Source organism: Bos javanicus, chromosome 14, assembly GCF_032452875.1.
Source record: "Bos javanicus breed banteng chromosome 14, ARS-OSU_banteng_1.0, whole genome shotgun sequence".
Taxonomy (NCBI): Eukaryota; Metazoa; Chordata; class Mammalia; order Artiodactyla; family Bovidae; genus Bos; species Bos javanicus.
This window is the reverse complement of record NC_083881.1, coordinates 80,013,027-80,085,115: the sequence shown is the minus strand read 5'-3', so window position 1 is coordinate 80,085,115 and position 72,089 is coordinate 80,013,027. Positions and strand designations below refer to the sequence as shown.

At 38.0% G+C, this 72,089-nt stretch overlaps 1 long non-coding RNA gene across 1 annotated transcript; it reads right to left on the bottom strand.

The window, feature by feature from the left end:
• Positions 1 to 19,814: 19,814 nt before the first annotated feature.
• On the bottom strand, positions 19,815 to 52,772 carry LOC133260778 (uncharacterized). Its single transcript, XR_009740961.1, has 4 exons — positions 52,582 to 52,772; positions 23,506 to 23,758; positions 22,489 to 22,783; positions 19,815 to 20,057 (listed from the first exon to the last, which is right to left on the bottom strand). It is a non-coding gene; the product is annotated as an uncharacterized LOC133260778 (long non-coding RNA).
• Positions 52,773 to 72,089: the final 19,317 nt, after the last annotated feature.

Below are 72,089 nucleotides of genomic sequence, written 5' to 3'. Positions count from 1 at the left end.
TGTAGCTTCTAAAGTAAATGTGCATATATATATATATATATATATATACACACACACACACACACACACATACATATCTATGCATACTGGGAAGATGGGCTCTTCTATAGAGAGAGAGCCCATCTTCCCAGTGTCTTGAGTTTTATTAATCTTTAATATATTTACTACTTGATAATTCAGTTTGGAGTAATGTTACTCCAATCACTATCTATTGGAAAGAGACAGTTTCTTCTTGTGAAACAATCAGATATTTTCCATGATTTTATCTAGTTATTGACAAATAATCACAACATACAGAGTCAAATTTCCTGCTGAAAACTGTGCAAGCTTTCTCTGTGGCATAGCTATAAGCAAGAAGATACAAAGGAGCTCAGTTCCCTGTCACTGGATTTGCTGCCTTCTTACATCTGCTCATGACCCTGTGTTTCTTCTCCATGTGCTCCCATGTAACCAACAGACAATCGAGGTCTCTAGCAATGTTCTCTCCAAAGGACTGAGGACTTAAAATTGGTTTAATATTTCAACATTTACTGTTTTGGCCCTAAGTTACCTTCTACACAAGGATAGATTTTTATAATTGCTGCCGAAATGGTTTGCTGGGAGACAGAACAGTGTAGCATGCAGGAGTCTGAGCTCTGAAGTCAGTCAGAACTGGCTTAAAGGAACTATTCCTGCACCTTAGTTCTTTCCTTTATAAAATTTAAATACTAACTCAATACCAACTGGCATACTTTGAGCATTAAATAAGAATTCATGTAAAGGGTTCAAAATGGTGTTCACTTAGTATCAGCTGTTATTAAGCGTACAATGAAGTACTTATTGTAATCTGATTACTTTGTTAAGGAGAAGATTTGGCAGAAAGACTGAAAAGTACCTAGTGTGTTTTCCACCTCTTCCTCTAATTACACGTGTTTTCTCCTTTCCACCTTTGTCAATATCATCTACTCTCTCTTGCATTCTGTGGTCCCCATTGCCACAAACACTTTATAATGTAAACTCTCCATTCTCTGGGTGTTCTACCTTCCCATACTATATTAAAATAACTTAACTGACTGCTCAGAGCCCAGTTCAGTAATCAGGAGTGCACACGTGATCAGTTGCTTCAGTCATGTCCAACTCTGTACAGTCCTATGGGTTGTCAGTCAGGCTCCTCTGTCCATGCGGTGCTCCAGCCAGAATACTGAAGCGCATTTGCCGTGCCCTCCTCCAGGGGATCTTCCCAACCCAGGGGTTGAACCCACACTTCCTGCCCTGCAGGTGGATTTTTTACTGCTGAGCCACAGGTGAAGCCCTCTCTAATCATTACATCAAAGCAACATCTCCTGGGTCAGTTAAAGACCCTTTTTATGCACTCTTAGAGGTATTATTATTTATCAATGCGCTCAATGGCTCAGTCCTGTCTAACTTAGTTTCACTCAAAGATTTTCCTACTTCTGCAGTTTCACATTTGCTTTCGTGACGTTTCACTACACCATACATTACATCATATTAAGAAATTGGGTTGTTTTTGCACAAATTTAGGTCTAGGATGGAGTATATTTTTTCTGGCACAAAACGATGCTTAATAAATACTTTAAATAAATTATAGATAAATGAATTCCTAAAAATAATTTATAAGTATTTTATAGTATCTTCATATTTGTTAGCTTTCTAGAGCTGCTGCAACAAGTCACTATTAACCGAGTGGCTTGAAACAACAGAAATGGATTCTTTCACAGTTCTGAGGGCCAGAATTTTATCATCGAGGTGTCACAGGGATAGTTTTCTAGAGTCCTAAGGAAGAACATATTTTACGCCACTCTCCTCGCTTCTGGTGGCTCCAGCCATCATTGGCATTCTTGGTTTGTAGACTTTATCATGCCAATATCTGCTTCCATTTCCATATGACTGTCTCCCATGCCTCTGTGCCTAAAATCACCCTCTCCTTTATCCTATATGGACACAGGTAATTAGATTTATAGTGCGCCTTAAGTCTAAGATGATTTATCCCAAGATTCCTAAATTATGTGTGCAAAGATTCTATCTCCAAATAAAGTCTCATTTATAGATACTAGGGGTTAGGAATTGGACTTATTTTTTGGGGTGAGACTAATCACACAGTCTACCTTTTGTCCCACAATAATCTACGCCCAACCTGTCTATAAAATAAATGCACCCAAGCGAACATCCCTAAGAGTCTTACCACATTCTGGCATTAGTCCTAAGTCCAAAATTTCATTTAAATACCATCAGCACAAGAATTTCCAAATGCTATCATCTAAAGCAGATATATGAGGTTCTGGGTGTGATTCATCCTGGCCAAAATTCCTTTCTATTTGTGGACAGGTGACTTTCATTCTCAGATTTTACCCCAGTCACTCTTAAAATTCTCATTTCCACCAATAATCTCTTCAAAGGAATCCAGGCTTTTCTACCACATTCCTCAGAATTTCTCTAATTTGTCTAATTTCAAAGTCAAATCTCTTCAAAGGAATCCAGGCTTTTCTACCACATCCCTCAGAATTTCTCTAGCCTCTCTGTATTGTCTAATTTCAAAGTCACTACACAGTTTCAGGTACTTGTTGTAACAGATCTCCCTTCTGAGTAGCAAAGTCTTATCAGTTTCCTAGATCACCATAGAAATGTATGAAAATTTGGAGCAGAACCTTATTCTCTCAGTTAAGGGGCCACGAGTGCAGAATGATGGTGTTGGCAGGTCTGGTGCCTTGTGAAGGCGCTAAGTGAAAACCCGCGTTATGCTCCTCCTGTCCTGGATATCCCTTGGCTTGTACAGATATCACCCAAATCTCTGCCTCCATCTTCTGTGGACCTCTTTGCCTCAAATCTCTCTTATTAGAACACTTGTTTTTGGACTTAGGATCCATCTTAAATCCAGATTGGTCTCATCTTAAAATCCTTAATAATATCTCTTTACTGTCTGAGCTACCAGGGAAACCACTGAATTATACCTATAAAGATCCTATTTCCAAATAAGGTCATATTCACTTTATCAGATAATACTTGCAAATGCATATGATTGTTTTAAAATACACATACTTAGTGAATAAGTATAAATAAAATAAAATTTTATTTAACATTTTAGCATTTTTAAATTTAAATTATATCCTCTGATAGATGTGCACAGTTAATTCAATCAGACTTCTTTTTCCCCATTCTCTATTATTAAAGTACACTGATCATTTCTTTGAATTAGGAAATATGGTATCTTAGATAGTCTTGACTTATTGGTTTTAGAACAAAAGTTAACAAGAAGTGAATTTCCAGATGTGCTGTCAGCCGTGTGTGTGTATGCGGCATGGGTGCTTGCGGACGGGAGCGTTTGTATGGATGTGACTTTTAAGGAGCGTTTGTAGGGATGTGACTTTTAAGGAGCGTTTGTATGGATGTGACTTTTAAGGAGCGTTTGTATGGATGTGACTTTTAAGGAGCGTTTGTAGGGATGTGACTTTTAAGGAGCGTTTGTATGGATGTGACTTTTAAGGAGCGTTTGTATGGATGTGACTTTTAAGGAGCGTTTGTATGGATGTGACTTTTAAGGAGCGTTTGTATGGATGTGACTTTTAAGGAGCGTTTGTATGGATGTGACTTTTAAGGAGCGTTTGTATGGATGTGACTTTTAAGGAGCGTTTGTATGGATGTGACTTTTAAGAGTCAACTGCAGGTCAAGAAGCAAGAGTTAGAACCAGACACGGAACAACAGACTGGTTCCAAATTGGGAAAGGAGTACATCAAGGCTGTGTATTGTCACCCTGCTTACTTAACTTAAGTGTAGAGTACATCATGCAAAATGCCAGGCTGGGTGAAGCACAAGCTGGAATCAAGATGCTGAGAGACATATCAGTAACCTCAGATACACCGATGACAGCACCTTTATGGCAGAAAGTGAAGAGGAACTAAAGAGCCTCTTGATGAAAGTAAAAGAGGAGAGCGAACACACTGGCTAAAAACTCAACATTAAAAAACTAAGATCCTGGCACCTTGTCCCATCACTTCATGGCAAATAGAAGGGAAAAAAATAGAAACAGTGACAGAATTTATTTTTTGGGCTCCAAGATCACTGCAGATGGTGACTGTGGCTGTGAAATTAAAAGACATTTGCTCCTTGGAAGAAAAGCTATGACCAAACTAGACAACATTCCAGTCCCCTATAATGAAAAGCACATCTTTTTTGGCTGTTACTTCTAGAAGGTCCTGTAGGTCTTCATAGAACCGTTCAACTTTAGCTTCTTCAGCGTTACTGGTTAGGGCATAGACTTGGATTACTGTGATATTGAATGGTTTGCCTTGGAAATGAACGGAGATCATTCTGTTGCTTTTGAGATTTCACCCAAGTACTGCATTTCAGAATCTTTTGTTGACTATGAAGGGTACACCATTTCTTCTAAGGGATTCTTGCCCACAGTAGTAGATATAATGGTCATCTGAGTTAAATTCACCCATTCCAGTTAATTTTAGTTCGCTGATTCCTAAAATGTCGATATTCACTCTCACCATCTCCTGTTTGACCACTTCCAATTTGCCTTGATTCATGGACCTAACATTCCAGGTTCCTATGCAATATTGCTCTTTACAGCATCGGACCTTGTTTCTATCACCAGTCACATCCACAACTGGGTGTTGTTTTTGCTTTGGCTCCATCCCTTCATTCTTTCTGGAGTTATTTCTCCACTGATCTCCAGTAGCATATTGGGCACCTACCGACCTGGGGAGTTCAGTGTCATATCTTTTGCCTTTTCATTCTCTTCATGGGGTTCACAAGGCAAGAATACTGAAGTGGTTTGCCATTCCCTTCTCCTGGACCACATTCTGTCAGAACTCTCCACCGTGATCCGTCTGTCTTGGGTGGCCCCACACGACATGGTCATACTTTCATTGAGTTAGACAAGGCTGTGGTTCATTATAGAGGACAGGAATGCAAAAATGGAAAGTCAAGAGATACCTGGAGTAACAAAATGAAGCAGGGCAAAGGCTAATAGAGTTTTGCCAAGAGAATGCACTGGTCATAGTAAACACCCTCTTCCAACAACTCAAGAGAAGAGTCTACACATGGACATCACCAGATGGTCAATACTGAAATCAGATTGATTATATTCTTTGCAGCCAAAGATGGAGAAGCTCTATACTGTCAGAAAAAACAAGACCAGGAGCTGACTGTGGCTCAGATCATGAACACTTTATTGCCAATTTCAGACTTAAATTGAAGAAAGTGGGGAAAACCTTTAGACCATTCAGGTATGACCTAAATCAAATCCCTTTGTTTATACAGTGGAAGTGAGAAATAGATTCAAGGGATTAGATCTGATAGAAAGAGTGCCTGAAGAACTATGGACGGAGGTTTGTGCCATTGTACAGGAGGAGGTGATCAAAACCATCCCCAAGTTAAAAAAGAACTGCAAAAAGGCGAAGTGGTTGTCTGAGGAGGCCTTACAGATAGCGGAGAAAAGGAGAAAAGTAAGGGCAAAGGAGAAGAGGAAAGAGATGCTTATCTGAATGCAGTTCCAAGATTAGCAAGGAGAGATAAGAAAGCCTCTTCAATGCAAAGAAATAGAGGAAAACAAAGGAATGGGAAATACTAGAGATCTCTTCAAGGAAATTAGAGATATCAAGGAAATATTTAATGCAAAGATGGGCACAAAAAGAACACAAATGGTATGGACCTAACAGAAGCAGAATATATTAAAAAGAGGTGGCAAGAATACACAGAAGAACTATACAAAAAAGATCTTCATGACCCAGATAACCACAATGGTGTGCTCATTCACCTAGAGCCAGACATCCTGGAATGTAAAGGCACGTGGGCCTTAGAAAGCATCACAATGAACAAAGCTAGTGGAGGTGATGGAATTCCAGTTTAGCTCTTTCAAATCCTAAAAGATAATGCTGTGAAATTGCTGCACTCAATATGTCAGCAAATCTGGAAAACTCTGCAGTGGCCACAGGACTGGAAAAGGTCATTTTTCATTCCGATCCCAAATAAAGGGAATGCCAAAGACTGTTCAAGTTCAGTTCAGTTCAGTCACTCAGTCATGTCTGATTCTTTGTGACCCCATGGACTGCAGCACGCCAGGCCTCCCTGTCCATCACCAACTCCTGGAGTTTACTCAAACTCATGTCCATTGAGTTGGTGATGCCATCCAACCATTTCATCCTCTGTCGTCCCCTTCTGATCTCACCTTCAATCTTTCCCAGCATCAGGGTCTTTTCAAATGAGTCCGTTCTTCTCATCAAGTGGCCAAAGTATTAGAGTTTCAGCTTCAGCATCAGTCCTTCCAACGCATATTCAAACTACTGCACAACTGCACTCATCTCACACACCAGCAGAGTAATGCTCATGATTCTCCAAGCCATGCTTCAGCAGTATGTGAACTATGAACTTCTAGATGTTCAAGCTAGATTTAGGGAAGACTGAGGGACTAGAGATCAAACTGCCAACATCTGTTGGATCATCAAAAAAGCAGGAGAGTTCCAGAGAAACATCTACTTCTACTTTACTGCATATGTCAAAGCCTTTGACTGTGTGGATCACAATAAACTGTAGAAAATTCTGGAAGAGATCGGATTACCAGACCACCTTACCTGCCTCCTGAGAAATCTGTATGCAGTTCAAGAAGCAACAGTTAGAAATGGACATGGAACAAGAGACTGGTTCCAAATCAGGAAAAGAGTACGTCATGCTGTATATTGTCAATCTTCTTATTTAATTTACATGCAGAGTACATCATGCAAAATGCTGGGCTGGATGAGCACAAGCTGGAATCAAAATCGTTGTGAGAAATATCAATAACCTCAGATATGCAGATGACAACCACCCTTATGGCAGAAAGCAAAGAAGAACTAAAGTGCATATTGATGAAAGTGAAAGAGGAGAGTGAAAAAGTTGACTTAAAACTCAACATTCAGAAAATGAAGATTATGACATCCAGTCTCATCACTTCATGGCAAATAGATGGGGAAACAATGGAAACAGTGACAGATTTTATTTTCTTGGGCTCCAAAATCACTGCAGATGGTGACTATAGCAATGAAATTAAAAGTAGCTTGCTCCTTGGAAGAAAAGTTATGACCAACCTGGATAGCATATTAAAAAGCAGAGACATTACTTTGTCAACAAGGTCCATCTAGTCAAGGCTATGGTTTTTCCAGTAGTCATGTATGGATGTGAGAGTTGGACTATAAATAAAGCTGAGTGCCAAAGAATTGATGCTTTTGAACTGTGGTGTTGGAGAAGACTCTTGAGAGTCCCTTGGACTGCAAGGAGATCCAACCAGTCCAATGAAATCAGTCCTGAATATTCATTGGAAGGACTGACGGTGAAGCTGAAACTCCAATACTTTGGCCTCCTGATGCGAAGAACTGACTCATTGCAAAGACCCGGATGCTGGAAAAGTTTGAAGGCAGGAGAGAAGGGGACAACAGAGGATAACATGGTTGGATGGCATCACCAACTCAATGGACATGAGTTGAGCAAGCTCCAGTAGTTGATGATGGAAGGGAAGCCTGTTGTGCTGCAGTCTATGGGGTCACAAAGAGTTGGACACAACTGAGCGACTGAACTGAACTGATCATTTTTAAAATGGTATGCAATTGGTTTAGAGCAGTTTATTTGAAAAACATCCAGTGTATCCATTGATCACAACTAGTGGCCAAAAAATATTTTTAAAAGTTGCCAAAAATGTCTTGCATTTTTACAACTTTACCTCCTGAGTAATAGATAATTTCATGCTCTTCTCAGTCAGTTTACTTCTAAATCACTGCGTTTAACACAGAACACCATGTCTCATGATTGACATTGATGAAACAGGGCATGTGCAGAGAGATTGATTAATGCCTTTGAGGAGGGCAAGAATGTTTCAGTGAATTAAGGGTTATAGCTCGGGAAGGAGAAGGCTACTAGATGACATTAGACTGTGTTTCAAAGCTTGAAACAATTCCATAGAATTGGAGTGAGAATTTTATAGGTTTTCTATACAGGGCCAGAGAATAGAAATAATGAAGATAGCATAATTATTTATTGCCACTATTATTATGTTTATTAGTATAATATGAATATACCACTGTTCTGTATTTCAGATATCAAAGTAAGCCTGTTTGCTTGCTTTAAGTCTCACAGGGCACAGGCAGACCCTCACTGGGGTCTCTGGAGGAGAATCCACTTCCAGGCTCCTTCAGTTTGTTGTCAGAGTTCACTCCCAGACATCCCAAGCCTGAAGTCCTCGTTCCTTGCCAGTGCTCAGCTGCACGTTCTTCTCAGCTTCTCGAGGTGCCCTGCGCTCGTGACCCCTGTATCTCCAAAGGCAACAGTGCCAGACTGAGTCCTTCTCTAACCTCTCTTCCGCCTTATGTCTCTCGACTCCAACGGAAAAAATCCTCTGCTTTTATGGCCTCATGTTTATATTAATTTCAATTGATTAATATTAATAGATAGGGTCCACTCTAATCATTCCCAATACCCTACTCCTATCAATTTACTTTTACATTTAAAGTTGCTCAGTCGTGTCTGAGTCTTTATGACCCCAAGGACTATACAGTCCATGGAGTTCTCCAGGCTAGAATATAAAAACCTTAGTCTTTATTTACATCCGCACAATCCTTTTCACCATGTAACATAACGTATTCAGAGCTCCAGGATTTAGAGTGTGGATATTTTGGCAGGGTCATGTTGCTGCCACAAACACAAACAGGAGTTTCAGAAAAACAGCTTTTGGTTCAACAAGAAGAGCTTTCAATGAAAAATTCTGGCCAGCACTAGGATTTTCCTGCTTTAAGGCTCTCTCCTTATTCCGTGTTCAAGAACAAGTTGCATGTCCATTGTTTGGACTTCGAGAAAAAAAAAGTTACTATAAGCAGGTCCATTGAAAGGCATTTAGTTCAAGTCTCCAATAGATATTGTTAAGCATAATTAAAGGTGATTTTAATAATTATTGCTTTGCCTTATTGTTTTAATTGTTTAGAAGTCTCACATTTAGCGAACTAGATGTTTTCTTCAGTCCATGTGGTCGTAAAGACACGATTTAGTGACTGAACGACAATATTTTCTGCATTGTCTCTTGCATTTATTTCCATGTTTCTGTTATTCTTACTTAAGAGATTTAAAAAAATAATGTTTTCAAGTCGCTAAATCATGTTTAAGTCTTGGAGACCCCATGAATTGCAGCATGTCGGGCTTCCCTCTCCTTCACTACCTCACAGAGTTTGCTCAGATTCCTCTTCATTGAGTTGGGGATGCTATATAACCATCTTATCTTCTTCAGCCCACTCCTCCTCCTGCCTTCAAGCTTTCCCAGCCTCAAAGTCTTTTTCCAATGAGTCAGTTCTTCACATCTGGTGGCCAAAATACTGCAGCTTCAGCTTCAGCATCAGTCCTTCCAGTGAGCATTCAGGGTGGATTTCCTTTAGGATGGACTAGTTTGATCTCTTTGCAGTCCAAAGAACTCTCAAGAGTCTTCTGCAACACCACAATTCAAATGTGTTAACTCTTTGGTGCCCAGTCCTCTTTATGGTCCAACTCTCACATTCATGCATGACTACTGGAAAAACCATAGCTTTGACTAGATGGACCTTTATTGGCAAAGAGATGTCTTTGCTTTTTAATACGCTGTCTAGGTTTGATGTATCTTTCCTTTCAAAGAGTAAGGTTCTTTTAATTTCATGGCTGCAGTCACTATCTGCAGTGATTTTGGAGCCCCCCAAAAGAAAATTATCACTGCTTCCACTTTTACCCCATTATTTGCCATGAAGTGATGGACTGGATGCCATAATCTTTGTTTTCTGAATGTTGAGTTTTAAGCCAACTTTTTCACTCTCCTCTTTCATTCCCATCTAGAGGCTCTTCAGTTCTTCTTCACTTTCTGCCATAAGGGTGGTGTCATCTGCATATCTGAGGTTATTGATATTTCTCTGGGCAATCTTGATTCCAGCTTGTGCTTCTTCCAGCCCAGCGTTTCTCATGATGTACTCTGCATATAAGTTAAAGAAGCAGGATGACAATATACAGCCTTGACGTACTCCTTTCCCAATTTTGTACCAGTCTGTTCCATGTCCGGTTCTAACTGTTGCTTCTTGACCTGCATACAGATTTCTCAGGAGGCAGGTCAGGTGGTCTGCTATTCCCATCTCTTTAAGAATTTTCCACAGTTTGTTGTTTTCCACACTGTTAAAGACTTTCATGTAGTCAAGAAGCAGAAGTTTTTCTGGAATTCCCTTGTTTTCTGTATGATCCAACAAATGTTGGCAATTTGATCTTTGGTTCCTCTGCCTTTTCTAAACCTTGCTTGTACATTTTGAAGTTCTTAGTTCACATAATGCTGAAGCCTAGCTTGAAGGATTTTGAGCAATACCTTGCTATCATGTGAAATGAGTGTAATCATATGGTAGTTTACTTACTTAAGAGATCAAAAAAAAGTTATTAGTCTTCTAATAATAGGCGTGGATAGGTTGGAATCCAAGTTCTCTGAACCTGATTTATCTTAGTTCTGAATAACACTTTAAAACTTAAATTAGACTGTTGAAGGCTTTAGGACTCGGTGGGAGAAGGTGAGAGTGGGATGATTTGAGAGAATAGCATTGAAACATGTATATTACCATCTGTGAAATAGATTACCAGTCCAAGTTCGATGCATGAAACTGGGCACTCAAAGCCAGTGCACTGGGATGACCCTGGGGGTTCAGGATGGGGGGCACATGTACACCCATGGCTGATTCACGCCAGTGTATGGCAAAAACCACCACAATATTGTAAAGCAATTAGCCTCCAATTAAAATAAATAAATTAATAAAAAAACTTAAATTAGACTGTTGAAACCTTAAAAAAAGACTTGAAATGTTTCCATGAACTTAGCTTTTATGTCAACTTTCAGGCATTTAAACTATTTTATCTAAACTTTCCATTATATGGTTTCAGAAGAATAAACAGAGAAGAAAAATTATCCAAAATAAGACCAGACTCATAATTATAATCACCTACCATTATTTCTTAAAATGACACCAAAATAAATCTGTAGATGAATTTCTAACATTTCTATTGTCAATACACAGATTAAAAAGTACATTATTGACACTGGCAATAGTTATTCTGGGAAAGAAAGTGATAAACTTTAAAATGTCAAGCTGTTTAAACTTTTCAAATTTAGAAAACACATCATTTGTTAGATACTGTCAAGAATGTTTAATAAGAGCGCTACTAGAATGCGCTGGGAACAGGCTGACACACTAAGACAGAAAGGATCAAGGCGGCTTAGAACTTCATAGAAACTGCCTATGTAAGTCGTATAATGGTCTTCTAAACGTCATGTTTGCAGAAAGAATGAGAAGAGATGCCTTAATGAGATACAAGGTGCCTGTGCTGGAGGACTCCAGATTGTCACTGCCATTAATAAGCAGTGGTGGATTAAGAGGATATATCACCAAGCCAAAATTATGAAAATTTTAGAGATTCTTCAGTGGGCTTTATCTTCACATACCAAGAGTCTTTGTCCGGCATGTAAATTGCTTGGTGCTGGATCATATCTAAGTATCTTTTCTCTTTTTTTTTTTTCATTTTGGAGAGGATTTTGGTGTCACTCAAGTCAATGAACAGCTGAACTGACATGAACACAAACTGTCACTTCAAGAATCCATCTCCATGGCAAATAATGAAGCTGGAATAAAAAAAGAAACAAAACATATTTCCTGTCAGTCAACTGTCAGGGTGTTTATTTGTTTCTTTAAGCAAAGTACTCAGATAAGAGCTGGGGAAACAGATTGTCACTTATAATATTGTTTAATAAAGAATTTGGGTGAACTGAAGATATTCTCTGTTCATCTGTCAGGTAATTCCAAAATAAAGTTCTTTCATGATTCTACAGAAACCAGAAAACCTTTCCTTCAAATTTTCCTATTCTGAGCAGAATGTGAACAAGCTAAAAGATATGCAAAAAAATAAGCTAAATGAATAAAATCAACTTGAAAGAAATAAAATTTCCTAACTTGAGTTTTTCTACCCTTGCGATTTTAGGCCACTTATGTCTGATGTAAATTGAAAGGAAATGTGTTTAATGACCTAAAATATATATATTTTTTATCATTTAACTGGCTTCAAAACTGGCGATGACATCAATGGGAGCACATGATTTGTGTAAGCATTCCTGTCATGCTGAATGAAAAGTCATGAATCACGGCTGAAGTTCACCTAACCTTGTATTTTCATAACAAAGGCCACTGCAGCAAATTATTCAAATCATTGCATTTGGAACCCTTTGTTCATTTATAAAATACTTTTGTATTCTATGGATCTAAGGGTAAAAATTATGAACCGAAAATTGCCTGAGATAGCACAATTTAGATAGTGGAGGTGTTGTAATTCACAGCCAGGTTCACTGCAGCAGCCAGAATATCCTTAGGATACATCCCTAGACGGCTAAGGCCTTTATGCCAGTTTGCAGATAGAGATACTGAGTGAGTGCTAGTGCAGTCTCTCCAGCTGCAGACACGTGGCTCTTGCACTTTGGCTCAGTACTCTATTTCTGTATTTCCTCAGTGTGTATTGAGCTAAAAAATGTGTTACTTTTAATTCCAGTTCTTGTTCTTATTGAATGCAAAATGCAAACTTTTTTGTTACAGTCACTCAGTTTCTTTGTCCATTTCCTTACACAATTTGAAAGAAATAAAACATCCTAAACGGTGCCTAAAAGGAATTTCCTTTTCTTTCCCATTTCTTCTTCAGTTTCTGCCAAGGTGTAACCCTGCCCTCTGATTGCCCCTCCTGATCTTCTACAGTTTGCCCTGATTTTAGTATTGAATCACAAGGGAAATGAAGTTCCCTTTCATACATTTCAAATATCTCCTGCATTTCAAATTGACTAATGTACATTAGCACTTAGTGTAAACTTATTCCTAGAGTCTTTCCATAGGATTGTCCCAGAAGAGGTTTGCAAATAACATGGATATATTTGGAGACTTCAGGAGAAATATAGAATATATCAATATAATTTATAACTTTAGTTCTGAGTTAAATTAGCGTTGTGTTTGCACCATTAAATACAGTTTTCAAATGAGCCAGTTTCTCTCACTGAAATGGTAGTTTAGAAATAACCTACAGGGGTCTGTGAAACAATTATAATTATTATTTTTATCAAGTTAGAATCTTTAGATAGTTTACTTTTATTTTTTAATTAATTAATTTATTTTAATTGGAGGCTAATTACAATATTGTAGTGGTTTTTGCCATACATTGACATGAATCAGACATAGGTTTACTTTTAATTAAAATTCTTTGCTTTCTGGAAAAAACACATTTTTTCCCATTTGTTGCATAAAGATAACATTTCAAATACGTGGGTAGTTAGAGATCTTGATGTCTTCAATCAGAACAGTGCCTCTGTGAGCACCGCAACATTGTAAAGCAATTATCCTCCAATACAAAAATAAATAAACAACAAAGTAAGCAGACTGGTGAGAAAAAAACAGTTCTGCCAACTCAGCTCTCTAGTCTGAAGGCTCTTAGGAACTAGGGGTTACAATTAATTGGAGGTAAAGAAGATAAATTTAACCAGATACTCAGCGGTTGTTTATAAGAAACTTTTAATGGTGGTATGCACACATTTTGAGGGTCATATTGCACAGTAAGACATTACAAGCTCAGAGAAGCCCGAGAGTAAAAACAATCACAATAGAAGCTACGTTAGATCTTCCTCAAAGTTGTTTGACCATGAGCCTTCTGCACATTAGTTTCAGAAAATTATTGACACTTCACAAAACACTCATAAAATAAAATTAAATTCCAAGTTCTTGAGTCAGAGCACACTGATTATAAAGCAAAAACTGTCTCAAAAGCTATTAGCTTGATTTGTAACCAGTAACTTAAATATTTTCAAACTTCAATGTGTTTATCTTCAAAATTATTAGTATCATGCAAAAAGTATTAATAACTACCTAACATGATAATTCTAAAGATTAAACAAGTATTCAAGAGTCAATTATAAACCACAAGCACTAAGCAATTGGTTAGAATAAGAAAATGTAACTTTTGAAAGTTCAGTTTGGGGTTCTGACAAGCTTATCTTCAAATCTTCACTGCCTTTGTGGCATTGTGCAAATGTCTTTCATTCAGGTACCTAACTTTTCTCATCCGTCAACTGGGGTTAATAGCACATAGCTTGCACTGGAAGAATTGGACATAAAGATTAGAAATCCTACAATACAGTTATTTTCCAATATATGATAATAACAATTTGGAATTTTATTTTTTTAATTTGTATTTGTATTCAATATGTTATAAAGTGTGTAGAAAAGTGAGAAATGCATGCGTTATCAGGAACCTGGTAAAAGAGAACTTTCTTTTTCACAGTAGGAAAAAAATAAATCTAGTGGTTTTTGTGTTTTTCAAGAAAAATGAAGAGGACAGTGCTAAAAATGACAAGCCATTTTTTAAACCAGATCATTAAAAATAAAAATGATTATGCTATGATCAAATAGTGTTATTTAGTAGTTTAAACTGTGTATCATATGTGATCAGAATTTGACATTCAATATGTGATGACACCTTGAAGCAATTTATGGCCTGGGCATTATTACCTTTTCTTTTAGGTACTAGGCTCTGTAGAAACAGTTGTCAGTAGAACTTTTCATCGGAATTTGCGACAGTTCTCCACGGGAGCACAGGGTAGGCGACCATCTGGCTCCATCCGTGTTAGTGGAACCATGTGACTAACGGTGGTCAATGAGTTCTGATGGAAAGTCGAGAATCTAACTGACAGTTGAAAATCTTCCAAAGTTCTCTTTGGCTTCTGGGAAAAGTTACAGAGAGTGTTCAATTCTGGCTGATACTGGTTTTTCCATGAGTGAGGGACTGGGGTGAGAAGAGTTTCACTCAACATCCACTTTCCCTAGATAGATCTCAATGGACACAGAGCGTGCGTAAACGAAAATAAACTTTTCTTATTCTAAGCTGGGGAAGTGTTTCCTGGCTCAACGTAAATTAGACCTTCCTGGTTAATATATCAGAGAGATGTTTTTAGCTGTACGGCTATTAAAGAAAGAGCTGGTTTTGAAGCTGTTCTCTAACACCAGAGCTTTTCCTCATGTTCCTACGTCTTACTGTAACTCCCAAATGTGATATGTACATATGCAATAATTCTAAGAATTATGAGAGAATACTGTCTAATGACACATGGATTGAGTTAATATCAATTATACTCTTGTCTCGGAGAAGGCAATGGCACCCCACTCCAGTACTCTTGCCTGGAAAATCCCATGGACGGAGGAGCCTGGTGGGCTGCAGTCCATGAGGTCGCTAAGAGTTGGACACGACTGAGCAACTTCACTTTCACTTTTCACTTTCATGCATTGGAGAAGGAAATGGCAACCCACTCCAGTGTTCTTGCCTGGAGAGCCCCAGGGACGGGGGAGCCTGGTGGGCTGCTTTCTATGGGGTCGCACAGAGTCGGACACAACTGAAGTGACTTAGCAGCAGCATACTCTTGTCTAGCTTCCCTGGTGGCTCAGATGGTAAGGTGTCTGCCCGCAATGCGGGAGAATCAGGTTCGATTCCTGGGTCACAAAGATCCCTTGGAGAAGGAAATGGCAATCCACTCCAGCACTCTTGCCTGGAAAATCCCATGGACGGAGGAGCCTGATAGGCTACGGTCCATGGGGTTGACCCGCAGAATCGGACACAACTGACAGACTTCACTATACTCTTGTCTTGTACCTTATATGTGTTCATTTGGGCTAATCAAACATTTTTGGCATTCTATTTTATTTTCTCTGCTGCTGCTTAGTAGCTTCAGTCGTGGCCAACGCTGCGACCCCGTGGACTGCAGCCCGCCAGGCTCCTCTGTCCGTGGAGTTCTCCAGGCAAGAATGCTGCAGTGGGTTGCCATGCCCTCCTCCAGGGGATTTTCCTGACCCAGAGATCGAACCCAGGTCTCCCGCATTGCAGGTGGATTCTTTACTGTCTGAGCCACCTCTACCAGATTTATTATTGTAACATTTTTGTATTTTTTTAGTAATCATATATATATATATATATATATCCTGAAATGGACACAGTTGTCCCACTCGATGGAAAGTATAAGAAGCTTATAAAATACTTACATTTGTCATACACAATAAATTACATGTCTCACATATTTTCCTTCTGCATGGTAGAGCCTCTGTAGTACAATGTTTTGGCCTTAAAAAATAATTGCCTTTTAAAGAAATCAAGAGAAAAAAAACAATATATATACCCATATTTACAATTCCTGGGGATTGTTATTCTTTCCTATACTCTCCTGACTATAGTTGTTTTAGTATTTATTGGGTGATGTCTTTGCTTCTGGATCATTACTAAAGGCTATTTTTTTCTGGGCGCCAGTGTCTACCTGATGCTTCTTGTTCTTAGCTTTTAGCAGTGTTTGTCCTTTGTATCACTGCTGCCCTCTATGTAATGCGTCCCTTTTTAATTTTTTTTTTTTAGAATTTTTCTTTATCATTGCTGTTTATCATTTGGCAATGACATGCCTTTGTTTGATTTTCCTTTGATTTATCCTGTTAGAGTTTGCCAAAATTTTGGTTCTATGGACTAATGTTTTTAAAAATCATTGGGAAATTTTCACTGGTACTATTTTGGATCATTCTCTGTCTTCCGTCTTTCTGGGACTTGTAGGCTATTACATGTTGGTAGCATGTAGATGATTACAGGTAGGTTATGCTTGTTGTCCTATAAGTTGAAAGTGAAAGTGAGGTTGCTCAGTTGTGTCCTACTCCTTGCAACCCCATGGACTGTAGCCTACAGGCTCCTCCATTCACAAAATTTTCCAGGCAAGAGTATTGAAGTGGGTTGCCATTTCCTTCTAAGAGTTGATATTTTCCCCCCAATTTTGCATTATATTCATCAGATTGGGCACTTTTACTGATGTATGTTGAAGCTTATTATTCTTTCCATAGTGTCCTATATAAGAATGTTCAGAATTTTTAAAATTTCATGTTATATTTTTCAGGTGTAGAATTTTAATTTGCTTTGTTTATGGTTTATATTACTGTGCTGAAACCCCCTATTTCATATCAATTTTTGCAAGTTTAATAAGATGTTTATAATAGAAGCTTTTTAATTCTTAACTGATTATAACAATATTTTTGTCATCTTGGAATCTATTTATATTTACTAAATTTGTATTGATATCCTGTAGCTTCTTCTGGCTTCTCATATCTAGTGATTTTGATTGAATGATAGACAATGAAGATGGTATATTTTATAGAGTTGGACCATGTTACCTTTTCATTTTATTTTGTCTTGGTGAGCAATTACATACTTACAGAAACCTTTGATTGTCTCACCCTTGGGTTTTATGTCTTTGGCAGGAAATACCTTGTTCAGTTTTGATTTTTAGTCTTAGTGTATGTTTCTTTTAAGACTTTTCTTGAGGTTTCATTTCATTTCTGGGATATCAACTAAATGCTACAGAACACAGCAAGTTCTCCCCCTTCGGACTACCCCAGAACTTTAAAATCTCCTAATACTACACAACATTTTTTTTTTAAACCTCTCATCCCATAAAAGCTGCTTTCTGCTGAGGTCCATGAAGCCTTTCTTGTACTATGTAGCTTACTCTTTTCCAGGAATTTGCAAAGGTCCCTCATGTGGACTTCTGAAGCCGCCTTTCTGCTGAGCTTTTCCCCCAGCTGCATGCTACTTCACAAGTTCCAGCCACGTCATTTGCCTTAATATCCTATCTTGCTATTTAGCTCAGCAAGGCCATATAATCTGTTTGGATTTCATATCTCTGCCCCACATTCTGTAAAATACCTCAGGAAAGAAATTTGAGGCAATGTTGGGTTCCCTGTATGCGTTTCCTTCTCACATGTATTAAAATCCTGTGCTTCCTACTTTCCAATACCCACTAACATATACGCCTGGGCTTCCCTGATGGCTCAAGCAGGTAAAGAATCCACCTGTAATTCAGGAGACACAAGAGACATGGGTTCGATCCCTGGGCTGGGAAGATCCTCTGGAGGAGGAAATGGCAAACAAATCCAGGAGTCTTGCCTGAAAAGTCCAATGGATAGAGGAGCCTGCTGGTCTTCAGTCTACAAGGTTGCAAAAGATCAGACTGGACTAATCAAGCAAATTGACATTTTCTTTGGAAATATACACATATATGTTGCTTAGTCTCTAAGTTGTGTTGAATGTTTTTCTGATCCCATGGACTATAGTAAGACAGTGAAAAGCTGACTTAATGCTAAACACCCAAAAAACAAAGATGATGGAATTCGGTCCCATCACTTCAGGGCAAATAGATGGGGAAAAAATAGAAACAGTGACAGATTTTATTTTCTTGGGTTTCAAAACCATTGCAAATGGTGACTGCAGCCATGAAATTAAAAGACATTTGCTCCTTGGAAGAAAAGCTACGACAACCCTCAGTTCAGTTCAGTTCAGTTCAGTCACTCAGTCGTGTCCGACTCTGCGACCCCATGAATTGCAGCACGCCAGGCCCTCCTGTCCATCACCAACTCCCAGAGTTCACCCAAACTCATGTCCATCGAGTCAGTGATGCCATCCAGCCATCTCATCCTCTGTCGTCCCCTTCTCCTCCTGCCTTCAATCTTTCCCAGCATCAGGGTCTTTCCCAATGAGTCAGTTCTTCACATCAGGTGGCCAAAGTATTGGAGTTTCAGTTTTAGCAACAGTCGTTCCAAAGAACACCCAGGACTGATCTCCTTTAGAATGGACAACCCTATACAGCATACTAAAAAGCAGATACATCATTTTGTCAACAAATTTCTATATAGTCAAAATTATGTTTTTTCTAGTAGTCATGTATGGATGTGAGAGACCATATAGAAAACTGAGCGCTGAAGAATTTATGCGTTTGAACTGTGGTGTTGGAGAAGACTCCTGAGAGTCCCTTGGAGTGCAAGGAGATCAAACCAGTCAATCTTAAAGGAAATCAATCCTGAATATTCATTGGAAGGACTGATACTGAAGTTGAAGCTCCAATATTTTGGCCGTCTGATGCGAAGAGCTAATTCATTGGAAAAGACCCTGATGCTGGGAAAGATTGAAGGCAAGAGGAGAAGGGTGCGACAGAGGATGAGATATTAAATTATTGGAGCTAATATATTTACTTGTCAAATTCATTTAATTTTCCAAAAATTGTTGTATAATTAGAAGGAAGAGGAAGGGCGGTGGGGGAGGAAGAGAATGAGAGGCAGGAAAGGGAGGAGGGGGAGAGGAAAAGGAGGAGGAGCTCTTCTTTTTAATAAATATAAACTCCGTATTTGAAATGCTTGGGAGTGAAAATCTAATGGACAGAAAAGTCTTTGGTTTTAATAATAATACAGAAACCAAAAAGTATAGACATGTTTTGAAGGATCGAATGATACTAATTACTTTATCAAAAGTAAAATTGAAATGAAAAATTTCGAAAGGGCAATTTTCCAAGGAGAGTCACTTTATTAACTTCAGTTATTATTCAAAGTTTGTTCCAGGATATTTTTAATATTAGCTGAACTCTGATTTCATTTCAGATATCAAAGTAACAAATAGCCCAAAAGGTCAGCAATTAAATCACAACTCGGTGACTACTTCCTCAGTGTAACACTCTGCTAGAATAGATATGTACTAAAGGTGAAGAAAAACTAAATATAGATGACTAAAAACTTAATTTTACTGATATTTGTTTGATTTTTTTCATACTTTTAAGCCAGCATAAACATCCCTCCAGACTCCAAGACTACTGTCAGAAAATCAGCTAGCTGTCAAGAAGAGTTCATGTTCCTGAAGCATTGTGAATTATTATTATTTTTTTATGTGACGAAAAGTAACACAAATGGAAAACAGCTGTCAGGCATAATTCAATTCATTATTATTTAATGCAACAGACAAAGGTAGAATCTTATGAAATATTAATTCCTGTAAAAACAGAAGCACCGTTGCGGCCATTTCTTTCAGCTCCTGACGGCACCAGGGGAGCCAGCACAGAGCTGTGCGATGTCCGTAGGGTTCTGGACGTCGGCTGACCTCCACCTTGTCACCGGAAGGGTCTAGGAACGGTCATGTAATCGTGGGCAGTGAAGTCAGAAGAGGCTTCTTCTTCCTACAATCCACAGAGAATAACTACCATGCAGTGTTAGGTAAACCATGCATTTAAGATGTAATTATTGAACATTTCCAAGATAAATTTGGTAATCAGTCTTTAAAAACACCTGCTTTATTTTCTGTTGTTGCTGTTGTTGACCTTTGTCTTACGTGGCCACAAAGGTTTACTTCTCTAAGTTAACTTTTCCTAAACGAGACGTGAGGTCTCCACTCCTCCCAGGAAGAGACGACTAGTTAATTTAACTTTTCCTAAACGAGACCCGAGGTCTCCACTCCTCCCAGGAAGAGACGACTAGTTAATTTAACTTTTCCTAAATGAGACGCGAGGTCTCCACTCCTCCCAGGAAGAGACGACTAGTTAATTTAACTTTTCCTAAACAAGACGCGAGGTCTCCACTCCTCCCAGGAAGAGACGACTGGTGCTGATAAAGCTGTGAAATTAACACACCCTTCCACTCTTTTAGATCCTTAATTCTAAAGAACACATCTTTTTAAAGCACAGTTTTTACTTTTGACTCCCTAATCTAAAATCTATCCACGGTTTTCTGTGTTTTTAATAGTTTTTATTTTAAAACAATGGTATGATGGCATGTGACGGAAGACATTATATGACCTGGCCCCGTGTATTTCTCCAGGTTTAATTTTAATAGTTTTTATTAAAAAACCGGTATGATGGCATGTGACGGAAGACATTATATGACCTGGCCCCGTGTATTTCTCCCGGTTTATCCAAAGCATTTCCAGTTTCACTCTATAAATTTTAGCTTCCAGTTTTCTTGTATTAGGCTACCTCAGAATGTATGCATTTACCTCATTCTTCCCCACCTTTTCTAGTTCTATAACTTGTTTATTTTCATTCTCTAAATTTCAAATCTCAAGGACACATTCTCTAAACTTCTTTTGCTCTGACTATTACTTGTCTTCTTACCTCTGCACTTTTTATAGCAATTACTATTTTTAAATAAAGTACATATGGTTCTTTGAGGTGCATCCCTCTCATTATAACCTGAGTCCCATAAGGCCCAAGACTGTGTTTTGACAATTCCCTTATTGAATGTATGGCAAGTAACAGGTATTAATACTTGTTGAATGAATAAAAATGAAGGGTTTTACTATTTCAAGAACTAAAGAATAGCAGTAACAGAAAAGGAATTTGTTTTTAGGACAGTGCATCATCAGCAGAGTTAACACAAATATTTCCATCTAACCATTAGGAAACACATGTCACACTTATGAAGAATAAGCGTAGTTCAGTTCAGTCACTTAGTCATGTCCGACTCTGCGACCCCACGAATCGCAGCACACCAGGCCTCCCTGTCCATCAGCAACTCCTGGAGTTCACTCGGACTCACGTCCATTGAGTCAGTGATGCCATCCAGCCATCTCATCCTCTGTCATCCCCGTCTCCTCCTGCCCCCAATCCCTCCCAGCATCAGAGTCTTTTCCAATGAGTCAACTCTTCGCATGAGGTGGCCAAAGTACTGGTTTCAGCTTTAGCATCATTCCTTCCAAAGAAATCCCAGAGCTGATCTCCTTCAGAATGGACTGGTTGGATCTCCTTACAGTCCAAGGGACTCTCAAGAGTCTTCTCCAACACCACAGTTCAAAAATTATGTAAAGTTTAAAAATAAAATAAAATTAAAAAAAAAATAAAAAAAAAAAGCATCAATTCTTCGGTGCTCAGCCTTCTTCACAGTCCAACTCTCACATCCATACATGACCACAAGAAAAATGGACTTTTGTTGGCAAAGTAATGTCTCTGCTTTTGAATATGCTTTCTAGGTTGGTCATAACTTTCCTTCCAAGGAGTAAGCGTCTTTTAATTTCATGGCTGCAGTCACCATCTGCAGTGATTTTGGAGCCCAAAAAAACAAAGTCTGACACTGTTTCCACTGTTTCCTCATCTATTTCCCATGAAGTGATGGGACCAGAAGCCATGATCTTCGTTTTCTGAATGTTGAGTTTTAAGCCAAATTTTTCACTCTCCTCTTTCACTTTCATCAAGAGGCTTTTTAGTTCCTCTTCACTTTCTGCCATAAGGGTGGTGTCATCTGCATATCTGAGGTTATTGATAGTAATTTGCGGTAAATTTGACCCTATGTTTCACTCAATTCTTGACTTATTTATAAAGCCATTTCGTTGTTTATCACATGCAGGACTGTGTCCCCACTAAGAATTCACTCTTTTGTTTGCCATGATCTGTGGTCAGCGGTGTTCTCTGTCAGGTCCTTCACAGATCCTGGTCCTGTCTTGAATAACTTACAGACATGTAATACATACTTGACATTGAAATAGATTTAACATCTCTGCATCTTGCTATCAAAAACAACTCGCAAATGCAGCTGAGAAAGGGCATCACAGATGCACACATGGATATCCTGTTTTCTTACAGAGAGAAAAAGAACTTGTTTAGCATATTAAAATCGTACCTTACATCCGTTGTTTTGGCACTGCGGGGATCCAGGCATAAACGATGCATCTAACCTCACCTTCGTAATGAGTCTCCTGACGCTCACAGCAGAAGGACACGGGGAGGGGGCATCATTTCGGGCTGCTATTTGTTAATCTCTGATTTGATTTGTGGTTATTTGTTGCGAAGAAGCAATTTATGACCATCAGAAACCAGACTTCATGGGAACTTATGAGCTCTCTTTTGAAGGAGTGTGTGATGAGAAAATGGTATTCATAGGATGATCAGGAAAAAAGAAAAATGATTCTCTTTACCTAAAAGAATGATTTCAATGTGAACTGCTCTTTGTGTGCAGTCACACACACAATTTAGTTTTTATGAAGAGCACAAAAACTAATGCTATATTATACGGATAGAAAATAAGGGTATTAAATTAATTAAAATTAAATAGTTTTCAGTTTTTCTTTATTCTGTAAACTATCAAACCAGTTTTCACATGAGTTTAGAAATTATAACAACTACAATAGCTAAATAATCTATGTTTTACATAATAAAAACAGTATTTAAAATTTCATATTCAAAGTGGCATTTTTATCATAGCAATTTTCTTTCGAAGAGAAGAAACATTATTGTCAGTAGCATTTTATTTTGTAGAAATGAGAAAATTAAAGTGCAATTATCTTTTCTTACATCTAAATTAAGCAACCAAAAGCATAAAATGTCAGTTGAACTAATAATTATATTTGAGGAATTACATTTTAGAACCCATGTAATACCTATGGAAATTGGATTCAATTTGCTGTCCCAAAGGAAAAAAATAATAATTTTCTCTCAACAGATAAGACTGTTTTACCTAAAATTATTTAGAACAAAATAGATTTTCTAACTCTGTAAACTTATCTCTTATATGGTAATTGAATTATGTTTGTGACTAACATAAATGTATTAGGGTTCCCCAGAGAAACAGATCCATGTGTGTGTGTGTGTGCGTGTGTGTGTGGGTATACACACATATCTGTTATACGAATTGGCTTACGTGAGTGTGGAGACTAAAAAATCCTGTAATCTGTTATCTTCAAGCTGGGAGCCTGGAAAACTGATTTTGTAATTCAGTTTGAGTCCAAAAGTCTGGAAACCAGGAGCAGAGGTGACCCAGGGCAGAAGATAAACGTCTCAGCCTGAGCACATAGAGCAAATTTGCATTTCCTTTACGCTTTACTTGTAGTCAAGCCCTCAAGAGACGAGATGATGCTCACACGTGTTAGTGATGGTGGTGTTCTTTACTCAGTCTACAGATTCAAATAATAGTCCCTTGAGAAACACCTTCACAGATACACTGAGAAGTAATGTTCTATTAATACCAGCTATCTAGATATCTTTTAGCTCAGTCAAATTGACCATAAAATTAACCAGTCCAAGGTGGTACCAGGATAATAAAATATGTGAGATAGGAAATGTTTGTTGATATCCTCCCTAGATTTTCCATTCTATCATCAGATCCTTTCATGGGTATCCAGGCCTGAATTTCAATTTAACTGAAATTCATTGACTATTCACTCAGTTCTTACATGGTTTCTTCTTTTCCTCACATCGACTATACTTGAAGATCTTCCGTAAACCAATCTATTCTTTAATATGTATTCCGTTCTATTTTCTCCTTCTCCATCGTGGTGTTCTGGAGGGTGATTTACATGCTAAAATAACTAAAATAACCCAGTTGAATTCTGTTAGTTGACTATAAACCTGGTTAGTATAGTTCCTAGTTATAGTTCAATAGTTCCACTCTAAAATAAAGCTTCTCTATGAGCAACTTAAACTAGGATAGAGATTTTCTAAATGATTTCTGAGCCTGCTGTACCCTGAAACCTCTGAATTTACCCAGATTTAGAAATATACTTTTATGGGATCTTAGCACCAAGTTTTACTGTGTTTTCTTTGTGTGCAAATCTCCAGATAGATCTTAAAATAGCATATTTCTTATTTCACACTCAAAGAGGCATTTCTTAGCTCATGCTCATATTTTTTTTACTAAACTTTATATATATTTTTTGACTTAAGACAATAACCATTTGTCCTCATGGACCTGTGGTTGGATGTGTGTGTGCTCAGTTGCTCAGTCATGTCCCACTCCTTGTGACCCCAGGAACTATAGCCCAACCAGAGTCCTTTGTCCATGGAATTTTCCAGGCGAGGATATTGGACTGGGTTTTGCTATTTCCCAGGGGATCTTCCTGACCCAGAGACTGAACCTGGATTGAGCCTGCATCTCTCTCATCTCCTGCCTTGGCAGCAGCTTCTGTACCACTGCTCCACCTGCAAAGACCCCTGGTTGTATGCGAGCTTGCTGATCTAGGCTAGCCCTGACTCAGATGATTTGTTTCTGCTCCAAGTGACTCTATTCTAGTCCTTCTCCTACAATTAGTGGATCCGTTCGGGCAGTTTTTTTTTTTTTTTTTTAAGGCGATGTCAGAAGCACAAGAAGGAAAGGAGAAATATATTAGGCCTTTTGAGGTCTAGGCTCAGAACTGGCACGACGTTACTTCTGCCTTATTCTATTGGCCAAAGCATAGACTTCTACTTTTTACAGAAGTTTCAGATGCACATCAATACCGAGCAGAAGGTGCAGAGTTCCCGTAGACCACCTTCCCCAACACATGCAAATAACTTCTCCATTAGCAGCATCCCCGTCACCTCAAGTGGTACATTTGTTACAAATTGATGGACAAACATTGACACCTCATTATCACCAAAAGTTCATAATTTTCATAAGGATTTACTCCTGATTTTGTACATTCTCTGAGTTTAGACAAATGTGTAATGAAGTATCCCCCTCATTACAGTGCTGTGCAGAGTAGTCCCAGTGCGCTCCAGTTCCTCTCTGCTTTGTGCCTTGCTCCTTCTCTATCCTACCCTCTGGCAAGACCTGGTCTCTTTGCTGACTCCATCGTGTTGTCTTTCCCAGCGTGTCGTGTTGTTGGAATCACACAATTTCAACTCAAATCCTTTTTGACATATATAAGACTGCACATTTTCCTTATACACTGCTCTCTTTAATAAGAAGGAATAAGCACTTAAATTACATGTGAGAAAATATTCAATAAATTGTTGTTACATTTTTCTCTTTCCAGGAAGTAGTAGACTCTTCAGTCTTTAGAAGGGAGAAATGCTTCTTTCTGTTTCAACCGTTCTAGGCATTAATTAAGCAAACTTTATCAAACAAATATGTCCATCTGGACAACAAGAAATCAGTCTTGAGAATAAGATATTGTTTGGTATGAGATTATTGATATTTATAAATAATAAATTAAATTTGAAGTTCTGTGATAGGTAGTACAAGTTAGTCTGCTCTTTTTTTGTCTTTGCATTGCTTATAGAATGTTTCATGTTCTTCTCTATTTAAAAAAAATAAATAAACTTGCTTCTAACTCTTAAACTATAGAAAATATGTCTGTACTCAAGGTTGGCATACCCATTAGAAATAACTGTAATCTTCACAATGGGAAAAAATAGATTAATTCTTCAAATGTTTTGCTAAACATGGCATTTCCTATAGCAGTTAGTAGAAACTGGAAATTTGTTTCCAATGAGTGTTTAACTATGAAATTATTGAAAGATGAAGCTTTGGTAAGTATGATGTAAAATCTGTCCATCTATTAAAAAGCATATGTGAGTCATGTAATAATAATCCAAAAATCATAAACATTCGTATATGAAATGTGATTTTTTTCCCCTTAAATTAGGTATTATTTCAAAAGCATTCAACAAGTGGTATTAAACATCTAAGAATAAAGAATGTGACGTAATAGATTCACAGTCTAATAAGGCTTGGGACATATAAATAAATTACCATTAAAATTATGTGCCACATGTGATATGGCTGTTGGGGAGTGAGAAGAGTTATTTTATTCCTCCATGGAATACCTTAATGAGGCTCTGACACTTAAGAGGTTATACGTATTTTCTCTTGATCTTCCAGATTTATTTCCAATATCCTTATTTTTCCTAATTTTCAAAAGAAAATTATTTCAAAAGAAATAAATAATTTTTATAAGTAAAACAATTTATAATTAAATAATATTAATAAAATATATAATAAATATATATAATAATAAATAATAAGTAAAATAATTTCAAAGAAAATAATTTTCCTTATTTTATTCAATTTCATATATGAAGAACTTGGCAAAACATAGCCATAATTCACCATCCATAAACATTTGAGTATAATTCCAAAATATGTCAACATATATTAAATGTATATTATTAATGAGACATCTTAAATTCCATTTTTTTGTAGTTTTGAAATTCAGTATGTATTTTATACTTAGAGCATACCTCATTTTATACCATTTTATACCAGTTCCATTTCAAGGGCTCAATAACCACAAGTAGATGATAAATAATATTAGAGTATAGCTCAATACAGAGTAAACAGCTTAATATACAAATATTAAACATTTGCATTTTCCAGGAGCCTTAATTAGTGTTAAAATATGCTGCATTTTTTATTTCTGCCAATTTTTATTGTATGACTATGTTTATGCATTTTCCTGCTAGGCTAATTATCTCAAAAATATGTGACTTTTATGATATATTAGAAATTACCTATATTAGGAGATCCAACCAGTCCATCCTAAAGGAGATCAGTCCTGGGTGTTCACTGGAAGGACTGATGCTGAAGCTGAAACTCCAATACTTGCGCCACCTGATGTGAAGAGCTGACTCATTGGAAAAGACCCAGATGCTGGGAAAGATTGAAGGTAGGAGGAAAAGGGGATGGCAGAGGATGAGATGGCTGGATGGCATCACCGACGCAATGGACATGAGTTTATGTAAACTCTGGGAGTTGGTGATGGACAGGGAGGCCTAGGGTGTTGCAGTCTGTGGGGTCGCAGAGTCGGACACGACTGAGCGACTGAACTGAACTGAAATTGTTATTATATAAATATCATCCATTTCTGTTTATTCAATAATGTTCTAAATTTTACTTCAATCTTAAAATTTTTCTGATTTCCCTTATGGGCTTCCCTGGTGGCTCAGCTGGTAAAGAATCCGCCTGCAACCTGGGAGACCTGGGTTCAATCCCTGGGTTGGAAAGATCCCCCTGGAGCAGGGAAAGACTACCCACTCCAGGATTCTGGAATTTCCCTTATGCTTTCGTCTTTGATCCATGAGGTACGTATGCATGAGTGTGTGCTAAGTCACTTCAGTCGTGTCTGAGTCTTTATGACCCAATGGACTATAGCACGTCAGGCGCCTCTGTCCTTGGGAGTCTCCAGGCAAGTTTACTGGAGAGAGTTGCCACGCCTTCCTCCAGGGCATCTTCCCGACCCAGGGATGGAAACCACGTCTTTAATGTCTCCTGCATTGCAGGCCGGATTCTTTACCATCTGAGCCACCTGGCAAGTCCGAAGTATGTATAAGCATGCTTTTTAATTTCCAAAATTGGAGGAAAGAAATTTTTTGATTCATTTATTATTATTGATTTACAATTTAATTCTATTTTTATCTTGAAACATACTTTCCATTATTTCAATCCATTTAAACTTATTGATATTTATTGTGGTTTGGTGCACTTTCTGTCCTGAAGAATGATCCCATATACAATTGGAAAGTGGAAGTGAAAGTCGCTCAGTCATGTCCGACTCTCTGCGACCCCATGGCCTATACAGTCCATAGAATTCTCCAGGCCAGAACACTGGAGTGGGTAGCCTTTCCCTTCTCCAGGGGATCTTCCCAACCAGGGCTCAAACCGGGGTCTCCTGCATTGCTGGCAGATTCTTTACCAGCTGAGCCATCAGGGGAGCCCTATATCCAATTGGGGTGTTCTATAAATGTCAATTGTTCAATCTGATTGATAGTGCTGTACAGTCCTCTATATCCTTCTGATTTTCTGCCTATTTTTCAATTATTGAGAGAGCATTTGATATCTCTAATTAATATTGTTGTATTAATCATCCATTTCTCTGTTTAATTCTGTAAGTTTGATTAATGAATTTTGAATCTCTCTTCCTGCCAAGCTGCCAAGTGGCTTCAGTCGTGTCCTACTCTGTGCGACTCCATAGACAGCAGCCTACCAGGCTTCTCCATCCATGGGATTCTCCAGGCAAGAACACTGGAGTGGGCTGCCATTTCCTTCTCCAAACTAATACATGACACATGGCCAAATTTTGCTTTTTAATCAAGGTTGACAATCTACGGAGTATTCACACTTATTATAATTATTGATATGATTGAAATTTATATTTGGCATTTCTCTGTATGTTTTCCATATTTCTTCCTTGTTGTTCTTCTTCTTACTTGACTATTCTTTTGTGTCAAGTAAATATAAATTTTTAAAATACTATCGTATTTTCTTTGTTATTTATTGTAACTATACACTTTGAAGTTGTCCTTTTTTTATTGTCTGAGTGATAATGATAGGCATCTTACTGTTTTAGATTAATAATAACAATTCCAGTAAAATATAGAAATCTGTTCAAATGTAGCCCTATTCTGTCCTTTTTTGCTATTATTGTCATATAGGCTATGCTTTTATGATGTTCATCCCAATAGCCGGTGTTATAATTTTTTATGAAATCTGTGTCTTCAAAGTGTTAAGACAGTAAATGATCTAAAAATATATCTGCTGCTGCTAAGTGCTGCTAAGTCACTTCAGTCGTGTCCAACTCTGTGCGACCCCATAGACGGCAGCCCACCAGGCTTCCCTGTCCCTGGGATTCTCCAGGCGAGAACACTGGAGTGGGTTGCCATTTCCTTCTCCAAAAATATATCTACATTCTTTTATTTTCACCCACAGGTTCATAACCTCTGGTACTCTTTATTTCTTCATTTGAATGTCAGTTACCATCTGGAATCGCTATCTTTCATTTTAAAGGACTTCTTGTAGTGTTTCTTTTAAGAAGGTTATGTGGCTCAGCGGTAAAGAATCTGCCTGCAACGTAGGAACCTTAGGAGAATGGGGTTCAATCCCTGGGTAAAGAAGATACCCTAGGGAAGGGCATGGCAACCCACACCAGTATTCTTGCTTGAAGAATCACATGGACAGGGGAGGCTGCCGGACTACACTCCAAAGGGTTGCAAAGAGTCGGAAATGACTGATGCAAATACACGCACACTCACACACGCGTAATGAATTCTTTCAGTCTTATATTTATCTGGAAATGGCCTTATTTCATCTCCAATTTAGAAAGATATAGGTTTTTTTGCTGGATAGAATTCTGGCTTTGTAAAGTTTTTGTTTGCTTGCTTTTTTTGTTTTTCCTTTCTGAACTTTAAATATCATTTAAAAATAATTTCATTTTCTTTCACCATCTGCTTTATTTAGAGACTTAAGCTGTTAATTGTACTGATGCTCTTCTGTACATAATGAGTCAATTTTCTCTTCCCATTTTCAAGCTTTTCTGTTTACCTTGATTTTATCAGTCCTGGGTGTTCATTGGAAGGACTGATGTTGAAGCTAAAACTCCAATACTTTGGCCACCTGATGCGAAGAGCTGACTCATTTGAAAAGACCCTGATGCTGGGAAAGATTGAGGGCAGGAGGAGAAGGGGACAACAGAGGATGAGATGGTTGGATGGCATCACCGATTCAATGGACATGAGTTTAAGTAAACTCCGGGAGTTGGTGATGGACAGGGAGGCCTGGCGTGATGCGGTTCATGGGGTCACAAAGAGTCGGACACGACTGAGCAGCTGAACTGAACTATCAATAACAGTTGACCATTACATGTCTGTGCATGTTTCTTGGAAGTATCGCTTGTTTTTCACTAAAATTGTGACATTTTCATTTTTCCCCCTTCTTTTCTTCATCTCCTCTTTTTCTCAAATTCCCATTACATATGTATTTATGCATTGAATTGTTATCCTACAAGTCTCTGGGATTCTTTTTTCCCTTGCCTTTTTAGCTCTGTCCTTCAGATTGTGCCCTTTCTTTTTATTCATCTCTGGATTCAATGATTCTTTCTTCTTGCAATTCAATTATGTCCCCCTGAGTAATATTTTTAATTTTAATTCATTTTATTGTACTTTGCAACTTGAGAAATGCCACTTGTTTCCTTTTCATAATTCCCATCTCCACTGTTTCCATACTGTTGTTTAATTTTTTAAACATGATTTTCCTTACATCTTGGAATAAATATATATTTATAGCAGTTTCAAAATGTTAATCTATTGTTTGTTACACACAACAAATGAAGATACATGAAAACTGATTCCATGGACAATTTTTCTCCTAGAAAATGGCACGCATTTTCTTGTTTATTTGAAAATTCAATATTTTAGGTAATATATTGTGGAGACTATGGATTTAATTTCCTCTCTGAAATTTATTATTGTTGTTTTATGCTTGCTTACTTGTGAAGTAACTTTTCAAACCAGATTTGTGAAATCAGTCTCACTTGCAATGAGTTATTGCTGGCTTCTCCCTATGATTTTTCAAAAATAAATGTTCTTTTAAAAAATTTTTTAGACCAGGCATCACAGATGTCACCCTCATGTGCTTATAGATAAGCGGTCAGTTAAATATTAGAGATTTGTCCTGCTAAGTTGCTAAGTCGCTTCAGTGTTGTCCGACTCTGTGCAACCCCATAGATGGCAGCCCACCAGGCTCCCCCGTCCCTGGGATTCTCCAGGCAAGAACACTGGAGTGGGCTGCCATTTCCTTCTCCAATGCATGAAAGTGCAAAGTGAAAGTGAAGTTGCTCAGGTTGTCTACTTGAAAGTTATACAGTCGTGTCCGACTCCTAGCGACCCCATGGACTGCAGTCTACCAGGTTCCTTCGTCCATGGGATTTTCCAGGCAAGAGTACTGGAGTGGGGTGCCATTGCCTTTTCTGAGATTTGTCCTAAATACTTCAAACTAGTGGCTCTCATGTCTAGTGGATTTATTTGTGGGTAGGGAAAAATATTGAAAGCTCAGGCCATTTTTAAGCCTTTCTGGCTTTTACTTTTCCTTGGGCTCTTTTGCATCTCCAATCCATATGTGCATAACTTTAGAATTTTCAGTTCTAATGAGTTGGATGAACCTAGGGCCTATCTGAAGTAAGTCAGAAAGAGAAAAACAAATGTTGTATATTAATGCAAGTATATGGAATCTAGAAAAATGGTAGTGATGCAGCTACTCGATTTGCGTGGCAGCAATGGAGAAGCCGACACAGAGAACAGAGCAGTGGTGGGAGGAGAGGGAGGGGGAGGCAGACCGAAAGAGTAACGCAGAGACATTCCCATTTCCATAGGTAAAATGGAGAGCCAGTGGGAGTGGCTGCAGGATGCCTTAGCTCAAACCTGGTGCTTTGTGACAATCTAGAAGGATGAGACGGGGTGAGAGGCGGGATCGGGAAGGAGGGGACGTATGCAAACCGATGGCTGCTTCATGCGGATGTGTGGCAGAAACCAACACAACATAATAAAGTGATTATCCTCCAATTTAAAATTTAAAAAAATATACACAATTTATTTTTCTCTTTCTGACTTATTTCACTCCATATAACAGGCTCTCAGTTCATCCACCTCTGTAGAACTGACTCAAATGTGTCCCTTTTATGGTTGGGTAATATTCCATTATTCCATTATTCCATAATTATATTACATATACTATTACATATGTACCACAACTTCTTTTCCCTTTATCTGCTGATGGACAACTAGCTTGCTTCTACTGATACAGTTGCTATGGAGAATAGTATGGAAATTTCTTAAAAAAAAATAGTAATAAAACTATCATATGACCCAGAAATCCCACTACTGAGCCTATCCCCTGAGAGAACCATAACAGAAAAAGACACATGTACCCTAATATTCATTTGCCACAATGATTTTATCTGTTCTTGAATTCTACCTATTTCCCACTATTTAGACTTTTAATCTGAAATGGTATAAAATGTTATTATACAAATATTATCAAATGTATTTCTAGGATTTTGCCTTCAATTTCCCCCCATATCTACAGCGTTCTATTTTGGTTCATATGTTTTATTGGCCTTATGTTTATTAGTAGTCCTTTCATATCCTGAATTTCTTATTTCAAATAAAAAATCATGTGACTAATTATTATATATACAACCAGTTTTCATTCACGTGTGAAAGTATAGTGAGATATTCTCCCACATTCAATGGTATAGAAAATGAACCACCCATATGTTTCCAGAAACATACATGTAATTGTAAACATAGTTAGTCAAGCACATTGTCTGTGTATGCATCTTTTTCATACTCATTTAGAATTTTTAAACTCAGCCAAGAGCTGTGAATATTTAAATATGCCATTAAATATTCTTTCAAATTATATTTTTTTTCTTTTTTGTGTGCTTTTTTTAAATTATAATTTTAATAACTAGATTTGGGATATACTGATTATTATAATTTATGTAACCATTATGTGTGAGGCAAGACAGTGGATTACCTAGGAATGTTCACTTTGGGTTCTAATTGCCAGAGGTTTGAAAATTAGTAGCAGTCTGAATTCTTGTGAAGCAGCTTACATTCTTTGTTCTTCTTATAGGAATTTCCAACTGATAGAGTTGGGAGAGTTAAACAAATTAATACAAGTAACTTTAAGAGAAATGCCTGGCATCTTACGAGTAATGATGGTAATGCCTTTTCTGTTTTCATTCCTCATTTAGCATATTGCTACCTGCAGTTTATCAAATCAGAGCAGAATTCTGTCTACTGATCTCATCTTTACAGAATGCAGCATCCATTTCTTGAATTATCTCATCACTTGACTGACAGACTCCCCGAGTGTGCCGTGCCTGTGTTGCTGTCTTTCTTTACACACACACACATCATGGTGTGAAGAGTTTGGTGTGTGTATTTCCATCTCATCTGAGAGTCCACAGTCGTCTCCATCACATTTAAATAGCTCATCGTTACCACAAAGCACTTCATTTGCTTCTCATTACTTTTAATCAGTCAAAATGATGTTCAGCTTTTTTCAAAATGGGTCATTTGAGCATCTCCTTCATAAATAGACATGTGACTCTTTTGGATTGTGACACAAATGTGACCTTATATGCACATGTTTAAAGGTTTTTTTTTCTCTAAAAAGCTTTAGTATTGAGTAGAAGGAAGTGCACTGCAGAAGTTTGAAGTAAAGAAATTCAATTACCCACATTCAAATAGAACCCAATTTCAGGCAAAATATTAACTGAAGGATCATCAGTTTGGGTTAAAATTAAATTGTGTTCCTAATTAAGCTAAGCAAGTTTAATAATTTATATTATACAGTAATGAAAAAGAAATAGATTTCATACAAAAGGAAAATATCAGTAACTAGAATCTTACACGCAGAAATGACATATCGTCCTTGACTTTTGGATGTTTTACAGCCACATTATATCATTTCTTTTTGTTCATTCCTTCTTTCACTAATTGTTTATCATCATTTATTGGGCACTTACTAGGTTCAAGACACCTTTTTAGGTACTGGAAATTCAAAGTAAACAAGAAAGTATCACTGTGCTTCTTAAAAGAAGGGTAGCAGAGGTCATACAATAATAGCAATTGTAGTCTACTCTGATATTTTGGAAATAAACTAATAGAGATGGAGAGTAAGGCTAGTAAATTAGATTCTTTGCTGTCTAACACAACTGGATGTATACTCTTTGTAAAGTTATTTAGCATCTCTAGACCACACGGTGTACCTATTAAATAAGAACTGTGACTAGATTATTTCTATGACCACTTGTAATGTTAAAAATCTAAATACAACCTTCACTTATTTTCTCAAGTTGTCTTCCAGAAGACATAATATGATTATCCTAGATTTAACTTTAAAAATGATCCTCAGATAGGGTAATAAATGAGTACATGTATTATAGAAAATAGCATTTAATCAAAGAGATTTTAATAGAATGCTTATATCTGTCAGTTTTAGCCAGCAATAATCTGCACTTCAAATTCTCTATATCTAAAAACTTTTCTGAAGGAGTATAGGAGAGGTATTTTGTGGTACCCATGATAATTACATTATTGGATGTATCTATTAAATTATAACAGTAAGGAATTTAGTAAATGTAAACATCATATCCAAAGATATACTCTGCCATGTTCCTGACATATGAGTGTCACTTCAAAACCAGCACTTTTAGTGAACTGATAAGTAGCTAATTGAGATGGAATTTATCATCTGTGATAGGGTTTGTATTTTTATTCAAGAATAATTGATTTATAATACTATACCATTTTAGTTTGAGATGTACAACATATTAACTCAGCATTTTTATAATTATGCTTAAAGTTATTTCAAAATAATGGCTTTATTACCCTGGACTGTATAATATACCATCCCCAAGAAAGAGAAATGCAAAAAGGCAAAAAGGTTGTCTGAGGAGGCCTTACAAATAGCTGTGAAAGGAAGAGAAGTGAAAGGCAAAGGAGAAAAGGAAAGATATACCCATTTGAATGCAGAGTTAAAAAGAATAGCAAGGAGAGATATGAAAGCCCTCCTCAGATCAATGCAAAGATATAGAGGAAAAAATAGAATGGGAAAGACTAGAGATCTCTTCAAGAAAATTAGAAATACCAAGGGAACATTTCATGCAAAGATGGGCTCGATAAAGGACAGAAATTGTATGGACCCAACAGAAGCAGAAGATATTAAGAAGAGGTGTCAAGAATACACAGAAAAACTATCCAAAAAACATCTTCAAGATCAAGATAATCATGATGGTGTGATCATTCACCTAGAGTCAGACATCCTGGAATGTGAAGTCAAGTAGGCCTTAGAAAGCATCACTATGAACAAAGCTAGTGGAGGTGATGGAATTCCAGTTGAGCTATTTCAAATCCTAAAAGATGATCCTGTGAAAGTGCTGCACTCAGCATGCCAGCAAATCTGGGAAATTTAGCAGGGGCCACAGGACTAGAAGAGTTCAGTTTTCATCCCAATCCCAAAGAAAGGCAGTGCCAAAGAATGTTTAAACTACCGCACAATTGCACTTATCTCACGCACTAGCAAAGTAATACTCAAAATTCTCCAAGCCAGGCTTCAACAGTATGTGAACCATGAACTTTCAGATGTTCAAGCTGGATTTAGAAAAGGCAGAGGAACCAGAGATCAAAGTGCCAACATCTGTTGGGTCATCAAAAAACAGGAGAGTACCAGAAAAACATCTACTTCTGCTTTATTGACTATGCCAAAGCCTTTGACTGTGTGGATCACAATAAACTGTGGAAAATTCTTCAAGAGATGGGAATACCAGATACCTGACCTGCCTGCTGACAAATCTGTATGCAGGTCAAGAAACAAGAGTCAGAACTGGACATGGAACATCAGACTGGTTCCAAATTGGAAAAGGAGTACATCAAGGCTGCATATTGACACCCTGTTTATTTAACTTATATGCAGGGTGTATCATGAGAAATGCTGAGCTGGATGAAGCACAGGCTGGATTCCCAGGAGAAATATCAATAACTTTAGATATGCAGATGACACCACCCTTATGGCAGAAAGTAAAGAACTAAAGAGCCTCTTGATGAAAGTGAAAGAGGAGAGTGGAAAAGTTGGCTTAAAGCTCAACATTTCAGAAAACTAAGATCATGGCATCTGGTCCCATCACTTCACGGGAAATAGATGGGGAAACAGTGGAAACAGTGAGAGACTACTTTTTTTGGCTCCAAAATCACTGCAGATGGTGACTGCAGCCATGAAATTAGAAGATGCTTGCTCCTTCGAAGCAAAACTATGACCAACCTTGACAGCATATTAAAAATAAGAGACATTACTTTGCCAACAAAGGTCCATCTAGTCAAGGCTATGGTTTTTCCAGTGGTCATGTATGATGTGAGAGTTGGACTATAAAGAAAGCTGAGTGCAGAAGAATTGATGCTTTTGAACTGTGGTGTTGGAGAAGACTCTTGAGAGTCCCTTGGAGTGCAAGGAGGTCCAACCAGTCAATCCTAAAGGAAATCAGTCCTGAATATTCATTAGAAGGACTGATGTTGAAGCTGAAAGTCCAATCCTTTGGCCACCTGATGTGAAGAGCTGACTCATTTGAAAAGACCCTGATGCTGGGAAAGATTGAAGGTGGGAGGAGAAGGGTATGACAGAGGATGGGATGGTTGGATGGCATCACCAACAAGGGTTTGAGTAAGCTCTGGGAGTTGGTGATGGACAGGGAGGCCTGGCATGCTGCAGTCCATGGGGTCGCAAAGAGTAGGACACAACTGAGAGACTGAACTGACTGTATAATACATGCTTGTTGCATATTTATCTTATACATAGCACTAATAGTTTATATTTCTTAATCCCATATTTCTAACTTGCCACATTCACTTTATTCTATTCACTAGTTTGTTTTCTATATCTGTGAGTCAATATCTGTTTTAACATATATGATAATTTGCATTTTTAAAGGCTCTACTTTTAAGTTAAATCATACAGTATTTGTCTTTCTCTGACTTATTTTGCTAAGTATAATATTAAGTATAATACTCTCTAGGTCCATCTACATTGTTTCAAGTGGCAATATTTCATTACTTGTTATGACTAATATTTTATCATTATATATATATATATACGCGTATATGCATACATGTGCACAAAAAGATGTGTTCTATATATACACCACATCTTATTCATCCATCCGTTGCAGGAGCTTAAGTTGCTCCCATACCTGGCAGTTGTTATAATACTCTTATGAACATTGAGGTGCATGTAGTTCCTCAAATTAGTGCTTTCATTTTCTCTGGACATACAACCACAGTGGAATTGCTGGATCAAATTGTAGTTTAATATTTTCAGGAAACTCCATACTTTTTTCACAGTGACTGCACTGACTTATACTCCCAAGAAGAGTGTAGAAAGGTTCCCTTTTCTCCACATCTTTGCCAACATTTATTATTTATGATTTTTTTGATGATAGACTGACATGTAAGGTGTTTTTTTAATCTGCATTCATCTGATGATTAGCAATGCTGACGGTCCATTCATTTTCCTCCCTCTTGTCTGCCTGCTCCTCTTTTTGCATTTTGTCCAAAATGCCAAGATTAATTTTAACTAATCTCAAACAGTTCTTTCTGTCCTTGGACATACCACACATGTTCCTATATCAGGCCTTTTTCACTGTCTCGTACTTCTACTTTTAACTTTTTTTTTCAACACCTCCACCACCTAGAAGTCACTATCACATTACTTTATTTTACTTTGATCAGATTCAGAAACCAAGATTAGATTAGTGCGAAGTTCCATGTTAGTGTTCTGGCTCTTCACACGAGTGTGTAAGCGCCTCAGGGGCCTTGGTGTTTGCATAGCATAACTCATTGATTAAATACATTCTTCTTTGCCTTCACTCTAGCTTTATTGTCTAGAAAAACTACAAGCGCATATTTTATTCCTCAATTAGTGTTTGTTACTTAGATAAATGGTTAATTCATGTGAGAAATTAGAAAATAATTCTCAAAATGAATAATACTAAACTAAGACTTTAAAAGTTACTAGCAGTTAAGCAATGATAAGACAGGATCTGAAGCAGAAGGGTCACTATTTGCAAAAGTAGATTTAAAAAAACAATAATGTCAAAAATTAATTAAAATGATGTCATTTGGATTTTTTCCCAAAATACTAAATGTAAGTTGTAGAAAATTTAAAACATTGATTTAGGATAAAGCTGATAGATGGGCCTGCAAAATTGTAATTTCAGATGACCAACTCATTTGTGAGGCATGTAAAACTAAAATTTCATGTTTTAAAAACAAAACAAAACCAGACTTAATTAGTGCAACCTGGTAGGTGCCAGAGGAAGGGAGAGTGAAAGATTGGGTGGAAGAGGTGAAAGGGATTAGGAGTCACAAACTTTTAGTTATAAAATAAGTCATGTGGATTTGCTATACAGCATAGGACGTCTGTCTACAATGCAGGAGACCCGGGTTCGATCCCTGGGTCGGGAAGATCCCCTGGAGAAGGAAATAGCAATCCACTCTAGTACTATTGCCTGGAAAATCCCATGGACAGAGGAGCCTGGTGGGCTACAGTCCATGGAGTCGCAGAGAGTCGGACACGACTGAGTGACTTCACTTTCACTTTCATAGGGTAAATAGTTAATAATACTGCAATGATTTTGTATGGTGACAAGATTTACGATAGTAATCATTTCATAATATACTTGATTGTTAAGTTACTATGTTGTTCACTTGAAATCTGGGGCTTCCCTGTGGCTCAGATGGTAAAGAATCTGCCTGCAATGCAGGAAACCTGGGTTTGATCCCCAAGTCAGGAAGATCCCCTGGAGAAGGAACGACTACCCACGCCAGTATTCTTGCCTGGAGAATCCCATGGACAAAGGAGCCACTTTCTGCTCATCTATTTGTGATGAAGTGATGGGACCGGATGCTATGATCTTAGCTTTTTGAATGCTGAGTTTTAAGCCAGCTTTTTCACTGTCCCCTTTCACCTTCATCAAGAGGCTCTTTAATTCTTCTTCACTTTCTGCCATTGAAGTGGTGTCATCTCCATATCTGAAGCTGTTGATATTCCTCCTGGCAATCCTGATTCCAGCTTGTGCTTCATCTAACCCAGCATTTCTCATGATGTACTCTGTGTAAAAGTTGAATAAGCAGGGTGATGGATACAGCCTTGATGTACTCCTTTCCTGATTTGGAACCAGTCCATTTTCTATCTCTGGTCCTAACTGTTGCTTCTTGACCTGCATACAGGTTTCTCAGGAGGCAGGTAAGGTGGTCTGGTATTCTCATCTCTTGAAGAATTTCCCACAATTTGTTGTGATCCACACAGTTAAAGGCTTTAGTGTAGTCAATGAAGTAGAAGTAGGTGTTTCGTCATTCCTTTGCTTTTTCTGTGATCCAACGGATGTTGGCAATTTGCTCTCTGGATTCCTCTGCCTTTTCTAAATTCACCTTATACATCTGGAAGTTCTCAGTTCATGTACCGCTGAAGCCTATATTGAAGTATTTTGAGCATAGTATTGAGAGCATGTGAAATGAGTGCAATTGTAGAGCAATTTGAGCATTCTTTGGCTTTGCTCTTTTTGGGAGGATTGGAATGAAAACTGAATTTTCCAGTCCTGTGGCTCCTGCTGAGTTTTCCAAATTTACTGGCAGCACTTCAACAGCATCATCTTTTAGGATTTGAAATAGCTCAACTGGAATTCCATCACCTCCACTAGCTTTATTCCTTGTGATGCTTCTTATTTACATCAATAAACAGATCATCCAGACTGAAAGACAACAAGACAACACTGGCCTTAAGTGACACATCAAATCATATGGGATTAATAGTTATGTACACAGATCATTCCATCCAAATGTCAGAGTACACATTCTTTTCAATTGCACATGGAACATCCCCGCCTTAAATGACACATCAAAGCATATGGGACTAATAGTTATGTACACAGATCATTCCATCCAAATGTGAGAGTACACATTCTTTTCAATTGCACATGGAACATCCCCCACCTTTTTCTTCCTTGGATGAGTCACTTTAAGACTTCTTATTGAAACAAATATCCCTGAAGACATTGTCTAAAATGAAAGAGAGCAAGTGTCTTCTTCATAAGACTTGCAGATGGCAGTGACGTGGGACGCAAAAACAGGAGATATTCATGAATAATTATCTTCTAAAACTATTTTAAGTGATAGAACCTGAAGGAAAGTGAAAGAGTTAGTTGTTCTGTCATGTCTGACTCTTTGCAACCCCCTGGCGGACTGTAGCCCTCCAGGCTCCTCTGTTCATGGAATTCTCCAGGCAAGAACACTGGAGTGGTTAGGGAATCTTTCCAACTCAAGGATCAAATCTGATTCTCTTACATTTCAGGCAGACTCCTTACTGTGAGCCACGTGGGAAGCTCCAGGAATTGACGGAACCTTGAGTCAATTGCTTGAGCCCTTACTCAATGTTAGATTAGGTGTAAAGCTTTAGGTGTTTTAATTTAGAATTTAACCACCTTTAATTTTATACAATTAGACATTTATATTGTTTCATTCTGCTTTGCAGTTTGTTAAAATCTGCCCTCATTTATCATGAAATCACGTGTAGATGGACAAAACCATTTATTATGATTTACAAGTGGTAACGTAGATGTCCAGTCTGATCACTGTGCATGTATTCAACTGTAGTACAAACTGATGTGTCTTTTGTATGGTCTTCTGTTATTTGTGAAAGTCGCTCATAAGTGTCTGACTCTTTGCGATCCCGTAGACTTTATAGTCCATGGAATTCTCCAGGCCAGAATACTGGAGTGGGTAGGCTTTCCCTTCTCCAGGGGATCTTCCCAACCCAGGGATCAAACCCAGGTGTCCCACAATGCAGGTGGATTCTTTACCAGCTGAGCCACAGGGGAATATGAAAATTGAGTTGCCTATTTAATGAAAATTGTACACCTTGCGTTTTGTATCTGATCTTAGAATTGAGAAGCTTAGTTTTTGATTTCTTAATAGTGCTTTCTCCCCTTTTTTTTTCTCAAAAGGGAGAATTATATAGGCAAAAAAAATTGATCTGCTATACTCGTCAAATTAGGTTTGTATTTTTATTACATTGACCTCAAATTTCATTGACCTCAAATTAAGTTGCTAGTGACCAGACAGGTCTTACATCTAAAGTACAGCATTTTATTCCAGGGAATGATACATTTTTAATGAATTTTTAAACAAGAATGTCTGAAAATATAAATACAGAACCTTAAAAAAGCAGAGTAATACATTTTCATTCATTTGAACACTTCTAATGAATTTTTTTAATTTAATGATAATATCCAAAAACCATACAAACTATACATTACATGTAGGCAGATCTTGGTACAGGTGAACTTTTCTGGTCAATTGTGATCTATCTATCTATCTATCTATCTATCTATATAAAACTCTGCATGGTAGGAAAAAGGCAAAGAATTGAATGTATCCTGTTAGCATGAAATCTCCTTGGGGGTTCTAGGACTAACCTTTTCAGAAATATCTTTTAGTGAGTTTCCTTCTGAAGTAGAATGAAACATTCAGTACTTCAAGTGACATAAGGATTAAACAAAAGTGCAATGTGACAACTCAGAGCGAAGAGAAAGAAAAATCACTATGGCAGCGCTTTTCATTATTTAACATATTTTTTTACTGCTTTAAGTCAAAAGGTCTTTTAGCATATAATGCTAATCAGTAGCAGAGGGAGAATATGAAGTTTCAAAAATCAAAGCTACAATTATTATTATTTCAAGTGGAGTGATTTTCAAAAGTACAAAGAAGCATTTTAAGAATGTGACATAATAACCCTGAGTCATTTAATGAATTATGTGTGTCATAATTAGTCATACTTTAAAATATTTAAAATGTTGACCACTGCATTTTAAAATTACTTCCAGTTAATGATGGAGAGTTATGAATATACACATGCAAAACATAATATTTCATTATACACTGATTTATATTTTTCAGTTAAAAAGAATTAAAGATCTACAGCAAATAATACATTTGGGGGGAAAGAAATTATGGCACTGATGAAAGCAGAAACTATTTTAAAAATAAGAAACAAAAGAAAAACCTACTTGCTAATCCCTAATATGGAGGATAATTTATTGTACAAACAATAAAACAAGGATAGGCAGCAAATATTTTCTCCAACTATAATCATCCAACCTTAATATGATTGTTGCTGTTTACTCAGTAAGTCATGTCTGACTCTTCGGTGCCCCCATGGACAGCAGCACGCCTGGCTCCTCTGTCCACGCCTGGTAAATCGACAGGCAAGAATACCAGACTGGGTTACCATTTCCTGTTCCAGAGGATCATCCCAGCTCTGGTGTCTCTAAACTGGCAGGCAAATTTTTGCCACTGAGCCACCAGAGAAGTCCTAATATGAGTTTTCTTCTTCCCATCCCCATTCCACTCACCAATAAGACTTAGGAGAGAGAGAAAGTCCCTTAGAAGTAGAGAGGGCTCCTTTCAATATATTTACCTAATCTCCTTCAGAATGGACTGGTTGGATCTCCTTGCAGTCCAAGGGACTCTCAAGAGTCTTCTCCAACACCACAGTTCAAAAGCATCAATTCTTCAGTGCTCAGCCTTCTTCACAGTCCAACTCTCACATCCATACATGACCACAGGAAAAACCATGGCCTTGACTAGACGGACCTTTGTTGGCAAAGTAATGTCTCTGCTTTTGAATATGCTATCTAGGTTGGTCATAACTTTCCTTCCAAGGAGTAAGCGTCTTTTAATTTCATGGCTGCAGTCACCATCTGCAGTGATTTTGAAGCCCTAAAAAACAAAGTCTGACACTGTTTCCACTGTTTCCCCATCTGTTTCCCATGAAGTGATGGGACCGGATGCCATGATCTTCGTTTTCTGAACGTTGAGCTTTAAGCCAACTTTTTCACTCTCCACTTTCACTTTCACCAGGAGGCTTTTTAGTTCCTCTTCACTTTCTGCCATAAGAGTGGTGTCATCTGCATATCTGGGATTATTGATATTTCTCCCGGCAATTGTGATACCAGCTTGTGCTTCTTCCAGTCCAGTGTTTCTCATGATGTACTCTGCATAGAAGTTAAATAAGCAAGGTGACAATATACAGCCTTGACGTACTCCTTTTCCTATTTGGAACTAGTCAGTTGTTCCATGTCCAGTTCTAACTGACCTGCATACAGATTTCTTAAGAGGCAGGTCAGGTGGTCTGGTATTCCCGTCTCTTTCAGAACTTTCCACAGTTGATTGTGATCCACACAGTCAAAGTCTTTGGCATAGTCAATAAAGCAGAAGTGGATGTTTTTCTGGAACTCTCTTGCTTTTTCCATGATCCAGCGGATGTTGGCCATTTGATCTTTGGTTCCTCTGCCTTTTCTAAAACCAGCTTGAACATCAGGAAGTTCACGGTTCACATATTGCTGAAGCCTGGCTTGGAGAATTTTGAGCATTACATACTAGCGTGTGAGATGAGTGCAATTGTGTGGTAGTTTGAGCATTCTTTGGCATTGCCTTTCTTTGGGATTGGAATGAAAACTTAACTTTTCCAGTCCTGTGGCCACTGCTGAGTTTTCCAAATTTGCTGGCATATTGAGTGCAGCATTTTCACAGCATCATCTTTCAGGATTCGAAATAGCTCCACTGGAATTCCATCACCTCCACTAGCTTTGTTCGTAGTGATGCTTTCTAAGGCTCCCTTGACTTCACATTCCAGGATGTCTGGCTCTAGGTCAGTGATCACACCATAGTGATTATCTGTGTCATGTAGATATTTTTTGTATAGTTCTTCTGTGTATTCTTGTCATCTCTTCTTAATATCTTCTGCTTCTCTTAGGTCCATACCATTTCTGTCCTTTATGGAGCCTCTCTTTGCATGAAATATTTTCTTGGTATTTCTAATTTTCTTGAAGAGATCTCTAGTCTTTCCCATTCTGTTGTTTTCCTCTATTTCTTTGCATTGATCAATGAAGAAGGCTTTCTTATCTCTTCTTGCTAGTCTTTGGAACTCTGTATTCAGATGCTTATATCTTTCCTTTTCTCCTTTGCTTTTTGCTTCTCTTCTTTTCACAGCCATTTGTAAGGCCTCCCCAGACAGCCATTTTGCTTTTTTGCATTTCTTTTCCATGGGGATGGTCTTGATCCCTGTCTCCTGTACAATGTCACAAACCTCATTCTGTAGTTCATCAGGCCCTTAAATCTATTTCTTACTTCTACTTTATAATCATAAGGGCTTTGATTTAGGTCATACCTGAATGGTTTAGTGGTTTTCCCTACTTTCTTAAATTTAAGTCTGAATTTGGCAATAAGGAGTTCATGATCTGAGCCACAGTCAGCTCCTGGTTTTGTTTTTGCTGACTGTATAGAGCTTCTCCATCTTCGGCTGCAAAGAATATAATCAATCTGATTTCGGTGTTGACCATCTGGTGATGTCCATGTATAGAGTCTTCTCTTGTGTTGTTGGAAAAGGGTGTTTGTTATGACCAGTGCATTTTCTTGGCAAAACTCTATTAGTCTTTTCCCTGCTTCATTTCATATTCCAAGGCCAAATTTGCCTGTTACTTCAGGTGTTTCTTGACGTTCTACTTTTGAATTCCAGTCCCCTATAATGAAAAGGACATCTTTTTTGGGTGTTAGTTCTAAAAGTTCTTGTAGGTCTTCATAGAACCGTTCAACTTCAGCTTTTTCAGCGTTACTGGTTGGGGCATAGACTTGGATTACTGTGATATTGAATGGTTTGCCTTGGAAACAAACAGAGATCATTCTGTCATTTTTGAGATTGCATCCAAGTACTGCATTTCAAACTCTTTTGTTGACCATGATGGCTACTCCATTTCTTCTAAGGGATTCCTCCCCACAGTAGTAGATATAATGGTCATCTGAGTTAAATTCACCTATTCCAGTCCATTTCAATTCGCTGATTCCTAGAATGTCGACATTCACTCTTGCCATCTCTTGTTTGACCACTTCCAATTTGCCTTGATTCATGGACCTGACATTCCAGGTTCCTATGCAATATTGCTCTTTACAGCGTCGGACCTTGCTTCTATCACCAGTCACATCCACAGCTGAGTATTCTTTTTGCTTTGGCTCCATCCCTTCATTCTTTCTGGAGTTATTTCTCCACTGATCTCCAGTAGCATATTGGGCCCCTACTGACCTGGGGAGTTCCTCTTTCAGTATCCTATCATTTTGCCTTTTCATACTGTTTATGGGGTTCTTAAGGCAAGAATACTGAAGTGGTTTGCCATTCCCTTCCCCAGTGGACCACGTTCTGTCAGATTTCTCCACGATGACCTGCCCATCTCGGGTTCCCCATGGGCATGGCTTAGTTTCCTTGAGTTAGACAAGGCTGTGGACCTAGTGTGATTAGATTGACTAGTTTTCTGTGAGTATGGTTTCAGTGTGTCTGCCCTCTGATGCCCTCTTGCAACACCTACCGTCTTACTTGGGTTTCTCTTACCTTGGGTGTGGGGTATCTCTTCACGGCTGCTCCAGCAAAGCACAGCCGCTGGTCCTTACCTTGGACGAGGGTACAGGTCACTAAATCCTTCTGGCCTCAGTTGCTCTCCATGTAAAATGCATGGTGTCTACCTCATAAACTGCTGAAGAAAATAGTAGATGAAAAGTGTTTAGACAAGTATCTGTGAGCTGCTGCTGCTGCTGCTAAGTCGCTTAAGTCATGTCCGACTCTGTGTGACCCCAGAGATGACAGCCCACCAGGCTCCCCCATCCCTCGCATTCCCCAGGCAGGAACACTGGAGTGGCTTGCCATTTCCTTCTCCAATGCATGAAAGTGAAGAGTGAAAGTGAAGTGAAGTCGCTCACTCGTGTCCGGTCTGTGAGCTACTAAACATTAAAAATTAACTTTGGTGATAGCATTATTCTTCTAACAGAGACCTTTAGGTGCCTAAATTACTTTGGGGCATGTTGTTGTTGCTCAGTTGCTAAGTCGTGTCTGCCTCTTTGTCACTCCATGGACTGCCTCACACCAGGCTTCCCTGTCCTTCACTATCTCCTGGAGTTTGCTCAAACTCATGTTCATTGAGTCGGGGATGCCATCCAACCCTCTGGTCCTTAGCTATCCCCTTCACTTCCTTCTCTCCATCTTTCTCATCATCAGGGTCTTTTCCAGTGAGTCAGTCCTTCACATCATGTGGCCAAAGTACTGGAGTTTCAGCTTCAAAATCAATCCTTCCAATGGATATTTTGGGTTGATTTCCTTTAGGATTGATTGGTTTGATCTCTTTGTGTCCAAGGAACTCTCAAGAATCTTCTCCAGCACCACAACTCAAAAGCATCAATTCTTCAGTACTCAGCCTTTTTTACGGTACAACTCTCAACAGTCATGTATACATGACTACTGGAAAATCCGTAGCTTTGACTATACGGGCCTTTGTTGGCATCATGATGTCTCAGCTTTATAATATGGTGTCTAGATTTGTTGTAGCTTTCCTTCCAAGTAGCAAGCATCTTTTATTTTCATGGCTGCAGTCACATCTGCAGTGATTTTGGAGACCAAGAAAAGAAAATCTGTCACTGCTTCCACTTTTAGCCCTTCTATTTTCCACGAAGTGATGGGACCAGACAGTTCCTTGGGCTACAAGGAGATCTAACCAGTCCATCCTAGAGGAAATCAATCCTGAATATTCATTGAAAGGACTGATGCTGAGCTGAAAATCCAACCCTTTGGCCACCTGATGTGAAGAACTGACTCATCTGAAAAGACCCTGATGCTGGGAAAGATTGAGGGCAGGAGGAGAAGGGGATGACAGAGGATGATATGGTGGGAGGGCATCACTGACTCAATGGACATGAGTTTGAGTAAACTCTGGGGGTTGGCGATGGACAGCGAGCCTGGTGTGCTGCGGTCCATGGGGTTGCAAAGAGTTGGACATAATTGGGCGACTGAACTGACTGATGGGACCAGATGCCATGACGTTAGTTTTTTGAATGTTGTTTCAAGCCAGCTTTTTTCCCTCTCCTCTTTCACCCTCATCAAGAGGCGCTTTAGTTCCTTTACATTTTCTGCCATTAGAGTGGTATCATCTGCGTATCTGAGATTGTTGATATTCCTCTCAGCAGTCTGGGATCCGGCTTGTGATTCATCCAGCCCAGCATTTCACATAATGTATTCTGCATGGAATTTCAATAAGCAGGGTGACAGTACACAGTCTTGTCATACTCCTTCTCCAATTTTGAACCAGTCTGTGTTCCATGTCTGGTTCTCATGGCTGCTTCTTGACCTACATATACGTTTCTCAGCAGACAGGTAAGGTGATCTAGTATTCACGTCTCATTAAGAATTTTTCACTATTTGCTGTGATTCACACAGTCAAAGGCTTTAGTGTAGTCAATGATGCAGAAATAGATGTTTTTCTGGAATTCCCTTGCTTCCTCTATGATCCAGTAAATGTTGGCAATTGCCCATGGGGCAAGAATCATATTTTACCTTTTACGTAAATTTAAAAAATTATTTTACTAAAGTGTAGTGTGGAAAAATATTTAGTAAATTTTTACAAAGAATACTCCTTTGAAGCCACTCCATAAATACACAGATAAAATCTCAATTGCTTTCAGAAGACTGTATTGTTTTTTTCTCAATTGTCACCATCCTAAGTTTAAATTTTTAATGAGTTACATGGCCATATATTAATTTAGCTGGCATTTATGCTTTACATAGATGAAATTATAGAGTATGTGTACTTTTTAGACTGACAATATTCATTTGAATGTGTTTATGAAATTTCTGTAAGTTATGTATGGAGTAGTGTGTCAATTTTTATTGTTATGAAATATTCCACTTTATGAATATGCAACAAATTAAAATTCTATATTATTTCCATTTCATCGATATTATAAATATTGTGCCTGTGACTACAGGTACATGTTACATATATACCTATATAAGTAAAATATGCATAATGTATGTAATTATACATATAGCTACATGCTTTATCACATATGAAAAAATATATTAAATGTATATTATACATAGTCATATATATTCCTGGAGAAGGAAATGGCAACCCACTCCAGTGTTCTTGCCTGGAGAATCCCAGGGACGGAGAAGCCTGGTGGGCTGCAGTCCACAGGGTCACACAGAGTCAGACAGGACTGAAGCGACTTGGCAGCAGCAGCAGTCCAGTCATATATATATTGAAATGGGGTTCTCATGGAAGTGGAATTGCTAACTTATAGGGCATGTTCATGTCCAATGATAATGCACAATTACTTTCTGAAGAGCTTTTAATATGTTATATTTATTACAAAAAATAACTTTGATTTCCTTCTGTTTCTGAAAATAATTTACTATTTTCTGACTATTTAAAAAAATAGTCTTCCTGGTGGATGTGGAGTAGTATCTCATTATGGTTTTAATTTGCATTTCTTTCATGACTAATACAGTATATTAGGTATCTTTTCATATGTGCATTATCCATGTGATTTTCTGTGAAGTTGACATTGAATTTCACAGTTTTATGTGTGTTGACTTGTTAATTTAATGAAGTTCTCTGTATGTTCTGTATATGAAACTAGTGTATTTGCCAAACACATTTTTCTGCTCTGTGGCTGACCTTTTCACTTTCTGAAATTTTTATTTTCATAAACACAATCTTTTAATTTTAATGTAGCCCTAATTTAATGTGAATGTTTCTATGAGTGTTTTTTATTTCCTACTTAAGAAATACTTCCTACCACAAGATCATGAAAGCTCCTGTGTTATCTATTATAATTTTTATTGTTGTAGCTTTCAAAATTAGATTTGCAATTCAATTAGTATGAAATATGAGTCAAAATGATAGACTTTATATAGATATGCAATTGCTTATGGTTATTGAAAAAAGTGCCAATTCCCTTATTACTACATTTTCAACTTTTCAGAAAGCAAGCAAGTGTGCATATATAGGTGATTTTGTTTCTAGTCACTATTTTCTTCCATTTCCTACTTTCTTAATATTTGTGTTAATACTCCATCACCCTAATTACTAGAGTTTGCAATAAACCTCGAACTACTATGCAAATTCTCAAATTTTGTTCTTCTTTAGGATTGTCTTGCTTTGTTTGGATTTTATACTTTCATATAAATTGTGGGATTATTATGTCAATTTCTACAAAACTTCTTGCTGTATTTCTGAATGGAAATTAATTTAATCTAGATAGTTCATGACCATATACCCAGGCTTGCATGGGACATTCAAAATTTACTCTGTTGTCCTAGCATAATTGTTAATATACCATACTTCACATTTGAAATATGACATAATGATAAATTATAGATTGATTATTTTGACACTATTTCATATGTTTACATTGGAGTTCTAATATGTTACATATATTAATTCAAGTGTCATTTAATTTATTTCTCAGTAACGGTTTATAGATATTTAATCGGATCTTGCACATCTTCTGTTTGATTTTCCCAACATATATGCTAGATGCAGTATTGAATAACATATAAAGTATATGCAGGGTTGAATAAAAATGGTGATTATACTGTTTCTAACTCAGCAAAACTGACTTTGGTATCTCAACATTATATCATGAAACACCATGATATCACATCATTAAGTATGTTTTCTCTGTGTTCATGTACAAAATACTTAAGAAACTAGGGAATTTATTTGCCTCCTAGAAATATGTTATTACCATAATTTTTATTAATATAGATTTTGAATTTTACCAAATAATAATGGAAAATCATATGGATTCTGGTGATATGTTAAGTTTTAGCAGTTGAATTTTGAAAAATAGCCCAGACTTGCATTAACAGAAAAAATCTACTTAAATGATGGCATATTATATGTACATATTTTTTATCTATACTGGAGTAGGTTTACGGAGAAGGCAATGGCACCCCGCTCCAGTACTCTTGCTAGGAAAATCCCATGGACAGAGGAGCCTGGCAGGCTGCAGTCCATGGGGTCGCAAAGAGTTGGACACGACTGAGGCGACTTAACAGCAGCAGCAGGAGTAGGTTTAATAATCATTTCATTTAGGATATATGCATTTATGTTCATGAATGAAACTGACCTGGAAATTCTTGTTTTCAAGTTTAGACATGTTGGTTCATTCTCTCTTTACTGAGAAATTTGCATGATTCTCCTGTTACTTCCTTTTTATATGTTTGGAGTAACATTGATAAAGTATTCTTTCTTGGGAAATCCCATGGACAATGGGATATGGAGGGCTACAGTCCATGGGATCAAAAGAAGCTGGACATGATTTAGTGACTAAACAACAACACCAACAGCATAACTAGACAAAGTTATCTAGGCCTGGAGATTTATTTGAGTGTGAGGAGCTAATTAAGTACATTTCTTAATAGATTTAGAAATAGTCACATTTTTTACTTACTATTATTTCGGCAAATTTATTTCTTCTGGAAGTTTGCCCATTCTATTTAAATTTGTAAATGTATTAGTATAAAGTTCTTCACTATATTTTTTCATGTTCTTTACCTCGTGAGTGTTCAGTCATGCCTGACTCTTTGCGACCCCATGGACTGCAATTTGCCAGGCTCCTCTGTCCATGGGATTTCTCAGGCAAGAATACTGGAGTAGGTTGTCATTTCCTCCCCCAGGGGATCTTCCTGACCCAGGGATTGAAACTGTGTCCCTTGCTTCTCCTGCATTGGCAGACGGATTCTTTACCATTAAGGCACCTGGGAAGCTGTTACATACTTTACAGCATTAGCAAAATCTTTAGTAATGTCTCTGCTTTAACTCCTGTTATATAATTTTCTTTCTCTTTTTCCCCTGATAGTAGCAAGAAGTTTATTCCTCATATCCATTTTTTTCAAGGAGCAATTTTTTTTTAATGTTCAATTGCTATTACAATAATTTCTGTCTCTCTTTTATTCAATTTCTTATACTTTGTATTTGTCATTCCCCTTTTTTGATATATAAAGCTCAAATGTTTTATTTTTCAGCTTTTCCTTTTTTATCTGTGTGCATTTAAGGTCATGCTACTGCTGCCGCTAAGTCGCTTCAGTCGTGTCCGACTCTGTGCGACCCCATGGACTGCAGCCCACCAGGTTTCTCCGTCCATGGGATTCTCCAGGCAAGAACACTGGAGTGGGTTGCCATTTCCTTCTCCAATGCATGAAAGTGGAAAGTGAAAGTGAAGTCGCTCAGTCATGTCTGACTCTTAGCGACCCCATGGACTGCAGCCTACCGGGCTCTTCTGTCCATGGGATTTTCCGGGCAACAGTACTGGAGTGGGGTGCCATTGCCATCTCCCATTTAAGGTCATAGGTTATTCTCTAAGAGCAATAGTACTGCAATCATAAAATTGAAACATTTAAATTTTCATTATCATTCTTTTGAAAAAATATTCTACTTTCATTACATTTCTTGGATCCCTGGCATGCTTAGATGCATATTGACTCACTGTAAATAAGGACTTTTAATAGGTATCTTATTGTACATGAATTATAGCCTAGCACCTCTTTTGCCTGAGAGGGTAACCAATATGGTTTTAATTGTTGAAGTTTGACTTATAATACATTTCATGGTCAAGTTAGGTAAATGGTGCAGGTATACTTGGAAAGTTTTGAATTTCACAGCTCCTAGATAAAGTGTTCACTACAAATTAGTTAAGAAAATACTGTTCAATATTTTCAAATATTTATATACTTATTTTTTCCTGCTTTTTCAGAAGTTGCTATTAGAGGTTTTTTTTTTTTTTAATCTTTTGTGGTATAATTATGTATTTATTTCTTTAAGCTTTTAGTTCCCTGAATTTGATCTGGTATATTTTGAGGTTTTATTATTAGCTGTATGCAAACATTATTTGATTTAATTCTTAACAGTGACAGACTTTATTTTGGGGGGCTCCAAAATCACTGCAGATGTTGACTGCAGCCATGAAATTAAAAGACACTTGTTCCTTGGAAGAAAAGTTATGACCAACCTAGACAGCATTCCAGTAGTCATATATAGATGTGACAGTTGGACTATAAAGAAAGCTGAGCACTTTAGAATTTATGTTTTTGAAATGTGATGTTGGAGAAGACTCTTGAGAGTCCTTTGGACTGCAAGGAGATCCAACCAGTCAGTCCATCCTAAAGGAAATCAGTCCTGAATTTTCAATGGAAGAACTGATGCTGAAGGTGAAACTTCAATCCTTTGGCCACCTGATGCTGGGAAAGATTGAAGGCGGGAGAAGCAGGGGATGACAGAGAATGAGATGGTTGGATGGCATCACCCACTCAATGGACATGAGTTTGAGTAAACTCCGGGAGTTGGTCATGGACAGGGAGGCCTGGTGTGCTGCAGTTCATGGGGTTGCAAAGAGTGGGACACCACTGAGCAACCGAATTGAACTGAACTGACCTTAAATTCCTATGTCTGCGAATATCTACTTAGTTGCACCAATATTATGGGATTTTTCATCTGATTAGATTTTTAGATATTTCATTTGTTATATTTCAGATTTCCGTATTTTGATTTTTTCCAATTATGACTTTTATATCTGAATTGAGGCACAATTTATGCATATAAACTGCACGTATTTACTGTGTACCATTTCATAAGTTTAGACATACACATACACCTATGATACCATTATTATAATCAAGCCAATAGACATATCAATCACCTCAAGAATTTCTGTCGCGTTGTGTTTGCTTATTTTGTGGTAAGGATAATTAACATAAGGTTTAACCTTTAGCAAATTAAAATTTTTGTGTACTGAAATATAGTTGACTTACAATATTTACGTTAACTTCAGGTATATAACTGTACTGCTCTTTATCCTACTGACTATGACCATTACATCGCTGTTCACATTGTCTGCACTGAACCCAGGGTCGCCGTGGCGCGAGCTGAGAGGCTGGAAGAAGACCCCAAGAGCCAGGGAACTGCAGACATGCTTCTCCCCTTCTGTCTGGCACGGCACCATGGCAACACTCTCTCCCGGCTGACACAGCAGCTGCGCCACAGTTCTCTCCTCTCGCGCCTGACGACACAGACTAACACAGAGTTGGAGCTGCCGTTTCCGCCTGCGCAAAGTAACTAAGGACCAGCCGCGGGCTCGGGATGCGCATGCGCAGTGCTCGGGATGCGCATGCGCAGTGCTCCGCATGCCTCCGCAGTTAATCATTCTTCACGTGCTTCACATGCTTCACAAAATGTCCAGCGGATTTTGGCGGATGCGCCATCTTGGCTAACTTGCTCTCTGCCGCCAATAGCATACTGACTTGATATTTTTATAGATTGTATAGCATACTAAGTATTGAAATATTGACTATATTACCTCTGCTATACAGTACATCTCTGTGACTTATTTTATAACTTCAAGTTGTACCTCTTAATCCATTGCACCTGTATCATTCCTGCCTCTGACTCATCCCCTGTGGTAACTAATAGTTTATTTTCTGTAACTGTGAGTCTGTTTCTATCTTGTTATTTTTAGGTTCTGCATGGAAGTGAAAACAAACAGTATTTGTCTTCTTCTGTCTGACATTTCTCTTTATCTGTATTATTTCACCCGTGTAAACTCTACAGGTCCATTCATCTTACAGCAAATGGCAAAATGTTATTCTTTTTTATGGCTGAATAATATTATATTCTATGTTATATATATATATATGTAAGCATGCATATTTTATATAAACTATATCTATGCACACATAACTTATCTTTTTTATCCATTCAATTGTAGATGGATACTAAGGTTGCTTCTGAATATTACCTATTATAAATAATGCTGCTGTGAACCTTGCTGTGCATATATCTTTTCAAATTACTGTCTATGTTTTCTTTGGATAAATACCCAGGTGTGAGATTACTAGACTCTATAGTGTGATCACTGACCTAGAGCCAGATACCCTGGAATGTGAAGTTAACTGGGCCTTAGAAAGCATCACTATGAACAAAGCTAGTGGAGGTGATGGAATTCCAGTTGAGTTATTGCAAATTCTGAAAGATGATGCTGTGAAAGTGCTGCACTCAATATGCCAGCAAATTTGCAGAACTCAGCAGTGGCCCCAGGACTGGAAAAGGTCAGTTTTCATTCCAATCCCAAAGAAAGGCAATGCCAAAGAATGTTCAAACTACCGCACAATTGCACTCATCTCACATGCTAGTAAAATAATGCTCAAAATTCTCCAAGCCAGGCTTCAGCAATATGTGAACCATGAACTTCCAGATGTTCAAGCTGGTTTTAGAAAAGGCAGAGGAACCAGAGACCAAATTGTCAACATCCGCTGGATCATGGAAAAAGCAAGAGAGTTCCAGAAAGGCATCTATTTCTGCTTTATTGACTATGCCAAAGCCTTTGACTGTGTGGATCACAATAAACTGGAAAATTCTGAAAGAGATGGGAATACCAGACCACCTGATCTGCCTCTTGATAAATTTGTATGCAGGTCAGGAAGCAACAGTTAGAACTGGACATGGAACAAAAGACTGTTTCCAAATAGGAAAAGGAGTTCGTCAAGGCTGTATATTGTCACCCTGCTTATTTAACTTCTATGCAGAGTACATTATGAGAAACGCTGGACTGGAAGAAACACAAGCTGGAATCAAGATTGCTGGGAGAAATATCAATAACCTCAGATATGCAGATGACACCACCCTTATGGCAGAAAGTGAAGACGAACTAAAAAGCCTCCTGATAAAAGTGAAAGTAGAAAGTGAAAAAGTTGGCTTAAAGCTCAACATTCAGAAAACGAAGATCATGGCATCTGGTCCCATCACTTCATGGCAAATAGATGGGGAAACAGTGGAAACAGTGTCAGACTTTATTTTTCTGGGCTCCAAAATCACTACAGATGGTGACTGCAGCCATGAAATTAAAAGATGCTTACTCCTTGGAAGGAAAGTTATGACTAACCTAAATAGCATATTCAAAAGCAGAGACATTACTTTGCCAACAAAGGTCCATCTAGTCAAGGCTATGGTTTTTCCTGTGGCCATTTATGGATGTGAGAGTTGGATTGTGAAGAAGGCTGAGTGCTGAAGAATTGATGCTTTTGAACTGTGGTGTTGGAGAAGACTCTTGAGAGTCCCTTGGACTGCAAGGAGATCCAAGCAGTCCATTCTGAAGGAGATCAGCCCTGGGATTTCTTTGAAAGGAATGATGATAAAGCTGAGACTCCAGTACTTTAGCCACCTCATGTGAAGAGTTGACTCATTGGAAAAGACTTTGATGCTGGGAGGGGTTGGGGGCAAGAGGAGAAGGGGACGACAGAGGATGAGATGGCTGGATGGCGTCACTGACTCGATGGACTCGAGTCTGAGTGAACTCCAGGAGTTGGTGATAGACAGGGAGGCCTGGCGTGCTGCGATTCATGGGGTCGCAAAGAGTCGGACACAACTGAGCGACTGATCTGATGTGATCTGATAGTAGCTCCATTTTTACTTTCTTGATTTCTTAAGGCATTTTCATATACTTGTTATAGTAAAACTTGTTTCATTTCCCACCGACACTGTATAAGGGCTCCTTTGTCAGAATCCCCTTACTTTCTATCTCTTATTTTTTGGGAATAACCATCTTAATGGTTGTGAGGTATTAACACATAGAGGTCTTGATTTGTTCTCTCTGCTGATTAGTGATATTAAGCACAGTTTCATGTACTGCTGACTATTTGTATGTCTTTCAAAACTGTCTATTCAAGTCCTTTGCTTATTTTAAATTAATTATTCTGTTTTTTTTCTTGCTATTAAATTGTATAAGTTCCTTGTGTGTTTTTTATATTAATCTCTTTTTTGATACATGGTTTGGAAATATTTTCTCCCATTCAGTGGCTTGCCTTTACTTTTTATTTATGGCTTCCTTTTTCCTTTGCTGCACAACACTTTTTAGTTTGCTGTAGCCCCATTTACTTATTTTTGTTCTTGATGCCTTTGCTTTTAGAGTCAAATCAAAGCAATTATCCCCAAGACCAATGTCAAACAGCTTAACTTCTATGTTTTCTTCCAAGAGTTGTTCAGACCTTATGTTCAAGTCTTTAAGAAGTTTTGATTTGATTTTTGTGGACAGTGTTAGTTGTTGTTCAGTCTCTAAGTCATGTCTAGCTTTTTGTGACCCGATGGATTGCAGCACACTAGGCTTTCCTGTCCTTCACTATCTCTCGGAGATTGCTCAAATTCCTATCCATTGAGTTGGTGACTCTATCTAGCCATCTCATTCTCTGCCCCCTCTTCTCCTTTTGCCTTCAGTCTTTCCCAGCATCAGAGTCTTTGCCAATGAGTTGGCTTTTTCTATCGGGTGGCCAGAGTATTGGAACTTCAGGATCACCATCAGTCTTTCCAGTGAATATACAGGGTTAATTTCCTTTAGGATTGTGTACAGTGTTAGACAGAGGCCCAGTGTCATTCTTTTGCATGTGGCAATTCAGTTTTCCCAACATAGTTTATTAACGAGTTTTTCATTTCCACAGTGTATATTCTTGGTTCCTTGGTGAAACTTTAACTGACCTTATATGCCTGGTTTTATTTCTTGGCCCTCTATTCTGTTAATCTATGTGTCTTTATGCCAGTATCATACTATTTTGATTACTAGAGATTCGTAATATATTTTGAAATCAGGAGATATGATGACTTCAGATTTATTCTTCCTCTTCAAGATTCCTTTGGGTATCCAAGGTCTTTTGTATTTCTATATGTATTTTGAAAACACAGGAAATTGTATTAAAATATATAGGGTACTTTTTAACAAGAAACAAAATAGGGTATTTTGTAATATTTTTATTACAAAATTGTACACAGGAATTGAATTTTCTTCAGGAGGTGATAGTGCAATTAAACAATGTGATTATATACCCAATTCATATTCTATGTCTCCTCAAATGCTTTGATCCTTCTGTGGAAAGATAAAACCTACAGAACCATGAAGAAAATGGTGCCTCCTTTAAATTTTTCTGAGATTTAATGTTTTATTTAGCTCTTTATATTTAGTATTGCCATTAAACTCTTTTACTCATGTTGGAAGATTCTTTTGCTTGTTTCTTCCCCTCTCCTCAGTTGAGGCAACTGCTTTTGAATTATATATGCTATTAAAACATGGATTAACATTATTCCTCATTCTTTACTACAAAATAATATTGGCAAAATTTAAAATCCTGGTGTTTTATCTTGCTCAGCTGATACTCCTGTGCTTGTTATTGATTATTTCTTAAGTTTGGTTTTCCTCTTGTGTGAATCTTTTCTCAATCATTAAGAATTACTTGCTTGATTGTTTTGGAATGGATTTAATTCTGTTTTTCAAATTTACCAAGTCTCTTTATCTCACTCATTAAAATGAAAATTGTTTTTTCTCTTCCGTAGTAAAATATTTTATGATTTAGCTTTAAGTGTTGGAAGGGAGGTATTAATAATGCTTTATACCTTCCAGCAATGAATTTAAGATCTACAAAAAAGCTAATTATATTCTATTAGTCATTTGATGAATAGATATTTAGCACTTGTTTGTATCATGTGCTGCTCTAAGAACTATGGATACAACAAAGCCCCTACCTTTACATATAAAATTATGTATCCGCTTTGTAATTATCTATATGTTATTCTTATCCAGCAAATTATTCCTAAAACCTACTATATTCAGGGTGCAGTTCTAGCACCATTGATACAAAGAGGAATAACATATGGTTCATGTCCAGATAGAGAAATGTGTTAAGAAGTCTATTTGTGTGTGTGTTAGTTGCTCAGTCATGTCTGACTCTTTGCAACCCCTGGACTGTAGCCCACCAGGCTCCTCTGTCCATGGAATTCTCCAGGCAAGAATACTGGAGTGGGTTGCCATTCCCTTCTCCAGAGAGGTCTATTTGGGAAGCTATAGTAAAATATTTTCCAAATGTAACATGGGACTTTAGAGAAGATCAATTTGTGTGTGTGGTATTTCTTTGTGTAATAGTTGAGTAGGCTGGTATAAGGAAAATTTGGTGGAAACAGTTGAAGACTGGTGAAAGATCTTTCATCAAGATTTATAAGCTGAGATACTTATGTGGTTTTGCATTAATAGGAAAAATCAGTGTGCTGACCAAAAGTATCTCTCCTTCTCTCTCCATAGTTCTCTCTTTTGCAACTGATAAGTATTAAATCGTACTAGCAGAGGCAAAACTCACCTTATTTTCTGAATTTCATATTATCTTCTATTTCACAGTAATGCCATCGCTTTGAATTTTCCCAGTTCTCTGTCATCATGCAGCTTCAGGCAAATCTGTAGTCACTTTTATCTGTTGTATCTGTCCTCTTGATGCTTTGTGATATTGCTCCTGTTGCTGGCCAGAATCTTGGCCTTCTCTACCCACCGAAACTGAATGAAAAATATGGAGACAGAGTCTGGAGGAAATACAAAGGTGGCCTTTATTCTCGGTGGGCAGAGAAGGGAGCAGTAGGCTCCTGCCTCCAGAACTATGTCCTCCCTGCCCGCTCAGTGAGGAGTCTCGGGGCTTATATAAGGCAGGGGCTCACAGTCAGGAGTCAGTGATGAGGAACGAAGTTGGTAGGATCTTGATATCTTCCTCTTGCATTGTTTCAAAGGCAATCGTAAACTGGCCTCAGCAACCCAGTAATTGAGTCTGGCAGTTAGGTGGAAAACACCAGATAGGGGGTGTATTTAGCATAGACTCAAAGGAGAAGATGTGAACTGTAGCTCCTGCAGAGTTAAGGGGCAGAAAAGCAAGCTTATTACAGACATACAGAATTACAAGCAGTCAAAGTAAAACAAACAAAAACCTAAGAATGTTCAGGCCTGCTTCTGTTCTGTTTATCTTTTTTGTTCTCAGAAAGGGGAGAAAGAAAAGCTCATTCCTCTTTTCACTGCAACACTCCCTTTATATCCTCAGGGGCTTTGATTTTTTTAATCATGACAAATCTTTCAGGATTCAAACCTCTTTTTTTCCCTGAATTATTCCTTTACTTTATGTACATTCAATTTATTTCTATCTGCAAAAATGAATTATACTCCCAACTTGAATTCTTCTCTGGTGAGTGCACTCTTTCTTGCTTTGCACAGATAAGATTCGCTAAAGAATAATTTTTTCCCTTACTACTGCTCATGAATAATTAAATTATTTTTTACCAAGATGACTTTCCTGGTTGCTCAGACATGGTAAAGAATCCGTCTACAATGCGGGAGTCCTGGGTTTGATCCCTGGATTGGGACGATCCCCTGAAGAAGGAAATGGCTCCCCACTCCAGTATTCTGGCCTGGAGAATTCCGTGGACTGTATAGTCCATGGGGCTGCAAAGAGTTGGACGTGACTGAGCAACTTTCACTTTCGCTTTCAGACAGTAAAGAATCTCCTGCAATGAGGGAGACCTGGGTTCAATCCCTGGGCTCGGAAGATCCCCTACAGAAGGGAAACCCATGCCAGTATTTTTACCTGGAGAATTCCATGGACAGAAGATTCTAGGAGGCTACAGTCTATGGTGTCCTGAAGGGTCAAACACGATTCAGTGACTAAAAAGGCATGCTGAGTGCATATGCTGCACTTGTCACTGTTTTCAATGCCAAGGGTACAGATGTAAGAGACACAGTCTGCTACAGATAGAGAGAAACAGAAAAATAGCTCAATAGCTTAAAAATATCTGTTTATGTTCTTAAGGTCCAGAGAATGGACATTTAAACATGAACAGATTATTTACATTGAATAGCCAATGAAGGGCTTATTTGAATTGAGTCTTGAGAATGAGGAATGAATAGGAAGCAAGAGTATTTAGAACAAATGAAAAAGTGCAAGAAATTTAAATATTGAGGAATATGATATTTTAATTAATTAAAAATTATTGAGTAATTTGAAAAAAATACACCGTCATATTGAATTACTACCAAGACAATAAAATATGTACCCTTTAATTCATCCTGAATGAATGATTGAATAAATAAATTGGAGAATTTTTCCCTACAGAAGAATCACAAATTGTCAACATAAAAAATAGACACAACCTAAAAGTTGAGAGCTGTGTCTTGTCCAGTGGCAATTTTTAGGACTTCAGGCCCAAAAGACAGCATCTCAAGTAACCCTGCACTGAGAGAACCAGTTGAGGAGGCAAAAGGAGGAGCCAGATTATATAGACGTTAAGGGCAAGTAGTCTGAACATCAGTGGCTTATAATTAATTGAAGACAATCAGATGTCCCAAGTTAAGGAACTTAGCACTTTCTCTGTATGTGAAGATGCAAGAGTCTTGGCTCATTGAAATCACTCCTTTCATCAGCAGCTCAGCTGTTCTGGGGCCAGTCTCTTGTGTTTTTCACATCCTAAGCACCCTTGGGCTCCTTCTAGGGAGTGGCTACAATCTGATGCCTGCTAGATCACAGACATTTTTCTCCTTCCTGAGTGCCCTTAGGACTCAGAAACTCATACTGGAGGGCTGGAGTCACTGGTGACTGTGACATTCTTGTTTACTGATACGGTGTAAAACATTCCATTTCTCAATAAATGTAGAAGGGGTTAGGGGAACCAAAAATGATTGTTAGAACTACATTAATAAAGGCTCAGGCAAGGACAACTGTGGGATCCTAAAGTTACTGGGCAGAACTATAAAGAGAAACAGATTATTTGCATAATCCCAGAGGTTCTCCTCTGAAGTACTACTAATAGCTAACTGTGGTATTGTTAACATATGCCCCAAATGTTCTGATACTCTTTTCTCAATAAGTTAGAGCTTATTTCAACTCCCTTAAAGTGTTTCTCTAAAAATAAATTATGGAAACAGGTAAATAGTAATACAATAGAGGAAACAGAAAAAACTGTAACCAAATGATCAGACTTAAATTGCAGAAAATAGGGAAAACCACTAGACCATTCAGGTATGGCCTAAATCAAATCCCTTACAGTTATACAGTGGAAGTGAGAAATAGATTCAAGGGTTTAGATCTGATAGACAGAGTGCCTGAAGAACTATGAATGGAGGTTGGTGATTTTGTACAGGAGGCAGTGATTAAGACCATTCCCAAGAAAAAGAAATGCAAAAAGGCAAAATGGTTGTCTGAGGAGGCCTTACAAATAGCTGAGAAAAGAAGAGAAACTAAGGGCAAAGGAGAAAAGGAAAGATATACCAATTGAATGCAGAGTTCCAAAGAACAGCAAGGAGAGATAAGAAAGCCTTCTTCAGTGATCAATGCAAAGAAATAGAGGAAAACAATAGAATGGGAAAGTCTAGAGATCTCTTCAAGAAAATTAGAGATACCAAGGGAACATTTCATGCAAAGAAGGGCACAATAAAGGACAGAAATGCTAACAGAAGCAGAAGATATTAGGAAGAGGTGGCAAGAATACACAGAAGAACTATACAAAAAAGATCTTCACGACACAGATAATCACGATGGTGTGATCACTTACCTAGAGCCAGACATCCTGGAATGTGAAGTCAAGTGGGCCTTAGAAAGCATCACTACGAACAAAGCTAGTGGAGGTGATGGAATTCCAGTTGAGCTATTTCAAATCCTGAAAGATGATGCTGTGAAAGTGCTGCACTCAATATGCCAGCAAATTTGGAAAACTCAGTAGTGGCCACAGGACTGGAAAAGGTCAGTTTTCATTCCAATCCCAAAGAAAGGCAATGCCAAAGAATGCTCAAACTACCGCACAATTGCAGTCATCTCACACACTAGCAAAGTAATGGTCAAAATTCTCCAAGCCAGGCTTCAGCGATATGTGAACCATCCAGATGTTCAAGCTGGATTTAGAAAAGGCAGAGGAACCAGAGATCACATTGCCAACATCCGCTGGATCATGGAAAAAGGAGGAGAGTTCCAGAAAAACATCCACTTCTGCTTTATTGACTATGCCAAAGCCTTTGACTGTGTGGATCACAATAAACTGTGGAAAATTCAGAAAGAGATGGGAATACCTGGAATTCTCCAGGCCAGAATACTGGACTGGGTATCCTTTTCCTTCTCCAGGGGATCTTCTTGACCCAGGGATCAAACCCAGGTCTCCCGCATTGCAGGCGGATTCTTTACCAGGTGAGCTAGAAGGGAAGGCCAAGAATACTGGAGTGGGTAGTCTATCCCTTCTCCAGAGAATCTTCCTGACTGAGAAATTGAACTGGGGCCTCCTGAATTGCAGGTGGATTCTTTACCAACTGAGTTATTAGGGAATCCCGACCAACCTAGAAAGTGAAAGTGAAGTCACTCAGTGTCCAACTCTTTGCGACCCCATGGACTGTAGCCTACCAGGGTCCTCTGTCCATGGGATTTTCCAGGCAATAGTACTGGAGTGGATTGCCATTTCCTTCTCCAGGGGATCTTCTCGACCCAGGGATCGAACCCGGGTCTCCCACATTGTAGACAGACGCTTATCCGTCTGAGCCACCAGGGAAGTTCTAAGACAGCATATTAAAAAGCAGAAACATTGCTTTACCAGCAAAGGTCCATCTAGTCAAAGCTATGGTTTTTCCAGTAGTCATGTATGGATGTGAGAGTTGGACTATAAAGAAAGCTGGGCTCTGAAGGATTCATGCATTTGAACTGTGGTGTTGGAGAAGACTCTTGAGAGTCCCTTGGACTGCAAGGAGATCAAAGCTGTCAATCCTGAAGGAAATCAGTCCTGAATATTCATTGGAAGGACTGATGCTGAACCTGAAACTCCAATACTTTGGCCACCTGATGCAAAGAGCTGACTCATTTGAAAAGACCCTGATCCTGGGAAAGATTGAGGGCAGGAGGAGAAGGGGATGACAAAGGATAAGACGGTTGGACGGCATCACCGTCTCAATGGACATGGGTTTGCATGGACTCCGGGAGTTGGTGATGGACAGGGAGGCCTGGCGTGCTGCAGTCCATGGGGTCATGAAGAGTCAGACACAACTGAAGGACTGAACTTAGCTGAAAAATAATAATCTTTAAACAATAAGTAGAGTAAATAAAATGGTGAGTATTTCCCTATGATTTTCTTATGGATGGAGAGTGAGAGACTAAATAAGGTAGAAATACCATTTTGGTAGCAAGAATTGAGAACAGGATAAGGGGTTATTGTAGTTTATAGTAGAGAGGAACTTAGAGGAGGACTTAAATGACTAATAAACATATAGTTTTATTGGGAGCAAAACACCATGAGCAGTGTTGCCTATAATAAAGCTATTTTCCTACCTCGTATACAACTTTTATTAAAGATTATGAACAAAGCCAAATATAATACCTTGATTTAACTTTTATTTGAGAACTCAATGAGGTTTAAAGTATGGGACAGAACAGGTCCACTCAATAAAGAATTATCAATATCTTACTGAATATACGTGTAAGTGAAGAGATAATTTTTCTCACCCAAAATTGTACCCCAATTGTTTTAAGTCAGTTTTTGCTTAAGTTTATGGTAAAAATCCTGTTCTCTAAAAAGAGTACACTTCTACTAAGCCAGTGTTTACCTCCTAGAATTACACAAATACATCAGAGAAAAGGACAAATTAAGACCCACTGTGTGCTGTGTTTCATTTCCAGTGGCGCCCTGCAGTCATGGTCTGTGATATTGAGTTTGTAGCTTGAAATTGGCATAATAGCGGTATTTATACCATAGAAAATGGCAAATATTGCAAATTAGAGTATTATTATAGTAGTGTTAGTATTTTGGTAAGCAGATTTTGAGCATTTACTAGAATAGCAATGTTTAAGGCTAGCCCTAAAATCCAGTCAAACATTGGCTTCCCAAGGGGTGCACTGGTAAAGAATCGGGCTGTCAGTGGAGGAGAGTGGAATTTGATTCCTGGCTCCAGAAGATTCCCTGCAGTAGAAAATGGCAACCCACTCCAGAATTCTTGCCTGGAAAATTCCATGGACAGAGTCAGACATGATTGAACCTACACATATGCACAAACATACACACAGAAAATCCAGTCAAAACTCTTGACTATTTTTTCCTACCTTTTTAAATATTGCAACTCCTTTAGCAATGAAAAGTGAGCCTCAGGCAAAGAAGTTTATTTTTACTTTATTTTTTATTTTTATATTTACATTTATTTTATAAAATGGTAATAGAAGACCGTTACATACTCGTCTAATAAATTATGATCCCCTTAGTAGCCTGACTGCATTGCCTCCTTGAATTTAATGTATCTGTACCAGCTTCTTCCTCCCAGCAGATAAAATAAGTGGACAGGCAGAGAAAAACGATGCGCTCCAGCTGGAAGCCAAATCCCTCTGTGTCTGACACTGAAGGTGACTGCTCGGTGAGTCACCATTGTAACACGACTGTGTTATAAAGCAAAATTCACTCATGTTTTGTGCAGAGTTGGGACTATACAGAAGAGCCGAGGATTAGAAAAGATGTGTCAATATATACAGGGAAGTGTATTTACTTGTTAACTGTACTTTCTCTTTTCAACTAAGCTTGCCCTTTGTTCAGTCCCAACATTTTCCAAAGAGACATATATCACCTAAGATGCTAGTTTTCTCTCCTAGTGACAGCAATTATTGTAAAGTAGTATAATAATTTTAATAATGCCACATTAATAGGAAACATTGCCGTTTCTCCCAAATTAGTCATAAATATGTGCCTTTCGTGGACTGAAGTGGTTTCCGAGCTTCATTTTGAGGGATTCTTCTGCTGTATTTGAATCTGTCATTGGTGAACAATGATTTCTCTAAGCTGCTGCAGTGGCTGTACCTCTCTGGAGTGCAGCAAGCTTCCCAGGTAAATCGATCTATGTTAGCTGTGCAGTGCAGATTTGCAGCAGCATAATTCAGACTGACTTCTCCAAATAATGTCTCCTCTGACAACACTTTTAAAGTGGCAAGATAACTTGGAAAAGTACAGAATTGTCTTGAGATATCACATCCCACAGCAGAATTCAAAATACTGCTCCGAGACTGACAAAATAGAAGCTAAACTGTAATGTGATATAATAAAGCAGCTGATAGATCGCATTTTCACCAAAAGTTGCTAACTCAAAGCTCAAGAGAGAAGCCATATGACTGTAGCAACAGTAAGGGAAAAATCCTGACTCTATAGGGTGAAAAAGCCAAATGAATATAGGACACATAAGTGGTATTTTCAACTTTGTTATCAATAGATGCAAAATGACCCTCTTTTTAAAATTATAAAAGTGGTGTGGAACATTGGTGAAAGTATATGAGTTACCATGTGAACATTTGTGCTTTTTAAAATTATTTGTCATTTGTTAAATATTTTGTGCAGTGCTAAGCTAAGCTTAAGGGAAAAGTGAATATTTAAATGTTATGTTTACTGATAGTTGAAGTCTATTGAGAATTTACACTATGATTTAAAAATATCTTGCTTACTTTTGTAAATAATGCTTTTTTCATAGTTAAGGATGCTCATGATATGAGGTGTTAAGCTATCACCTACTCTTTCAAAGTCATTTGAGTTTTTTTTCCCCATATGTGTGGTGGGAGAATGATTGCATTTTTTAATAATTTGGGAAAAAAATAGTCCCATGAGATGGCATACCATAAATAAATGCTTTTGCCCTTCAGCTAATTTTAGATTCACTGCAACCTGATACCTTACATGTAAAGGCTTAATTTGAATTTCACTGAATGATGCTATTTATTTAGTTATTATTGACAAATATTTTATTGCTGTGCAACTGCAAATGCTTTGTTTGCTGATGTAGACTTGCTTTAAGATGGATGTGACCATAGTTGGTAAAAATAATGCTAGACACAGAGTAGATCTTTAATATTGTTGATTGAGTCATTGATTAGATTCTTAAATCAGGACATGGGAAAGAGTTAAAGTGAATTGTGAAGCCCTAGAGGCATGGCTTGTTTTGTAGAAGAGTCTAATTACCTTTACCTGTCACATTCTTGTCTGTATTTCTTGAAGTTTTGAAAGTGGCTACTGACCATGGTTCTAGAATTCCATCTTCTGTGAGGATAATCAGAGACGTGAGAACTCTTGCATTATGGAATGTAATTGATAATTGCTCTTTCATGTCCATCTAAAACAGAGGTTTTACTCTACCTTTGCTTGCTGCCCTCAAACCAGGCCATCTTGCAAATCAGGCTATCAATATATAGCTGAATTTTTTTTTCCTTTAAAATCCATCATCTGTAAGCTTAAAACAATGAGTGGTGAGGAGAATCTATTCTTGATTATAAAAGATTTTGAAATAGGAAAAAGCTCTATTTCAGGAAGGAGAAAATCATGTTTTTGCTAACAAAGAAGAGCTCAGTATTCTTATTTATTCATCTTTAGCTTTCAGTATAGAAAACTTAATGTATTTTCAGTAATATACACATATTTCTCTTGAAAGGAAAACAAAGTTAAAAGAAATACAGTCAAGAAAATAAATGAGTTATAAACAAAAGGGAAACAATCAAAGGCTAAGAAAACCTCCAGATTGTCAATGTAAAATAATCCCTAGGATGTGGTCTATTGTAGTTATCAATAAAGTATGCTTTTTCCTTTTCTTCAACTGGAAACATATAAGGGATTAGGGCTTTCTTCTATCTGTCCACACTGAGCTCCATTAAACTAAATTCAGGGCCATTATATAAACTGAAAATTACCTTCTCTTGCCTTAAACTTCGGAGAAGGCAATGGCACCCCACTCCAGTACACTTGCCTGGAAAATCCCATGGATGGAGGAGCCTGGTAGGCTGCAGTCCATGGGGTCACTAAGAGTCAGGCACGACTGAACGACTTCACTTTCACTTTTCACTTTCATGCATTGGAGAAGGAAATGGAAACCCACTCCAGTGTTCTTGCCTGGAGAATCCCAGGGACGGGGGAGCCTGGTGGGCTGCCGTCTACAGGATCGCACAGAGTCGGACACGACTGAAGTGACTTAGCAGCAGCAGCAGCAGCCTTAGACTTCAATACATAGTAATAATGAACTGTCTATGTATGTAATAATTTTTAATGTTACCAATTTAAACACTAAATAAATAGAAAATATATTCATTTTAACATTCTTATCAAGTCTTCTCAGAAAACTCCCCGTGGCCTTTTGCAAAGTTCAGCTGTGTATATCTACAGGTTCATTATCTTTGCAGTGGATTAGTTTTCTTTCCTTTTTAACCCTGTATTTTTCATTTTACAGTCCATTATTCTCACCAAAGTTTACTCACCTAAATAGAGACTCTGCAACATTATGAACATTTGCTAAAATCTACAGTGTAATATTGCGATTTTGCTAAATCATACAAATACCAATGTTTTTCTAAAGCAGTCAGATTTTCTAAGGTATTTCACCAAATGCTGGAGAGATTGTTAGTTCACTTTTTTTCCCAGATGAGCACTTTACTATAAACTGTGTAAAACTTCATAGACTTAACTCTCTACACGTGCACCGAAGCCAGTACATGTTGAATTCTACCTGCGCACATCAGTTAAAAGAGGTTGAAGAGCATGGGCTAATTTCAGCTGATCTGGACTGACCACGTGCTAATCTTCAGATTGGCCAGAAGCATGGTGGTGACCCTTGGCCAAGGCTAGAGGATCCCTGAGTTAGAGAGAGACGTTCTGTAATCAGGAACCTGTGAACTGTTTTAGAGGCAGGATGCATTTACATGTCAGCATTATTTGGTAATAACAACAGGGATTGTACCTGGTTTTTGTAAAACTACTATTAAGACTGTGTGACTAGTTTATCCCAAAGACCTCTCCACCAGGAGATGACTTTGGGTTTGTTGTTAGTGAAGTGTTTTAAGATCTGGAGGCAAAGTGTGCCCTGTGTGACCCAGTCTTAGGAGGAAAAAGTTTACACTTGACATCTCCAGATTGTTTTCAATGCATGTCTTTTTTCCTCTGTTCCCAAGTTCCTTTTTTTTTTCCCTTTGCCTGTAACAAAGCTCTTTTGTGAGTTAAAGTTGAAGCCCATGAGTCCTTTCAATAATCTAACACTTAAGGCAATTACTGCATAATTAATGCAGATGTAAACAAGGAAGCCTAGTAAATAACAAAACTTTTTTTTTTTTTAAAGCTACAGACTATAAAGTAAATCAATAATATGATTAAAGAAACTAGTGTGGATTGGCTTCAGGGCGTTTAAAAGCATATTAATATTAACTGAGGTGTATAAATTGAGGAAAGAAAATTAATTAGTATAAGAAAAAGAGCTGTTCCTTGAAGCATTCTGTGAGAAACCTGTGAAGGAAAACTTGATTGGATATCTTGGCAATGTGGTATAAAGTGCAATTAACTGAACAGTTTCCATTTCTGGACTGAAACTAAGAGGTGCCACAGGTTAACAGTGGGCTTTCCAGAATAACCGAACTAAAACAAATTTGACTAAGAAAGAGGGAGTGAATAAAAACTAATTGGCCTTTTAGAACTCCTCTCAGCTAGTCTTCTCTAGCTCCTTTATTTTACTGATATAGCATGTTTTCCAATTATCTGAGTCATTGGAAAAGACTTTAGTGCTGGAAAAAATTGAAGGCAAAAGGAGAAGAGGTTGGCAGAGAATGAGATGGTTAGATGGCATCACCAACTCAATGAACGTGAATCTGAACAACCTCCGGGAAACTGTGGAGGACAGGGAAGCCTGGCTTGCTGGGGTCTGTGGGGTCAGGAAGAGCCGGACATAACTTGGGAAGTGAACAACAGCAGCAGCACGTCTTCACGTTTCCCACTTAATTACCTACTCTTAATACCACAGACTACGCGTGCTATATGATGGGCACCACGGACACCAAAGTGTTATTCAGGAGCTGATAGTGCCATCAACCTGGAGGACACTTGGATTTATTTTTTATTAAATTAGACAATTACTCCTTCAAGTAGGGCATTTCCATGTTCAACCCTCATTTAGACAGTCAGTAAAGTGATAATTTGCTCCTTTGAAGGAAGAGGGCAGAGAGACCTCCTGGCTTACTGTGTCTATCTGTAAACTTGGTCCTTGTTGGAAGCTATGTCGTGCACAGTTTTATGCGCTACAGCTCTAATCCTAATGTGGTAACATTTAGGTATGGATCTCTGGGGACACTATTTCTTCAGTTTGATCCTGACAACAGATTTAAGGAGAAGACAGGGCAGCTGTTGCAGCTGTTCAGTCGCTAAGTCGCGTCTGCTCTTTGTGATCTCGTGGACTACAGCCTGCCAGGCTTCCCAGTGCTTCATGTTTCCTGGACTTTGCTCGCACTCATGTCCATTGAGCTGGTGGTGCTATCTAACCCTCTCATTCTCTGCCACCCCCTTCTCCCTTTGCTTTCCATCTTTCCCAGCATCAGAGTCTTTTCCAGTGAGTCAACTCTTCTCACCAGGTGCCCAAAGTATTGGAGTTTCAGCCTCAGCCTCGATCCTTCCAATGAATATTCAGGGTTGATTTCCTTTAGGGTTGACTGATTTGATATCCTTGCAGTCCAAGGGACTTTCAAGAGTCTTCTTCAACACTGCAGTTTGAAAGTATCAGTTCTTTAGGACTCAACCTTCTTTATGGTTCAATTCTCACATCCGTACATGACTACTGGAAAAACCATAGCTTTGACTAGATGGACCTTTGTCAACAAAGTGATGTCTCTGATTTTTAACATAGTGTCTAGGGTTGTCATAGCTTTCCTTCCAGGGAACAAGTGTCTTTTAATTTCATGGCAGTAGTCACCATCCTTAGTGATTTTGGAGTCCAAGAAGGTTAAATCTGTCCCTGCTTCCCCCTTTTCCCCTTCTATTTGCCATGAAGTGATGAGAAATGGATTCCATGATCTTAGTTTTTTGAATGTTGAATTTTAAGCCAGTTTTTTCACTTTCCTCTTTTGCCTTCATCAAGAGGCTCTTTAGTTCCTTTTCTGGCTTTAGAGTGGTATCATCTGCGTATCTAAGGTTATTGATATTTCTCCAGGAAATCTTGATTCCGGCTTGTGGTTCATCCAGCCCGGCATTTTTCATGATGCATTCTGCACAGAAGTTCAACGAACAGGTTGACAATAATACAGGCTTGTCATATTCCTTTCCCAATTTTGAAACAGTCTGTTGTTCCACCTCCAGTTCTAACTATTGCTTCTTGACACACATACATGTTTCTCAAGAGGCAGGTGAGTGTTCTGGTATTTCCATTTCTTTAAAAATTTTCCACAATTTGTTGTGATCCACAGTCAAAAGCTTTCCCACAGTCAGTGAAGCAAAAGCAGGTGTTTTCTTCTGGAATTCCCTTGCTCTATCTATGATCCAACTAATGTTGGCAATTTGATTTCTGGTTCCTCTTCCTTTTCTAAACCTAGCTTATACATCTGAATGTTCTCTGTTCATATACTGCTGAAATCTAGCCGGAAGGATTTTGACCATAACCTTATTAGCATGCGAAATGAGCACAATTGTACAATATTTTGAACATTGACATTGCCCTTCTTTGGGATTGGAATGACAACTGATCTTTTCCAGTCCTGTGGCCACTGCTGCATTTTCCAAATTTGCTACATATTGAGTGAGGCACTTTAACAGCATCTTCTTTTAGAATTTTAAGTAGCTCAGCTGGAATTTCATCACCTCCTCTAACTTTGTCCATAGTGATTCTTCCTAAGGCCTGCTTGACTTCACACTCCAGGATGTCTGGCTCTAGGTGACTGACCACATCATCCTGGTTATGCAGGTGATTAAAATCTTTTCTGTATAGTTCTTTGCATATTCTTGCCACCTCTTCTTAATCTCTTCTGCTTCTGTTAGGTCCATACCATTTCTGTCCTTTATCATGCCCATCCTTGCATGAAACATTCCTTTGTAATTGCAATTTTCTTGAAGAGATCTCTAGTCTTTCCTATTCTGTTGTTTCCCCATTCTGTTGTATTCTATTTTTACAGGGCAGTAGGTGCAATAATAGGACTTCCCTGGTGGCTCAGAGGTTAAAGCGTCTGCCTGCAATGTGGGAGATCTGGGTTCGATCCCTGTGTTGGGAAGATCCCCTGGAGAAGGAAATAGCAACCCGCTCCAGTATTCTTGCCTGGAGAATCCCATGGACAGAGGAGCCTGGTGGGCTACAGTCCACGGGGATACAAAGAGTCGGACACGACTGAGGTACAATAATACCAATGAGAGGTGTTTTGGAAAACTAGCCTTCTAACCCACACTTATTGATATCTGATAATCAGATTGATATCTAATCATCAGATTTTCTGGGGATGCGGCAACGAAACCCTTAATCAGGGACAGAAAAATCTTACATTAACGTTGAAAATTCACATGAAGAGTGCCTAAAAGTTACTTAGCATCTTTGTGGTTCAGTTTTCAACTGTTCTTATTTCAGTGTGAATCTATATAAGGCGCCACGTAGCGATTTACTGTAGTTTTGTCCCCACATAACATGTGTGTCATTCATCTGCAAAGTTATGCTTTTTGCGCTGGTTTTGTACCACCTATAGGGCAACTTTCATAACCTCTTTGTATAGCTTATTTTAAACGAAATGAAATCAATTTAGTTTTCCTTCAGTATTCTTAGATGTTCATTCTGCATGTGCATCATATGGCATGAGCACACTTCTCATTTACATTCTGATAGTACATATAAAGCATTGTTGCGCTACTCCCATTCTTTCTGAAAAAGCAGCCCCTAGAAAATAGTGCTTCTGCTGTGATTCTCCATGTCATAACCTTTACCTGGGTGAGCTTCCCATATGGGAAATTCGTACCTCATTCTAGAATTTTGCTTGTTGGGCAGATGTCTCTGGTTAATCCTGGAATTTGTATGAGATAGCTCATTTAATTCTCAGACTAAGTTGGCTAGAATGTTGGCTTTTTCACAAGTAAAAGTGGTTTTCATTTGCCGTCCCTACCTTTTCCACTTAATTTTGAGTGGGGAAGAAGCGGAGTCTTCCTTATCTGATTCACTTGAAGATCCAGCTTTCTAATTTTGCCAATCTGACGACTAGAAGATGCATTTCAATGCTACATTAGCTTGCATTTCACTAATGTCTGGAGAGACCAAGAAACTCTTCCTTATTTAATTTTTTAGTACTTTTGAATCGTTCTTCTGTAATTAACTATCCTAACTTTGCACATTTATGTGTCATCATCTCTTCTTGATTTGCACAAAATTCTTTGTATGGTAATTATTTTGTTCAGTCCCTGTAAGACATTAAAAATATTAATATACACTTTTACTCTTCATTAACTTTACATTCTCTTTCCCTCTTTCCTGAAAAAAAAACATTTAATTTTCACTTAGTTAAGATCATCAAATTTTTGGCTAATTTTTTTTTGTGTATTATATACACCCTCTGCTACTTCCAAATTACAAAGATATAGTCCTATATTTTCTATTAATTATAGTCTATTAAATCATTTAATTGATTTTCTTTTGTACTTTTCCTTTAGAAATATAATCCACATAATCCACTTTTCTATGTAATGTTAATAGAGAAATTATGATAATTTTATT